At 48.1% G+C, this 70,744-nt stretch overlaps 1 protein-coding gene across 12 annotated transcripts; it reads left to right on the top strand.

The window, feature by feature from the left end:
* Positions 1–10,557: 10,557 nt before the first annotated feature.
* On the top strand, positions 10,558–69,913 carry raly (RALY heterogeneous nuclear ribonucleoprotein). Of its 12 annotated transcripts, none has more exons than XM_088607835.1 (12): positions 10,570–10,681; positions 21,352–21,430; positions 39,520–39,703; positions 60,941–61,224; positions 62,639–62,711; positions 63,103–63,150; positions 63,909–64,066; positions 64,610–64,723; positions 66,271–66,413; positions 66,751–66,877; positions 66,966–67,014; positions 69,381–69,913. In XM_088607835.1, exons 4-12 carry the CDS (start codon positions 60,969–60,971, stop codon positions 69,664–69,666), a joined length of 1,254 nt encoding a protein of 417 aa, XP_088463961.1. In that variant the 5' UTR covers positions 10,570–10,681; positions 21,352–21,430; positions 39,520–39,703; positions 60,941–60,968; the 3' UTR covers positions 69,667–69,913. The 12 variants fall into 12 exon arrangements, with proteins under 12 accessions (XP_088463962.1, XP_088463961.1, XP_088463960.1 ...); XM_088607832.1 differs by lacking the exon at positions 39,520–39,703 and adding an exon at positions 11,419–11,636 and having other exon boundaries at positions 10,588–10,681; XM_088607834.1 differs by lacking the exon at positions 39,520–39,703 and having other exon boundaries at positions 66,966–67,010; positions 69,377–69,913.
* The last annotated feature ends 831 nt before the right edge of the window (positions 69,914–70,744 follow it).

Raw genomic sequence — 70,744 nt, 5'->3', positions numbered from 1 at the left:
AAGGCGGCTCTCACGTGATGCAGCGTATCGGTACACGTATGACAGTAGGGACATGGAGTGTCTTACAGAACACCCAGGCTCGAACCGCCACCCCAGGTGCCGAGCCCACTGCTGCTGGCAGCCCTGTGAGAGATGCCAGTCTCCCCAGCTCCCCCGACCGACACCCGTGACGCCAACGTCGAACTCGTCTTCAGGAAGCGGATCTCGCGGGACCTCAGCAGCAGCCCCCCCTGCGATGAAGACACATCAGGACCGAGAGCTACATCACATGCCACTCCTATTCTGTACCAGAACTAATATCCTGTGGTTAGTATAGTAATATACAGTATAGTGATTAATGGTCAAGAAGTATCAGAATGTCAGAAAATGGGAAAAGGTGATCTCCGGTTGCCTGTATGGAGGTGTGCTTTTCCCCCCAGCAACACCCCAGTGAAGCAGGATTTTAATTCTTGTAAGTGTAACAGGAGTCATTCTGCACTTGTTACAAGCTGACAATATCCCTCTAAAAAAAGTGGGGGAGCACTTGCCTCTCTTGCACCAGGAGTCCAGCCCCCAGGCACAGGAGAACAGGGAGGAACTGGCTGCCTCCAGACCCCCACAGGGAACGAGCCCAAAACACACAGGCTGAAAGGAGTAGTTGGTAAACCAAAACTGTTTTCTCTTTAACCTCTCTTTCATACAAATAAAAGAAAACACACAAACATCCACAACATGACAATTTTCTCTTTTTTTTGCGATTCTATACACATATAATACCGGTGTGGCTCTGTTACTGATTTTTTTTATTTACTTTCATTTTCTTTTAGTTTAAAAAGGATATAAAAGGCAGGCTCAAGTAGAAAGAAAGAGACAGAATTCCGTACACCGAGCTTCTCCTGCACCAACATCATCAGTTTCTTTTTTATCTTTTATGACAGAGGCTGGTGCTCAGTCATCCTTTAAAGAAAACCCACAAAACACAGGTCATTTGGACACAGCCTGTAATTGACGTGTCTGTAAGTGGGTTCCAGTTTTTGAAACCCTTTGATATTTTACATCTTGCTCTGCCACGGCTGTAAAAAGAGAACAGAAGGGCGAGCTGGAGGGCTTGCTTGTTCTTATTCAGCCAGGGTTCTTGGCCTCGCTTCATCTTTCAACAGCCATCAACTCCTGAAGGCTCCTAAAACCTGAGAAGAGGGTCTGGCCGGCTTCCCTGCTCTCTGGAGCTCTTTTACTTTCTTGCTGAATGCAGGATGTTTGTCATTGTTTTCTCTCCAATGTATTTTTCATAAGAGTTTCATATGTAAACATCACAGATCTGGCTTTTTAAATTCACAAAGATACGGCTTTGTAATATCTGTAAAGCACTCTGCAGAATACCTAAGCTTTTCTTTAGGAGAACCAATCATACATTATACATTTCTCCCCCTTCTCCTTGCCAGACCCCACAAATACTCAGACAACATAATTAGGAGCTTTAACCTGCTCAATAAGTTAATGCAGTTTTTTTCTGTTAACCTTTTCAATTATGCATGCATTTTAAGTTTGCTCCCACTGTTTTGGCAGAATGCTAGAAAGCAGGGCTGCTGTAGAGGCAGGCAGCCAGAGCTGACACGGTCAGGAGGCTTGCTGTGCTGGACTTTTCAGAGAACAGCCTGAAAGTTCCTGTTCAGGGCAAGCTGTGCATTTACCCAGAGCTCTGAGCCTGCGCTGCCTGTATTGAACTCTCAGCAGGACAAATTAAAGCTTAGCCTTTAAACACTAACGAATAAGACAAGGTGAATCTGCCCAAACATGAGTGAAATGTGAATTGGAGATATTAAATTATTAAGAATGCAAGAACAAGAGAGGTTTCAAAAATATTCTGCTCATTCTGCTTCTTTGGTACTTCAAGTAACTAAGTGAATCCAAAGTTTTGCATAGCCACTCCTTTGAAGAATGGCCTCAAGCATGTGCCTGGGAAGCCTGTTACAGACATCCACAACTTTCTGAGTAAAGAAATGTTTCCTAAATTAAATTCTCTTTTAGTTTCCAATTGTAACCCCCTTGTCCCTGTTTCACTGCTCATTTTGAAATACTGCAGTTTCCAGGGTTGATCCTATCAATGCGCAACATCAGGGTGTTATATATTATTATTAAATCACCTTTGTTGGCAATTAACCTATTTTCTTACTAAGACTCTGTGGCATAACACAGGGGGGGAGCCCTGGATTAAGGGTGACGCGTTGCCGTAGCCACCACAGCTGTCCTGGCTGATTAAGGACGAGCTGCAGCTGTGGGGCCCTTTAAGACGCATCGGGCTCCTCCCCGGAGGGACGAGCGGAGCCCCGCAAGGGGAGGGCCCTCCAGCCACGGTGGGCATCGTGACGAGGCTGCGTTTTCCCTTCGTTGTCTTTTCTTTTCTCCTGTCCCGCTGTGAGGCTTCACCAGGACAGGTTGAGTTCTTTAGATCTTGGCCTCTCTCTCCTGTTCCCCCTGTCTGGACCCGGCTAAATAGGGACAGTCCAGACTGGGTACCGCTTCTCCAGACGGTTTCTTCTTTCCCCAGACTGGACCCCGTCAGAGAGGGACACTCCAGTCTGGATGCAAAGTGCTGTGCTTTGTCTCTTTCCTTGTTTTGTTGTTTTCCCCCAGTTTTCACCAGCCTCACACCAGGGCCTCTGTCCCCTCCGTCCACTCCCACACTGTTTACCCTGTTTCTCTGGGTCTGGTACAGCCGTGAGCAGTCGCAACTTTACTTCTTTAAAGGTACAGTTCATGCACCTACAGTATGAGACGCCTGTTTAGAAAAATTGAATTTATGAACTTAAATCATTAGAACGATTGTGTAGCTGAAAGCTCAGGTGGAACAAAAGGCAGAAGACACCAGGACTGCAGGACCGTAGTGTGTCCTAGACTGGAGGCACTTAGCTCCTTAACCTTGAGACCAAGAATCAGTCTTGTTGCTCTTCTCTGAATTCTGTCTAACCTGTAATATTGGCTTATATATTCATATAACTGCAAATATTCCACCAGCTCCGGCTCTGTTTGAAGTCCCCTGTAGAGCCTCACTGTCAGTTATGCTATAATTATCAAAAGTTATGTCCTCTTTTGTAAAAACCCATGTCAAATATTAATTTAGCATGTTTTTTTCTTTTTAACCTTCTATTATTAATGGGGGGTTATATAATATTATTGTCCTACAGCTGTTCAGTACTGCCTTCTCAGTTCTTTTGCTATTGTCGTGCAGAAAACAGTGCTTTGCATTATTTTCTGCCTCTGTTGCAATATTCTCTACTGTCTCTCTTGGCAGTTCTTTTACAGCTGTGTCTGTAGCTGTGTCCTCCTCTTGTGGAGCGCTCCCTTCTTCCCCGATTTCATACTTCATTTCCCCACCAAACCATTACCTGTAGCTGTGTTTTCTCAGGCTTGGACTTGCTTGCTTAAGCTGTGAATTTATTTTGATCCTGTGTTGTTTCTGAAGAAAGGGCACCCTATTCACTCCAACCCCACGTGTTGACAGTTTACAACTTGTAAGCTTGTCTCATTCCTTCACTAAATTCTCTAAACTTATAAATCCTTATTTTACACTCAAGCCTTAGAGATTTAAAGTGCACATTAACAGGTACCATATTACAGGCACAGTGTCACTGTGGTCCTCTCACATCTACCCCCTTAATTATATTCTGTCTGTTTGAAATGTTTAGGTCAATAAGAGCATGTTCCCTAGTAAATGCTCTAACAAATTGGGTTAAGAAGTAGTCATTTCATCATCTGTGTGCTAATATACAGTACATGAAGAAAATTGAAATGTCCCAGTCACCTTTGCTACGTGCCTTTCTGATTTCATCAAATAGCTAGCTAATTGTCTGCATCGGGTAATGTGTAGCCACACCTGTTGCCCTTAGAGTTTCTGTTCTCCAGATTGACCCAACAGTTTCTAAATTGCCTGCACTCTCTTGCTCCAGTTCTCTAGTTAGCTGAGCATGTTTGCCCAACCCCCCCTTCTGTTTTACTTGTCTTTCTGAAATGATTTTGTACCCATTCATTTTAATGCTCATGCCCATTATCCTCCCTTCCATGGTCCAGTTATTGCTATAATGTCATAGATCCCTGTTAATGCTAAGGCCTCATGGTCTTGCGATTCATTCTCTGTACATCTGGCATTGAAATACAAGCGCTTAAGAAATGGAGTTTATAGCAGACGTTAGGGAGGAAAGTTAGATCTTCAGCTCACACACTTCTGCTTGCCTACAGGTATGTCTCGAATCCAGGACTTCGCATAACCCCCCTCCCCTCTTCTACACCCCTGCAATAGCTCCACAGCTCAATCCTCACAGTGTTGGGGGGGTTTTGGTCAGTGTGTCCTCATGACTAGGTGAGACTCACCAGTCTGGACAGTAATGGATTTGGGAAGCATGCACAATGATATGCCTGTGCCTGTTTAGACCAGCCAATACACAGAGCCATTTGGGTTAATTTCCAAGCTGCTGTGTGCTTGCGCAGCTGAGCAGGTCTAAGACAATCGCATACACCTTCTCCGACATCCGGTGTGTCACTGCGTTAGGGAAACGACCTGGAGGAAAGACCACTGGAGTGCCAAAGACATCACACAGCAGTTACAGACGCCATAACTGGAGCCCACTCTTTAACAACCCCTTCATTGATATGCTAATGGCCAGTGAATCGCCTCATTAATTAATAGTCTGCAGTAACGGAGCATCATGATTTATTTACCGAAGGAAAAAGAGAGAGAGGCAGAACGAAAGTTAGAGATGGAACCACAGATGGGTCCATTAGCTGGGATAAATATTCAGCACAACCGCAAACACAACAGGCACCACCCGGAGGACAGTGTTGTTTTGCCAAGTTTATAAATATTTACATCTTTTTCTCCTTATTTTCCCAGTACTAATTCTCCTTAATGGAGAACATCCCTTTCTTACTTATTTCTCAGCATACAGAGAGGTTTTCAGTTCTTTTGCTGACCCATAGAGACACATGCCTCTTCAGAGTGGTCTCACTTATGGAGTCAATGGGGTTCTCAATGGAGGCCCGTCTGCTGTGGTTCATCACAGGGGGCCCAGTTACTCTGCTCAGAAGCAAGGATTTCAGACAGCGTCAGCCCAGCCTTCCAGGAGATTAATTGGTTCATTAATTTTTTATAGCCTCCAAGCATTTGCAGTTGCTTCACGCCACTGATGGGCGATCACGGTCATGGGGAGTGAGTATGTTCCTGCATTTAAACTTGAGAACTGCAGGCGCTTCTTTGCACAAAGAGCTGTGGGAGTCGGGAACAAGTCAGCTTGTTGCAGTATCTCATTCCATCATTCCTTTCAAGAAGCGCCTGGGTGAGCTCTTCGGATCACAGCCAAACGAGCCAGATGAGCCTCCTCTTGCTGGTGAAATTTCTTTCTTGTACTGTTAAATATGTTGTAGCATTTTGTAAAGTGCATTTCCTTCAGATCACAGTCTGCGTTGCAGAAGGAGTTGCTGTCAATACTGCACAGCTCCAGCCTGGCCAGTGTTGTTGCTCTGGAGTTCGAAATCCTGTTGTGTAAAGATGAGCCACATTTGCAGTAAAATACATATTAGGTTTGTGCTAGCCTGTGAAGACAGATAAATTAATTTTGAAATGAAATGTTAACAAATTAAAATAATAGAATATCATTACCCAAAGCTTTCATGTTTCACTCCAAACAGTTGTTATATCATTTAAATCTTTTATTTTTTTAAAATGCCCAAAATCTGCAAACACATACAGTGAAATACTGTACAGCTTCAAATACAGCTGCTGCTTTTTGTTCCATTTGTTTTCACATGTATTTTTTCTTCTCTCAAATGTCCCCAATTTTGTATGACTACATTGTTGCTAGAAGCACAAGCACTTTGATTGTAATCAGGCGGTGAGAGCGTTTGTTTATGGTGAAAGGCAAATTACGGTTCAGTTCTGGATTTTAAAACAGCCTAGTAGTGCTGTTTTAATCCTTAAACCCCATTGCTTCCAACCAAACTCTAGGGGAAGCAGGTTAAAAAATTCTGTTCTTCACAGCCTCGGTATTGTACCTTGTTGAACAGCAATATACCATCATTAATTCATAAGAAGAGATGTCCAATAACCTTAATTAAACATTAAGTGTGAATGCATTATCTGCTCTGTTCTCATTACAGGTTATTCAGAGTATATTACCCGGCGTAATGTTGACTGACTAGTAATAAATACTTAACAGAACTTAATTTAATAGAATCTGACGAGCTCAGACAAGGGTGGAGATGGAGGTGCGTCTGTGGGATTATTCTCGTTCCACTCCTGACGGCAGGAGCCACTCAGGACGAGTCCTCCGTGGGCCCCACGCAGCGAGCTCGCCAGTGAGGGGTGTCTGTGGCAGCGCTAGGCCTGGGTCATGCTTCACAACGGAGCGAAACACATGGCTGACCCCATCTCTTCCACACCTGCGCAGGACCAGTCCCGCCCACGGCCCTCTCGCAGCAGCCCGCCGACGAGTTTCCCCGCCTTCGGCACGGACATCCTGCCGGCTGCCTCCAGCGGTGCAGCGAGTGCTACCAGCCACAGCCATCAGCTGGGTATCTAGTACCGTAAAGGGCAGCAGTGCGGAGGGGTCATCAGGACAGCAGACATCACTTCAAGGGTGGGGTCTGAATCCTGTGTGGAGCACTGCTCCTGTGCCCTTATCTCACTCAGAGAGTAAAATGCCTGCCTGTGTAAAAACTGCAGTGGATGAAAGTGTCAACAAATACGTGAAAAATAAAAGCAGCTTAGGTAACTGGAGTAAATTAATTTTAATTTTATTATAAGAGCAAAACGACATTTTTTTTTTTATAAATAGCATCACTTAAGAAAAGCATTTTCATCTAACCAACAAATTCTTGTAATGAGAACAAACCAAACCGGTTAATTTATTTATTCAACTCGAAGCTTTTACATGCCTTGTAAGCACATTATCAGTCCCTAGATTGAATTCCTTTACAAATAAAACACAATATGGATAACAATGTTCAAGGCACAGAGCTGAATTTCAAATCTTACGCTGCAGCACTGCTAAAGGTCACTCGATTAATATTTATTGTGCACATCAGGATTTTAAGTTACCGTCTCTAAAATATTGCAGGAAAGTTGAAAGAAGCAAAATTCAAATAAAGCCAACTCCAGGCTCAGGAAATTTAATTCATTGTCTCCAGAAAAGCTACTGAACAAAACACACTTGCCAAAATGCTTACATCCTCTTACTCAAGCCAGACTGGCAGATCAGTGCAGAACAGTTTATTTTAAAAAATACGTAAATAAATAAAATTGAGTTAAGACCATCACATATCAGCTTCTGTAGGTAACCGCTAAATGAGTTTGATTTCATTTGCTTTTATGACTTCAATTAAATCTGAAAAGGCTTGCAGCGCTTAGCTGTTCATAAGGTAATTCTGGTCTCGCAATTCAATGACAGTTTCTTCCAGCATAACAATTGCAACTGTATAATCCTTTTGGTTTTACCCTAGTCTGCTTTTTTTAATAGGATAATTTTCGAGCTTTACTTAAACTAACAGGATTTGAATGTAACTGAGACACCATTGGGAGCTGTGCCCACTGTGGAGTGTCTCAGCCGAAGAGCTGAGTGGGGGAGAGATTACTGAGGCCTGGTTATTACGGTAACAGATGTGTCATTCCTGTGTGTGCAGAAGTGCAGAGCTCCGACAAAGTCGCTGTAACGAATGCTCTGTCCATGAGGTAGAGGAAGGACCCTGTGCGATCTTCTGAGAGTTTCAGGAGATCAGGAAGAAGGGTGCAAGGGAGAGGAGATCGATGGCTGCGTATTCAAATCGCTGGGCTGACGTCGGAGTCGAGGGGCGAAGGTAGAATATTCCAAGACCAGAGTTTCAGTCCGAAAGAGGATGTCTCAATAGAAAACAGCGAGGTAGGAGCTCCAAGGATAGAGGGCGATACCGAGCGCAGACCTGAGGGTAGTGAGGGTTTAAATATCCCTGGAGTGGAGGGGTTGGTTATGAGTGTGGTGCCGTGATTGGATAATTGATCTGGCGCTTGCTGGAATCACCCATAGCTGTGGTCTGTTTAGCGAGAGGTCATTTGCGCGGTAGAATATGATTGCTGGTGGACGTGACAGAGACATGGCTGTTACTCTGCAGGGATCTCAGTTGAGACAATGAGGTCGGTTGACTCTGCTGTGCGATTGGGGCATCCAGACTGAGCAGCCCCACTCCTCTTTCTCACTGCGGCGCAGTTGAGATCGCCCGTCCCCCAGCCAGGCTCACAGGCCAGGCGAGCGGAAAGTCTGTGTCCGTCCCCTGGCTACTCCGATATCCTGCACCAACGCACAACAGGCTGCTTATACTGACACAAGGGAATCTCCGAGCACCAACTGCACAGATAGCTTCATTAACTGGGTAAATAGTCAATTAAGCCTGAACATGTGTGCAATCGCTGACTAACTGGATTTTGGCTGGTGGGATGAAGGCAGGAGCTCATGCTGTCTCGCGCCACCTCAGAGGGCATCGTTCACCTGCCCAGACGACAGCAGAGGCTGGTTCAGAGGGAAGGCTAACAGGGGCAGAACAACTGACCTAAGCAATTAAAGAATAGGGATCACAGGGCAGAACCCACAAGAACACAGATTGCAGGCACAGCTGTTTCTGTGGGCCCAGGGCACAGCAGCATCCTCAGTCTCTTTACTGAGAACTAGTGTTTTACCACAGTATCACATTTACAGAACCCAGAGGAAGATACACAGAGGGGACAGGAGTACTGCAGGCAGTTGAGTGCTGTTCAGTTGCATGGACAGATTACAACTTGCTCATGGATTTTTAATGAATACTATTAGGCGAGGCTATTACAGAGAACTGGAATTAAACATGTAAATAAAGAGATCATGTTATCTATATAAACTATATAAAGTATGAGCTACAGGTCTCATAACACACGAGCCCTTAGAACAAGCACTGAGCCGGTTGAAGAAGGTGTGCAATTTTGGTCACCATGTTTGAAAAAGATACTGTTGCACTGAAAAACTGTCTAAGAAAAGAAGGCCCTTCTTTACACAGAGTGTTGTGGGAGTGTGGAACTAGCTGCCCAGCCACAGTATATTGTCAAAGCCAATGCCACTGCTTCTCTTAAGAAACTGTTGGATAAGCTCATTGGATCAATTAGTAACTAACAACCAAATGGTCTCTTGTTGGTAACCTTTCCTATATTCTCATGACGTGACCCCCTGGGAACCTGCACTGGGCTGGAAAGGACAGTGCCTCCTGTGACACAAAACAAATCTTGTTGCTGTCCAGGGAGCTGTGCAGCTCTGACACTGAGCTGTCAATCAGATGTGATTGACAGGATCAACAGTAAAACCCAGTAAAATAATGGTAAAGTGCAGTATAGTGGAGCAGTTGTGCTTGTAAAAAATAGCCCATAGAAAACCACAGCAAAACCCCTGAGTATGAGAATCCTTCATAAGGGATCTGTGCAGTTAATTACTGCTGTGTTTAGTTATCATAAGTGAAGATGAATGTTTGCTCACTGGAGTGGGCACTTGTAAAAGGTACACTGAAATCACTCTCTTGAATATAAGGCACTTTGTGTAGATATTTGAGAAATGGTTCTTGTTTGTACAAAAAACAAAATAGCATTTATTTTACAAATCCCTCTTTTTTTCATGTTTAAAATTAATAAATGGAAGAATTAATGTGCACATATTGTAATTCTGCAATGAGACCTGCATGTCCAGATGTGTGCAGTAGGACAGGTGCGCTCAGATGAGTGCAGTAGGACAGGTGTGCTCAGATGATTGCAGTAGGCCTGGTGTGCTCAGATGAGTACGGTGTAATTCTCAGATGAGTATCTGAGAGAAAGAGAAACCCATGATAGCAAATAATGGGTTGTCTCCACTCCCAATGCACATTATTTAAAAAATACAATGGAAATAAAACCTAAGTCTGCTATATGTGTCTGGATATCATATATAATTGTGTTAGAGAAAAGTGAGTATGTTTAAAATCAATGGCTGTCCGGGTCCCTCATCAATAATAATTGTTTTGTAATATTGAACAGATGGTTCAGTAATAGCTTTCGCGGGTATGACAGTCCGTGCACACCAGTACCTCGAGCGCGTCGGCATTATGAACGCAGCGAGCAGTGCCTTTAAAAACGACACCGACCCCAAGTTCCGACTGATCAACACCGCCGTTCGCTGTGCATGTCTGTACAGGTATACGCGTGTGAGTTCAGTAGTTTGTTACAGCGGCAGCGTCTCTCACGCGCGTCGCCTGCCGCGGCAGCTGACCGGCGCTCGCGCTCCTCGCGCGCAGCGCGGCCGGCACTGCCGGAATTCAAAAGGAGCAGGAGCCCTTTAAATACCGCCCACCACCAACTCGAACACGGGGGTGACGGACTCACGCGTTTCTACATCGCGGGCTGAAGCGCACGCCGTGCGGTGACGGCGGCAGGGCGGTGTGGTGCTGCTCATTCCTGGCAGTAGCCTCTGCTGCACCCGGGGCTTCTCCGACCGGTCACAAGAGAAACACGAGTCCCCTTACACCCCCCTCCCCCCCCCCGAGGCGCGCCGGTGGTTGTGTCCACGCTGATAGAGGCTCGTGCGCCAGGCGGTGCTCAGCTGTCAGTGTGTCTGCGGCGCTGCTCTGTCCGCGTCTCTCGGTCTGTCTTACCCCTCTTTCAGCATTTTTATTGCCTCTGAAATTTTGCTTGGTGAGTACTTTCCCCCCTCTTCTAACATTTTCTTCTTCTTTTTCTTCTTCTTCGTCTTCTTTTTTTATTTTTGTTAATTTGTTGATTTTGGTTTGTTTTTGCATTTAAGCCTTTCGTTCCAAGGTTTCGCTGGTCTCACGCAATCTCTTTTTTTTATTATTTTTTAATTTTTAACGCATTTCGCCTTTTGGGTAGCAGATGATATTGCTGTTATGATTACGGTGTGTCGATACATGAAGAGCACGATTGTGCGGGGTTTTTTTTTCGTTTGTTAAGGAGTACCTATAAAGACTTTAAAATAATAATCTGTTTCGAGGAGGAACTAAATTGTTTTGTTTTTTCTTTTGTGTAACATTTTTCATGTTAACTCACTCTTTTGAGCCCATGGAGACATGAACATTCCTTTGCTGCTATTGAAATGTATTTTTTACATTTTTTTTCTTTACAGTAACGGTACCAAAGGTATACTTTGTCTCGCAGTGTAATATTCTTGTTTCTTCTACGCTCCTGTTCAGTGCAATGGTGACGGAGCCAGTCCGTTGAATATTAAGAAATGCACTTGAATGAAAGTTCCTTGAGATTTTCTTCTCTTTCTTAAGACATGCACGGCCAAGGTGCTGAATGGAATCATTTTGTACAATGAATGGGAAATTGTTGTTTTGAATCTCCGTGCACCGCCCTCATTCCCCTGTTTTTTTTTGTCTTTTTCTTATAATATTTCGCCTCACAACGTGCAGGGGGAAATTTCATCATGCTGTGCTTTTAAGATTTTGAAAAAGCAGGCAAGTCGACCACCGGGAAACAGACAAAACAGGAGAGAGAAAAAAACACCCCAAGTTAAGCCCGTTTTCCAATGCTTGGACGGTGTGTACTTGATCGCCTCGCTGTCAGGTGCCAGCGCAGAGCTGTGCTCTTTACTGACCGTGTGCTGAACTGCAGCATTCGGCGAAATCCGGTAATTTGTGCTTCCTTTTGCCTTATTATTATTGTATTGTTGCTGTTGCTATTGTGTTGCTGCTATTATTAAATATATACACAAATACAGTATGTCCCTCCCCCGTCTCTCCCCTCTGTCAGACGATGACTTACACGTACTGGCGGTTCTGATCACTTCAGTGCGCTTTTCCCCCACATGCTTCGTACCTGTGTCCCCCTGAACAAATCGCCCGGTCCGGGGAGCCGGGGAGCCGGGGTTGATATTTTTAATTAAGGATATAAGCGTGCCTCCGGAGTCCGCCGATCAGAGGAGCGCCGACTCTCGCCAAGGAGAAAAATGCGCGCCTCCCGTCGCTTTCGCGGTGACCCGGACGCGGCGGTGTCGTCGTGGTCGCCCGGCAGGGCCAGATCCGGGTGCCTGGGGGGCGCCGGTTCGGCCTGCGGGTCCGGGGCAGCCGGGCGGGCGCGAGGCGCCGGTGCCCCCTGGGCGGAACGGCGCGTGAAACCGGCTCCGCCACCTCCCGGGCGGCCGCACGGCCGGGCGGACGGGAGACGCAGCCGGGAGCTGCTGCATGTGGAGACAGCCCGGCGTCTCGGCCAGCCGGGCGCCCCCGCCGCCGCTCAGCCGCCTACAGTACCTCGGCGCACCAGGCAGCGCGGTGTTGTTTTCCCCGCTGGCTTGCTCCTTGGGACGCGCCGGTTTTGTCGTGTTCCGCCTCCCCCCCCCCCCCCCCCGCTCCCGGGACAGCCCTAAGACAGATCAAACTCCCCCAAGTCGGAGGTTCGGGGTTTATTCTGGGGTGCTTCTAATGACCAGCAGCCTTCAGTGCGGTTTTCCAGTCCGAAAATGAATCCCCTCATAAAGTAAATTATAGATGTATTGCCAGTTGTCCTTCGTAGATCATTAATGTATTTTTCCTACCGATAGCTGACAGCCTCATCTGAGTTACAAGCTTTAACTGGGAGTCATTTTTTGCTCTTTAGATGTTTAAGAACATCGCCTCATTATGGTGCTTTTTAATCATTTATTAACCAGGGTGAGCACTGATCTCTGCTGTGCAGCTGAAGAGCAGAAACCCACAATATGCCCCACAGCTGTCCCTGCTGAAGATAGACTCCTTCTGCAGGAGTGATGCACGTGCAGGCTGTGTGCGTGAAGCGATCCGTAGGCCAGCTTCTCCAAACACCAGAGGAGTCTCTCCTGGAAGCGGTTCTCTCGCGGGGGCGCCGGGTCTTGATGTCTTTCCTTCAGCTTTCAGCTAATGAGCTGGACAGCTGCGGACATGTGCCTCTACCGGATGTGCTTGAAATTCCCTTTGAAAGTGTGTGTGTGGTGCTGCCCCGCTGCTTGAGAAGAAAAGTTCGGGTCTGTTAAGCGAGAGCTCGGCGAGGAAGCAGTCCAGGTAGCCTGGCGTCCCAGGAGAGCTCCGGACCCGGAGCTTTCCTGCTGCCTGTTCGGCTGAAATCTGCAAAGGCCTTGACAGGGCTCCTGACCCGGTCCGGTCAGGCCTGAGCAGCGAAGCGAGGGATAGGAGACCCCAGGTGAGACAAGTTGTTATTACAAGTGTCTTTAGTGGACCAGTAGGTCCACTGTATCAGGACCACAATTTACAAACCAATACCCTAGCATGGTGACCGGGGGTAATAGGCGCTGTCTTCTGAATGAGATATTAAAACGTCCTGTATTCATGTCCCTATGAGTAGGGGTGTTTACCCTGGTGTTCTGGTTGTATCCCATTCTGGGCTTGAACAGTCTGGTGCCCCTGAAGTTCCCTTGTAACTCAGCTGATGCAGCAGTTTCTCACTCCTCCCCTTGATCCACTCTGTCTCCCAGGTGGGGGCTGCTGGTGCAGAATGGCCGCTGTGTGTCTCCCAGGAGGGGCTGTATTTTAGTGCTGGGTTGGAGTGTGTCCCTCCTGGAATTAAAAGCTATATATAGTTAAAATAAATTATGATTTTTTTCGTACTTCTCAGTTTGGTAACATTTTGTTTATTTGAAAAAGAAAGTCTTGCTGTAGTGTTTCTTTGATTGCCTCCACTGTACTGCGTACTGAGAAGAGCGCTTTCTTCCTCTGCTCAGTGTCTCCTGGGAAAAGAACAAGGGCTGGACTAGGAGAAAGACTGTGCCCACCGCCAACTGGAAACGGGCTGGTTACAATCTGGAAATCGGTACCAACTAAAGAACCTGATCAATCAGACAATTTAGGGCAAGCCTTTGGAAGGGGCAGGATTGATCAGAATCTCAGCTGTCTGCCTCCATGATGCTGTCAGTCAGGCTTATCATAGTGAAGGCAGTGAGGGGAAAAAGCCCATTCAATGCATCTGGGTGTTTCCATCCTTTAACACATAATTGTTTCCTGAAATAGTGTCTAAGCTGATCCAGAAGGATCTCAATGAATCTGCATCAGCCTGCTTCAGTAGAACAGTGTGCTAATCTGTCAGCGCTGTGATGGATGAGTCTCAGGAGCTACATCTATCCTAGCTTTTTGCACCAGAAGCATAATTTGTATAATTTCAGTGCGATGGAAATGAATTCTTTTAAGGCTGAATCAGTGTCAACACAGTTTTGTTTTTATTTCAAGTGATCCTCCTCCTTGACTCCCCCTGGCCCCCCAGTGCTTATGCATGATAAGACTATTTGAGCACACAAGAAATCCACAATAAACACAGGGAGTCTTTCCAGCTTGCATTGCCAAGTGCAGTGTGACCTGTGCATGTGTCAACATGTATACAGTATATAAGATGTTTGTTTTAGATGTGTGGTAGGAAACAAAGCAATACAGCACATTTATTGTGGAGATTTGAGGTCATATAAGTTAAAAAAAAAAGTTTCTGCAAAGCCCCCTGCTGCTTGAAGTGCAGTCAGCAGACAGCTGTTTTCTAAATGTAACTTCCTCCTGAAGGGTGATGAAGGCATCTGTTGTTTCTTAGGAGCAAAGTGTCAAAGTAGGAAATGAGTAATACCTGTGGAGTTTGTTCAGGATTGTTTGAAGACTGATCTCAGTGAAGCTACAGAGTGTAATCAGTCTTTGTGCTGCAGGAACCTGCAGCGTTTTGGATTGGGTTTCCTGTGTACCTCTTGCTCCAGGTTCGGTTCACCTTCGATATCGGGACCATTTCTCTCGGAACCAGAACAGTTTGATTCTTTCCATCATCAGTGCTTGTAGTGTTCTTGCTGTTTTAAACTTTTCTTTTGGTTGGGTGGGTGTATGTGTTTCGATGGCTGCGTTCGCCTTCTGTCTGAGATGTTATCTGTCACAGCATGGACGTTCAGCAGTGGCAGCAGGTGTTTATTAATGACCCGGGAGGGGTGCGTCTGCAGGATATACTGTATATTCAACAACTAATCAATTCATAAGTCCACCGTGCGTCAGGAAAATCCCCAAATAATCATTTATATAGTAAGTCTGACTGCAGTTATTTGGTCAATCTTGGTTAAGACACAGTGACTGCATCTGCATAATGAAAATCACCTTTTATTCTCTTTGTTTGAATGCTGTGAAAATCTGCTTGACCCCCGGCTGGCGGTGCCTTGCAGAGACACTTTGTCCTTGGCGAGAGCGGAGTGTGTGCTGGGGGTGGGGGGAGGCGTCCGTGGGTTCGACATTAAGGGAAAACAGATGGAGAAGAGCTGCCGATAAATCAGCCGCCCTGAGACAGATAAGGCCGGTTTCCAAGTCGTTCTCCATCTGTGTCTGGTTTAACTTTGTATTATTTAGAAAGCGCAGGTGTGACCGGGCCTCTAAATAAGACAGACTGTTAAAAATCCGGCGAGCTTATTGCTTCCTTCATCGGCTTGGTGCTGCGTTAATGGGTTTTAAATGAGGCACAGAAGATAAGTCTTAAAACGGCAGCTGTGGGGGCTCCCCAGTGGCTCAGGTAGGAAAGACGCGTGTCAGTGAGCGAGCCGAGCCCTGTGGCCCTGGCATCGCCGGTCCGAGTCCGGAGCGTGCTGGGTGCCGGCTGTGCCTGGGATCCCCTGGACAGGGGTGCTGCGGGGGCTGGTGGGGTGTCGCGGGAGCGGCGTGTGACCCGCCACAGGATGCCCGGTCCGCTGCGGGGCGCCGGGGAGCTCGCAGTGTGTAAAATGGCAGATGGCTCAAGCGCCTGTGAGGAGAGTGCGCGGGGTCCTCGCTCTCTCCGTGCTGCTGCCAAGTCCAGATTGTGGGGGTACACCAAAGGGAAGAGCTGGAAAGTCCCAGTTTGTAAAAGGCGGAGAGACAAGGACATTATTTTCTGGTGTGGCAACAGGGACAGTGTGTGCATTGATGAGTGCAGTGCTGAAGAGGGCATGGAGCTTGACTGGGACTACGTGCTGTGGGTTGAGTCTGGGGATTTCCCGGAGAAGAACGCCTGTCCAGGACTGATTCCTGAAGTTGCTCTGCAGTGAGAAAATGTCTCATAGAGACAGGATAAGCTGGAGACCTAAAACTCCATCTAAAACTATGGAGGCTGGGGGGTAAGCCTTCAGAACTGCTATCCAAAACCATTAGCCCGGAATGCAAACAATTTCCTGGATTTTTTTTTTACAGGGCTGTTTCTTTCTCGTGAAAGTTAATGCACTGCTAAGTGACAGTTTGGAGTCTGGCCTGGCCTGGAAAAGGGGAGATTCATTGTCAAGTGCTTTCTGTACAGCTGTGTTCAGCACAAAATGCATAAAAGTATGCAGGTCCACCATGCTGCTCTATGTGGGCCAACCTCTATTCACTGTATGGATTTCTTTTATGGTAAAATGTTTTAATCAGAGGGTTCGGTGGAGTAGTGGCTTATGGAAGATGTATTAAACAGCCAGGGATGGAATTTCAGCAGTAAGAAAAAAAGACACAGGCTTAATTTTCGCTCCGTGCTCAACCATTTAGATTTCAGGCTCAGTGAATGCAGTGCTGGGGCTGTAAAGCAAGATTGGCCTTTCCCTTTGATCAGAGGCAGCCTTCTGTGTGAAGAGAGTTTCAGAGCCTCAGCTAGCCACAGTCTTCACTCTCCGGTGCAGTAATTGGATTTAGGAACTGCGTTTCTTATAGACAAAGTGTGAGATGGCTGTACAGTGTGTTGTCATTATATGGAAAGCTTTCTTAACAAAAAGCCATGTGTAGCTTGGAGGTGAATAGATTCCTCCTGCTGATATTCTCATCCCTGTGTCTGGTAAGGAAAAGACACTACAGTTGTCATTTGTTTTCTCTCTTCCTCTTCTTGTGCTTTCTTTCTCAATTGCTCCCTTTACATCTGTCAGTTTATATAATGAGGTACAATTAGACTATTTTAAATGCAGTTTTTTTTCCAGCCCTGACTGCGTGAGCCTGGCAATAATAATGAATGAATAACCGTAATAGGAAAAGTTGACATACTGATAATACCACTTAAGTAATGGCTTCACTTTTGAAAGCTGCACAATAAAATAATGCTGTTTAAAATATCATCCAATGGCACACTAGATGTAACATTACAGGTATTGCTATTATAAGCTGAATGCTTTTAATCTTATTTATGTCTATTATGCTCTGGAGGTCTGAAGTCTGCTATTTCAGTAGCACTTTAAATCCATAACACACACCAGCTTTAAAATAAAAAAAAGCTTTAGGTTTCTTTCTTGGTCAAACAGCATCTCTCTGATGAAACTGCGACTCTGCCTCGTGTCCTCCGCATGAGAGGGCCAGCAGTGTGACTCCTGTACAGGGAAACTTGGCTGGAGGAGTGGAGGTGGGATCACAGAGCACGCAGGCTGGGCTCACTGCCTTCTGCAGCTCTGGGTTTTGCAATCCAGCGGTTCCTCTTGTGTCAAGATGGGTCAGAATGTTGCAGTCACGTGTGCAAGAGCCACAGGGGCACTACTGCCCCCTGCTGGTGGAGCCCAGTGCCTCTTGTTGGTAAGAGATCGGCAAAGCACGTCGGCCCACAGACACTCAGATGCACCACTCTGACGTGCTCTCGCTGTTGCCAGGGGCGAAACCAGGGATCTGAAGGTCAAACTGGACAGTGTGCATGGCCAGGGGTCAGTGGCCCTGTAATGTTGATGCGAAGCAGCCCTCTAACCCCTGTTTCTTTAGGCTGCGCTGCTTGTGCTGGCTGCTTGTTGCTGTCAGGTAGACAGGACATCACAGCGGGGATGGAGAGAGCTGTAGCTTGGTGCTGGAACAGTCAGTACAGAATTCAGGATATCAAAGCTGATGAACTCCCTTGGATTCATGCTGTGGTTTCGAGAGCATGCCGGGAGTTTCCTGATTCCATGTGTGCGCGCAGCATTTCGGGAAGCGAGGGGCTCCTGTGACTGGGGTCCACGTCCCCCCGCCTCATGTCTGCCCTTCCTCGGGGGTGGTTGTGTCACCTTGTTCGTTCTGCCTCTGTCTTCTGCACAGATGGAAAAGCTGTGCTTGCCTGGGATGGTGCGGAAAGGTTTTGCTCTTTGGCATCGACCCTGTGTTTGTGTGCGTGCTTCAGCTGTTTGTTTTACTGAGGAGTGCAGCCGTACTCGCTGTTCATCCACTGTGAATATGATTTATTAAAAGCTAAGGTCCCAATTCTAAAGAAGAGTGACTCACCACGCCATCGATCAGCCCCTCACCCGCCAGCCGGCGCGTTTATCGTTCGGTATCCGAGAACCATTTTCAGCTTGGTTTGTGAAGACTAAAGATAGAGATATTGCTGTGTTGCTCTGATGTATAGAGAGTACTGTATATATATATATGCATCTTTTGCATTTTCCCCCATGTTTTTAATCTAAGCAGTGCAATCCTTAGAATTGAAGAACAAGCTTCTATTTAGCTCAGTCATCTTACGAGGGTTATAGCAATGGTTAAAGTGTGAAACTGATCACGCTATATTGCTGTTCCCTGATTTCTCAATTACAGTATTTAATTAGTTTCTGTATTCTTTGTTAACATTAATTATTGGAACCAGGCTTCTCTGTTGTCGCTCTCTATCAGTCCAGAGATTCTTCTGCTGCCTGCGCCTGAAATACAAAGACGAATGTGAAAAGTCTGTGTGGTCCGGCTCATTGCACATCCCAGGCACGGGAGCGGTGTGGCGAGGTGGCTGGAGCCCTGGGCTTGCAGCTGGAGGACTGTGGGTCCAGATCCCAGGTGGGCACACCCTGGAGGAAAGGCTGTTGTGCTCCTGAGCAGAGTGCCTACCCCCGGATTGCTCCGGTATAATGCCCAGCTGCATAAATGGATCCCGATGTGCGTCACTTTGGATAAAAGCATCTGCCAAATAAATTAATAATAATAAAAGCCGAGTTCTACCCCGCAGTCTGCGCTCGCACACAGCAGCAGCCACTTAGTTAATGGCAAGAGAAGAGCGCGCTCTTCTTTTCTCCAGCAAACGCTCCCGCCTCGGCTTGACATTCCGGCAGGCGGGACAGAGCTGTGGGCCGTGTAGCCGACAGGGACGTAGCGCTGATCGGATGTGGGGGACCAGTGAAGTTCTGGATCGGAGGGCTGTGGCTCTCTGCACGCCAGGCCGCCGTGTCCCGGCAGCGTGTTGCCGCGGAGGCGAAGGCCTTTGGAAAGGGCTGGCGATGTTCTGTGGCAGGCGTGCGTCCCGGGACTGGGAATATGCTGTACGACTGGGGCATGGAAAGCGAAAGTGTGATTGAGACACACACCTCTTGCACAAAGCTAACAAAAGTAGCCTGAATTACTAGTTTAGCATGCATGGGCATTCAACAGACATGGTGTGTTAGTGCTGTTACTGGAGGCAGCAGCATCATAAAATGCAAAGGATCAAGTAAAGGTTTGTTCCATGCTGAAAAGAGAAGAAAGGAAAGGAAACACAATTCTTTTCAGCAGGGAATAAACCTTTACTTGTTCCTTTACAGCCTACGCATGCTGACGCAGCTCCTGACTTGAACTGCATCATGAAATGTACAGTAAAGGGAGCATTTTAAAATACTCGAGCTGGAATCTGTAATGTGCAGCACTGTCACCCGTGCTCTGCGTTCAGTAGTGTTCTACAGGAACAGACTGGCCTCCTGCTGCCAGAGCAGACTGATCCATTTCAGGTTTTATGAGCTGCAGGCAAGAGCTCAGATTTTCCTGACAAAGCAGGAAAGCAATATATTATACATTCATTTTTAAGCCATTAAACATTTTGTTTTGTTTTTTCATTTGTTTATTGATATTTACTAAAGTAAAAATAAACTAACTGTCCTGAATGTGCTCGTACTAAATCTCTAAATGCGAAATTGCTGTTTTCCTAAAAGAACATGCCCTGGCTTTTATTCCTGAAAGGTGTGCAGGGCGCAGGATGTGATCAGGGTTAGCGAGATAAGATAAGTCAATCTCGACTTGAGTGGCCAAGTGAGGAAAAAAACTCAAGATAAAGCACTGAAGAAATAATTCAGAGATAAGATTCCACTACTCTGGATGGAATAAAAAAAAATATTCTTTGGCTGCCAAAGTCCCTGTTAGCAGTGCTAGCTGTGCGCTAATGGGAAAACAAGTAGAAATCTGTAGAGCTTTCCCCAGAAGCATGCTGCAGAATTATTTGCAGAATAGCTTTCGTTCCATCAAGCTGCACAAGACTGAGCCACAGAATGTGACCTTTTACGGAATTTAGAAAAGACAAGGTCTTCTTGTGCCGGTGGAGGGGGTGAATGTGCTGTGCAGAGACAGCCCTGCGGTCTCCCTCCCCAGGGGGACCCCACCTGCCTGTCTGGCGGGGACTCTTCCAGATTCATCTCTCCAGGGATCCTAACGAGTCTCCGCTGGCCGGGATTGGATGCCAGGTTATCTCTCCAGGCCTGCCAGCATGTCAATGCTCCTGGCTTGCCCTCATCAATACTCCATCCAAGGAATGTGCCCGGCGTAAGGCGCTTATCGCTGACGCGCTTAACGAAAGCGTCTGATGGCAGGACTGAGGCAGGGGGGGCCGGCTGCTGGTTTAGGGCAGGCATTGACGAATCGATTATCGTGGCCCCTGGGTAATGGGTTATCTGTATTGACCATCCGCGCACAACACCTAACGCAGATTTATCATTTTCCTCCAGTGTACGTCGCTATTAATCCAACAGTTTGTTCATTAGAGGAGAAGGGGGGGATTTGTTACCTTTACTGCTTTATAGATCTACCTGGACTATTGTCGTGAGGATAGTAATAACGTTGCACATGTTCATAAACATTTCAGAGCCGGAAGATCCTAGTTCTGCTGTTTTCTTCTGGACTAGTTTTATTTTTTTCTGTTGGGAACAGCGGCCTGCGGAGGGGAAAAGCTGTGTCCGAGGCCTCTGTTCTCCCTGACGGGGAATGGGGGTGTCTACTTCGCTGTCCCAGTGTTGGCATGCTGGCGGTGGTATCTAAGTGTTTTTGTGCTACTCTGCACAGACACTGTGAGCTTTATTAAGGCCGATCCGTCTCTGGAGCCCGAGATACCAGCACTTCAACACACAAGCTGATGGCAGCATTTCTGCTGTGCGTTCGAAGATGTGAATCTTTAGAGGTTTTGGAGGGCCATTTATAAGACTCAGCATCAGTTCAGGAGTAAAGCAATTTATCTTATTGATCTCTGCTGAAACACTACTTTTCTCATGGAAGTAAACTTATTGTTTTTCTTTTCATCAATAGTAACTGTAATAATTGTAATAATGATAATAATATCTTTTTTTAAAAGAAACTGCTCTTGCCGTCTTGATGCGTGAGATGTAATGAGATTTTGGGAGTGGCGATCGGCGCTCCGGTCTGCTGGAAGTGGCCGTTTCACTCCTTCACACAGCCAATCACCTCACTTCTTTTAAATTGCAGGCCCCCCACTAGACTCCGGGCTGCGAGCACTCGGACTGCGTTCCAAGTATCAGAGCGCCCTCCTGCCCAGAGTAGACAGGTATGTGTGCGGATCAGCCCCTGAGAACGCAGGACAGGCTCGAGACCAAGAGGCCGCCCTTCTGCACACCTGACACACCTGGCTGCTCGTGTCTCGTTGATCCAGGGGTCTTGTCCATCTGGGATGTGGGATGTGGCCTGTCAGCGTGTCCCATATCCCCCTGCTCCTCTCGGCTCTTCGTCCACTCTGTTTCCCCAGGGCTCCTCCTCTGTGTCCCGCGGTTGAAGCAGAGGTCGGGTTCCCTTGTTAGGCAGGACGGGGGAAAGTTACATAGTCCCTTCCGTTCACCCTAGGCTTGGACAAACCCCGGCTTGTTTGTATGATGTATTTTGAGGGCCTTCACTTGAGGTTTTCACTTGGTCGAGCACCAGCAGGGTGCTCACAGCTTTACGAAGGGGTAGATTATTGATCCTGAGATCGCTTGTGTTAACAAGAGAACTGCAGAAATCTGCAGCTCTCTTGCAGTAAAACTCTAATGGAAACAGAATGAGGATGATGTCGAAAGTATTGCTTCATAAAAGTTAAGAAGCAGCATCGGTTTGGATTCATCTTTATTATTTAAGAGTGGTTTAGGAATATCATGTGTGAGCTTTTATTTTTTTTTGGTTTAGGATGCTCCTAAACAAAAAAAGCTGTAGGAGGTGGGTGATGTGAATGAAGAAGCTCTCGGTTTAGACCTCTAGAGTGGTTCTGTACAAGAACTGGGAAGAGAAAATAATCTACACAAGAATCTGCAGGGAAAAATATTCTGGCAAGGTTTTAACCTTAAACACACGGCTTTATGGAAAGAACTTTCCAATTAAAGGGCAGGTGTGATTAGGGCTTAAAGCAATCATACAAGCCTTGGATTATTAATATTTTCAGTAACTGAGTATAATGAAATAATTTTGTAATTTTTTTTTCCATCTGCTGTCTAGCTGTTAAGAGCATGTTATTATACCATGTCTGTCCTAAGCAGTATTGGGAAAAATCCATATTAAACTATATCCACCCTGGTGAAGGCAGCACAGAAACGCAGGGGACAGAGGCAACACTGAGCAACACCTGAAAAACCCTTTTCTGACAGACAGGATGTGAGCGTCCCACACAAAAGTCTCCTATCCCTGCCGCCTGCTTGCCTCCTTGAAATTAGGGAGTCGCAGTGGCTTCTTCATCCATCACCTGTTTCTGATTCAGCAGACTGGTAATCCGCTCCCCTGCCTTCCCTCCCGCATGGGAGCTGGGAGATAAGGGCATGAAAATCACGACGAGGGATTTTCACTGTAGGAGGGAAAGCAGGCAAGTCCATCGCAGACGTGGCGGGACGGCGCCCCGTTTCCGTGTCAGAGGTCGAAGGTTTCGGGGTGTCCTGCTGATCGCGGCTGGGGGTACTCGTGTCTGGGGGCAGGGGTGCTTTGTGTTCAGGTGATCCTCTGTGGGGATCCTCCTCCTGCACCCCAAACTCCTCGCCCGCCTGACCCCACCTCCCCCCATCAGTCGCTGACACCGGGAGAGCAGGGACAAATAAGACGGATGATGAGTGCATCTAGAGTGAAAATGGTATAAAAACGTTAGTCAGGCGTTAACATTCGTCAGACGTCTCCATTCCAACGGTACACATTTCTCCTGGGCTCTCGCCTGCATAGCGAGAGGCTGGAGGAGTCATTTGCTTGTGCAGTCAATTAACAGTCTAATTTGATATCGGAATGCAGATATGTCATGTATGAGAGAAATAATTGCTTGGTGATGGAAGAATATCTCATTACCACCTTATTGTTTTTTCATCCAATTATCTTATAGTCTAAATCCTAACGTATGTATTTAATACGGAGCCTTTTGAGAATATGTGTATTGAAAACAAAAGGTGTCTTTCTGGCGATACTTCCTGGTTTTCCAGGACATTATCACGTGCTTCAATTACTTTGTGTCTGACTTCCCACGGCACAAGAACACCCTGAATGCTCTTGGACAAATTGATATCTGGCATATCGTATCTTTGTTTCGTATCGTACCATTTTAGTTAAACTGTTGCACCTTGCTGTCTTAGTTAAGAAGAGTGTAGTGGGTAGAATTTTTAAAGCTTACAGTCACCAGTGAAATGTCTTGAAGGCAGTAGTCTAGGGCGGCAGCTTCTTTGCATTTTGAATTGTGTTTTTGCTGCTTTAAGTTGTTGCAGCTTTGCAGTGCTGGCTCATATTTTGAGGTAATACCAGCTTCCAGGCTTTCACACTGCCCTGTAATTTCATTTTTTTTAATACTGAAAGCACCCAAATTATGACAGAGCAGCTGCATGTGAAATGGACAGGACCACAATTGTGTGCTTTCCCTTCAATCAGAATGAAGCATGGACAGCTCGTCTTGTCCCCCACTATAATTAGCCTGGTGCCTCTCCCCCTGCAAGTGTGCGCTGTGATGCCCCTCTGAATCATTGCCTCCTAGAGCTTTACAGATCGGCGAGGCAATTAGAATTTCACTGAGCTTTGATTCTCGATTGATTTGTTTGTGATAATTCAATTTAGAAGCTTGTTTCCTCTCGGATTGCGAGATGGGAGGAGAGGAGAGGGGGATGGAAACTATGACAGATGCAGACTGCCTGCGGCCTGTTTGCAGAGCTCTGCCGGGAGAGATACGGGCCTGGAAAGCCGTGATGGAGTAATATTTTATGTTTTGTGGTTGGATTTTTGTTATCATGAGAACTTGCAAGAAGTGGCACCCTTCTTTCACTTCTCAATAAATGCCAGTCTGAGTCATGCATGACGGCTAACGTGAAATATGAAAATGTTTACTGGCTAGAACAGGGTATCAGTGAGACATTGAGCTATTTGCAATCCAGAATGTAACTAAAACAGTTCAACACAGGGCCTTGTGGATGGGAGGCATGTGATCATGTGGTCTTAGTGTGATCTTGTGTAATTCACTCAGCAGAATAGTGTCAGGTTGCCATGGAGCTCTAAATACTGTATCGTGTTCGAAAGAGGAAAAAGAGCGACAGGCTATCAAGTGCCTGGCGAAGTCCATAAACGGTCAGTCAGAGGGAAGACTCCGGGGTGAGCTGTTGGTGTGTGGGAGAGCAGTGGGTGTGATCTGTGCAGCACGCCGCATGAGCACCGCCTGGATGGCACGCCTGTGTGTGGTCTCCATCCGGACGCAGTAGAAGGTGTTTGTGCCAAGTCTGCGCAGTTTTCTGTCGGCATTGCTTAGGTGTTCGAAGAAACTGATTTAAAGGTCCACACTGTTATGTCAATGTACAGGCCTGTCCTGTGAGTCTCAGGCCTGGATTGTACCGCAGCTCTGCTGTTAGGTATGCACTCCTGTCCTCTTTGCTTGAATTTCACAGTTCCTCTGCAATCTTCCATCCTTGCTTCTAACGCAATAGCTTTTATCTTTAGGGTCATAAGGGGAATAAGCTTATTTACGCAGAGTACTTATTAGAGCAATTATTTCCCAGTATGGAAAAATATGTTATTTTACAGTGCTAAAGTACAGTTGTACAATACAGTTAAACCTCTGCACTCTTTTATTAAGGCTTCTAGGGTTTGATTTTAAATTTAGTTAGGCTTCAGATATCAGTTATCAGATATCAAACTGTCTACATGTTTACTTGCACATTGTCTATTGTTTGTTTGTACATTGTCTTGATGCACTGTTTGCACTTTGTCTTGTTTTTTACACTTGTTTTACAATCGAGAGACTTTCTGTAAGTACTGTAAGAATTCCATTGTACCAGTACTGGTTACATATGGCAATAAAGTTCAAGTTCAAGTTCAGTTGTCTTGTTGAGGATTATCGTAGTACCACTGCCGATTGCACTTTCGGCCAGTACTCTTCAGTCTCTCCAGGGCACCCACCCTCTCCTCAGAATCATTACCATCCACCTTTTGAGAATCCTTTTGTTTTTCCTTTGTGGTGTGCACTGAGATTCATACCGCCTGACCCAGCATCACCTATATCGGAGGAATCGCCCTGTGCTGTTGTGTGTGGGCAGCTGCCCCTGCAAGCAGTGTCCCTCAGTCTGGCTCCCCAAGTCGTGATCCGGCGGCCACAGGCAGTTGCCTGTCTTTGTTTCCATCTGAGAAAGAACTGGACTTATCAGACCGTCAGCCTGTATTAGAACTGGGGCCGGACAGGAGAAATCTCTCTCTTCATCCATCTCCCTTTTCACAGTGCTGAGAGCTCCATAATATCTGCTGACACAGCCGTTGCTACGATATTTTGATCTTACAAGCTACTTCCTGTATTGTTTTAAGGGGGTTGAATATCTAAGACCACCAAAGTCAAATTTAACCTACAGTAAATGTGTCTTTTGAGCATCTGTGTGTTTAAAGAAAGATACTCCATGGTAATCTGCTAATAAGAAATAAAATCTACCAACAAAACTGGTAAGAATACAGGTGCTAGTGGATACCTCATCATCATAATATCAGGATTATTAACAAATAGTGGGAGTAGGGGATGGGAATGTTACTGTAAACAACATTTAAAATCACAAGGAATATAAATGCAAGAGTCTCTACCATCCTACATCTGTACCTGATAGTAAAGCAGGTACTAAGGTACTCTAACTCCAGGCCAGATCTCGTTCGTTACTGCTACAGTGTGCCAGTTCTCGGGAACGACTCCTTGCTTGTGGTGTAGGCCGGTGCAGTCCCTTGGCACACCTGTGTAGTTTGGGTGAAAGTTGCAGTTGCAGGGGATCTGCAGACGCTGATCACTGTCAGTATTGATGGTGGGCATGCAAACAGGAAGCAGCTTTCACAATGATCAATCTTTTCTCTATGTATATTGAATTACTGCCCAAAGAGAGCACGATGTAAACACTGCGTACAGAGACATCAATATCGTGTTTTTTTTTTATCCGATTTCCTCTTGGCCTCTAACGTTCCCAGCCTGCAGGGCTAACGAGCTTGTTTCAGGACGCTCAGGTTGCCGACGTGAGTTGGGATTTGCTTAAAGAACTGTAAGCTTTTCTGGTTGCATTGACTCTTTTTAAAAAAAATAAAGACACAGTACATCATCCCCATGGCTGTCTTTTTAATCAAAAAAGGTTAAAAAAAAGGTTAATTTGACCAGCAGTCTCATTACATGGGCTAAGCCCTTTCTGAAAATTCACAGTGTACAATAAATGGACATATCAAAGACTATGCAGTACATTTATTGTTAAGGTCAGCTTCCTGGGATCCTTGAAGAAATGGCTAGGAGGCTTCTTGGATTTGATTGGGTAGTTGTAACCAAGTGAATAAGTCAAGACGAATGGCTCTCATTTGTCGCTACTTATCACACTCTTGTCATAGACGTTTATGAGACTTGGTAAGCAGGGGAGAGAATGGTACAGAACCTGCAGCCTTAGTGTTGTAAAGACTGGCAAACAGGCTTGGCTCACATGAGAGTCTTTTCAGAGGAATGGACAAAGCTCACGGACAATACGCAAACATTTCAGCTGTGTCCAGTGCTGGATTCCTAGATGGCCTCTGTTGTTGTCGGTCTTGTGCTTCACAGCATCACTACAAGACCACATGTTCCACAAGCAGGTGCATGTCTGTTTTGTGCTGTCAGTACATGAGCTGGAAATCGCTCTGCATAGACTACCCCTGAGTCCATATTTAGTCCAGATCCGTAGCACGACAGCATGACCCCCAGCTCTGTGCTTCTGAGGGCTTCGTAATCCTAAACGTGATGCCGCTAATTGCTCGTCATTCTAGTTTTTTATTGTTGCAGCGCGGCTGTGGTTGCAGAGTTTCTCTCTCCTCAACGCCATGCGGATTAACGCTCCACTTCTAATGCGTTTGTTGGCTGGAAGACCGGCCGCCATCTGCCACATCAGTTTAGCTTCTTTCTTTCCCTCCTCATCTCTTCGCCCGACAAAAGCTTGCGTGTCGCTGGGCGATAATCTCCGGCAGCCCGCAGAGGGGGGCGCGCTGTGATTTAGAGAAATGAAGAGTTCTCTTAAGACCTTGTTTCCTCTGGGCTCCGGGATGGTTGTGGAGCCGATCTAAGTGGCACAAAGCCAAGAGAAGTTTAGATACAATATCTGGAGACGAATTTCTTTGCATACTCTTTTTTTTGCCATGTGTATTAATATTCACGCAGGCATCTTGCATATCTTGGCAGCACCTGGTTTAACTTCCAAAGAGGAAGTGCTATTGAAGCAAACTTCCTTAAACCGTAGTTCACCATAATTCCTGTGGACAGAACATACAGACTGCACTCTGGGTCTGGAATTGAACCCAGGGTGCCACCACACTGCCCACAGTAATAAACAAGCGATTAAAATAAGATGTAGTATTCGTGTTGGGCTGTCCTGTCTAAACTCTTTCGGAGGAAAATGTTTTTTGCCTGCTGCTCCTGACCTTCAGTGACAGGTCTGCTTCAGGACCGTGCTGGTGCTGTCCGGAACGCCGTGACCGTGACCGGATGTGAACTTCAGACGGTTTTTCCCTATTGTCTCTTGTGTTTTCATGTTCGTTGTTGTTGTTGTTGGAAGTTTCGGATATTATTTGCTGTATCAAACAACAAACCAATCGTAAGCCGGCTTTGTTTTTGCTGTGCCTTGTGAATCGGGCGCTGCGTGTGGGGGAGACCTAGGAAACGGAGTTGAAACTGCTGCTTCGTGGCTTGACCAGTGTCCTTGGACCCGTCTCCTGCCTTTCCACTGGGCTTTTACAGACTGTTCACTAACTCCTTGCAGCCTTTTGTTCTGCTGAAAGTGTTTCAACTGCCACCAAATGCAAGATTGTTGACCTAAAAAAAAATCAATCAGTGTTTTATTCCTTTGCTTTCCCATTGTATCTCTGCATAATAGGCCTTGTTATGTAAAACCAGGCAGAAAAAAAGCCATTAGCTGGCTTCCTCTTCCAAGGCCTCCTGCTTTCTTTTTATGATCTTTTACTCTTTCTCCGCTTCACACATCCGGGCCACAGCCTCTCTGTGCGCTCTTCTTGCTGTGCAGTTATCTCTATTAGCTCTAATTAAAGGGAATGTGTTAAAAGGGTAAAAAGTACTGAACTCATGCAGTATCAAAAGCTGACATGAGCTGTAATTTATTTCTGCCCTTTTCCCTCCTGCCGGTACCAGGTAATTCTGCTGGCTGTGGAAAGCCCAAGGTCACTCAGGAGGCAGGGAGGGTGCACTGTATACGCGCTGGTCCATCATGAGCTAAAGTAAGGAGACCTGGCCTCTTTCTGCTTAGTGGCCACCTGCTGAAAGTCAGGGCGTCTGAGAGCAGGAGTGCAGTTAGTTTGGTTCTGTTTCTGGGGTGGCAGGGAGGCTGAAGGGGGGAGTATAGGAAACTCAAAAATTGAAAATACTGTTCAATTTGTCCACGGTCCTCCAGCAATCAACAGCTAAAAAGCCATGTTCACTCCTTCGAAAAACGTCTCCTTAGATGATCCCCCCCTGTTCTTTGGTGTAACACTGTGCTCTAGCGTTTGGCTTTGTGTTGTTCAAGTGCAGCTCAAACGCAGCGTTCCTCACCAGCCCACCCCTCCAGTCAGATGTTTCACAGCCAAGACGCGATCGAGTCAGGCAGTTCTCCGTCCCCTGCGACTGCCAGTCCGTAGGAGGTTCTGTGACCCGGGTCATCGTCCGACAGCAGCACCAGACGTGAGCTCATTCTGTCCGTCTGGTCAACATGTTTGGCCATGTTCTTGTGTAGAGCAGTGACCACGGAATAAAGAAACCTGTCTCCAAATCCCACCCACACTCCCAGAAAGTGTGTAAAAAGGTGCCAGCAGCACCCCATGAGCAGGGTGTCCACACGGGACTGGTAACGGGTGTTTATGAGCGGTGAGGTATTGGAAAGCCAAACATATTTTGTCTCAGGAAAGGTCTTCACCTGTGACATTCAAAACAGTAACAGCTGCTTAAAGGTTGGTTCAAGGCCTCTAACAGAAAAACAAACAGTCCTTGGATCTGGCGTTTGATTTCTGTTGTTAATTGACTAGACTTATTCTGCATGTGGTGTGCCATTTCATTCACAGCATTTCCTTTCTCAATGACAGATGATGTTGCTCGGGGGTCTGTATTGCTCTGGAATCCTTTTGTGTGCTTCACACAGTCTCCCAAGGGCATCCCGCTGTTGGAAGCGGGAGCAGGGCAGATATTTCTGGCTGTGCTGCTTTACCGAAGGCGAAGTGAGCAAGAGTCCGTCTGGATTGGGAATCAAAATGCAGACGTTCTGCCGCACAGAAGATGTGCTTGATGGCACACGGGGGTCCTCCCATCTGCTCCGGGGAGGGCTGGTCCTGTGATGGTCACCCTTCACAGCAGGCAGCTCCTAGGGGCAGTACACTTCTAAAAGCCAGATGCTGATTTCCCCGGCCACAGTAACAATAATTGAGATAAATGGTACTGTATGCCCGGTGCCTTATTTCCATTCAAAGCTCTGCACGAGCACAACTGGACATTTCTCTGGGAAAAAAAAACAACAACTTCCAAATACAAGGTTTTTGTTAAACGGATGTAGCAAGGGTGGGTATAGAGTAACTGGCCAAGAGAGATAAGTCATGGTGCAATTAAGTGCAAGATAGTGGGTTTAAATCCCAGGTGAGACTCTGCTTGAGCAACGTACCTCACTACCTGAGGTATAAATGGGTGCGTGCGACAAATAAAATGATCAATAATTAGTAAGGATTTCCAAATAAAATCTCTTCATTTTTTTTTAATGCGGAGCAACTGTAAAATAGGATATACGTCCAAGCCTTTCCCATAGTAACCAGATACGGGCACAGTTTGTGTCCAGCGATTCTCTTCTGTTTTTCCTGGCTCTGGTGTGAGATGCAAACCTATCTCAGTGCTGTAATCACCGTGAAGTGCTTCTGAGATGCGCACGCTACAGCAGAACAGATAATCCTTGGCAACCGCAAGTCTTTCCTCGTCCAGGATCCTCAATGAAGGGGTAGCCTGTCCTTGGAATGGTGCAGCACTGGAGCCCATTCTAGAGCATTTGTTGCTTTTGTGATAGGGATGACAGCATGAGGTTTGGGAAAGCTGGTTTCCTTGTGACCCACAACTGAGTTCAGCCCTGGAGCTAAGGCTTGCATGGAGTCGTTCACACATGTCCACACTGGAAGCCCTGAGACGTGCCGTGTGGGATAAAGCTGCAAAGCATCCCCCCCCAAAAAAATGCAGTTTCCTTCGCTTCTTCTTTTGCAGCAGATGATCTTTATTTAAGTAAACAAGGGAATACAATAACCTTCTTTGGAGGCAAATCAGACTGCTGTCATGTTGATTCGCCTCTGGATGGGCTGTGTTCTGAAACTGACTCAAAACAAGCACAGTACCTAAACGTTTTTTGAGGTTATTTTATGGCCAATCTCCCGGTGGTTAGAAAAAATAAAATGGAAGAGGCTAGGAAGCCACTTTCCTCAGTGAAGCATATATTAGCGCTGATGACTGACAGAGTAACTTGGTTTTTATGACTGAGCTTGACAATTTGTGAACTTTCCTCTGCATAATTTAATTTTATTGCTTGGGGGAAGGAGGTGCAGTCTGTGGACGGGGGATTTCAGCGTTGAATTAAACAGTGAAGGATTTGTGAGGTACCTGCTGTTCTTGAGGCTTCGTCCTCTTCAATACAAGCTAGAAAAACTGTTGATCGACAGGTACACGGTTAAAGGGCCTGACTCTTGATAAATCAGGATACAATAAATTTGTAATGTGAAAACATACACTCATTTATTCTAATTTCTAGACACTGGGGGTGCACTCAGCCCTGGGCTGTGCTGCGTTGGCTATGCTTCAGGCTTGTGATCTCACACAGTGCCGATTTCGACCTGTGACGTTAAGGACCTTTTGACCGGTGCTGGAATGTCCCAGCAGCTTCTCCACACTTGTCCATGCTGTGAGAAGAAAGGATTTTCCTCTTACAACTATTCATCTTTTTTTTTTTTCCCCCAAAACTCAGACTTCTAAAAAAGTACCCAGTGTGTTTCATAACCAGCAGGTGATACTGTACTGAGGAAATGCCCTGGATTAGTTAAGGAGGGGGGTGTTTTCCAATTCATAGTTATTTCTTGCCACCTGTTAAGATGTGCAGCTTTCTGAGCTAAGCCGGAAACATTTTGCGTTATTCACAAAGACAGGTGGCTTTCTTCCCTCCGATTCCTGGTAATCGCAAGATGTATTTCCAAAGCCACTGGGGGCACGGCTCAGGAGCCATGAGAAAGGAGGGACTTGGACAGCACATTTATCTGAGGCAACTGAGATCCGAGCACATAAGAAATACCCTGCTATTAACGGAACCGAAAAAAACAACAACAGCAAAGTCTTATTTCATACAACTTCCATTACCTTGAGCATTGTAGCGGAAAAGCAGTCACCGTCTCACTGTTTCATTATAATGTGAAATGAATCACTCTATAAGTATCTGAAATGCCGTAATGTGTAAGCCCTTTCACTGTGTTCATTCATAATTCACTGTCAGATGTAAGGTATTGATTTTTTTTCTTTTTTTTTTTTCCCCACTGAGTAGCGTTTGCGTGGTAACACTGTGATCGCGGGGCGGTGCAGCTCCTGCAGAGGCCCTGCTCCGTCCACTGCCATGGGACTGGCTCTCCGTTCCAGCCTGCAGCCTCGTGCAGAGCCGCAGAGGTGCTCGCCAGCCTGCCCTGAGCAGGCATGCTTTAGTCTGACCTGCCTCCCGCTTCCCCTTTGATCCACCGGCAGAAGACCATTCCCACTTGATGCAGATGCACAGGTAGCAGAGTTTGACTTTGCCTTGAAGCAGTCGTGATCAACCAAATGGCTTATTGATCAGAACAGTTGAGCTCCGGTTTCAAATCACATTTTCCTTGACTCCAGCTGAGGCCCATTACCTTCTCATTCTTTTACTTTCATTTTGTTACCTTAACCTGTTCTGAAGTAAAACAGCACACTGGGGGGAGTTAATGATCTCAATTCCCGTTTAAAACACCTTCTTATAAATTCCCTCCTTCCCTTGCGGCAACTGGACGGGAAGAGAGAACTGCGTTTCGGCTGTTTATTTAGCTTAATCTCTTGTCCTTCACGCAAAGATTCAGCCACTGCTTTGCAGCGCTGCTTGACAATTAACAGCTGCATTCGGCCCTGAGAAACCCAGCAGGCTTGGTTGCCATCACGCGTCCTGCGACATCAATAAGCCACAGATTGAAAAGGAAGGCCTAGGAGTCACATTTTGTGCAAAGCAGAACATGATTAGCACAGACGAAAACGTGTAAAGAAAGCAAAGCTGCATCAAGTGCAATAAGGTAAGAAACAGTGCTCAGATAGCGTGAGGCTTGTTTAGAAAACGATGCAAGTACAGCCCTGGAAGCACAGAGGAGGAATGGCTTCTGGCTGTGGAGATGCTTGACACTGAATGACATCTGCCCTCTTGGGCCTGCCACAGCCTGGCCCTGTGGGAAACCTCGTGTTGATAAAAGAACAAGCTCACAGCAACCCCACAGAATCTCGTACGTCCTTGTCTGGAGGCTCAAGAAGTGCACAGCTCACACTTCAATGCAGGGGGCTGCATGTGAAGTCCATTAAAATAAAGTTGATTTCTGCCTTGTTCCTTGCTTTAGTGATTGGAGACACGGGAATGCATGGGAGAACTGGTCTGGACAGGCTGGTCAGAGACAGGCCCTTACTAGAGTTGTGTCCTGGTGGTCCGTGTCTCGCTGACCTCCCTAAACTGCAGGGCAGACAGGCTCACAAGTACTGGCGCCACGTTGCCCACCCAGGCTCAGTTAACTGAGCATAAGAGTGGATTGATACACTCTAAAAGGATTGACCTAGCAACCTTTTCCACGTGTTGCCATCCTAGAAAATCTGCAATCCAATTGTTCTGTACTGGCTTTCTGTTACTAATTCATCTGTAAAGACATAGCCACGTGTCTTTAGCGCAGCTTGAATTAATAAGTGTCTTCGATTGCGCTGTATCAATCAGTTCAGAGAAATGTTAATAGAAGAGAATTGCTTGATTTAAATATAAATTGCCTTTTTAATCTAGGCATGGTCCCTTTTGCTCACCAATGGTTAAAACTTGATTCCTGGGTTCAGCTTCTATAACCCTTTAATAGCAGTTCTTCACTGAACAATTATAACAGCTTCCATTCTCCCTATTAAATGCTGACTGTAGTCTTCAACAGAAGTATTGATATCGACAGTATCTATTATTTCTCAACCTTTTTTCTCTGTCCGCTACGTTACAGCATTAGTAAATTTTCATTTTTGCTGAAAATAAATTAAAACTTTTAAGTTTGACCTTAAAGAAAGATACTACAGGTGTTATACAGGAGGGAAGAGCTCTGTAGTAGTGTTGTATGTGCAGCAGGGAGTCTCTGTCCTATGAACTTGGGAGAAAAATGGAAAAATCAAGACGGAGCTGACCAATCCTGCGTCCAAAAGTTTGCTTTTGTATATCATGAGCTACTGCAAACAGGGCAGTCTCGCTTCAAATATTTGTTTTGCTGAAATGCAAATTAGGTGCTTTGTGTGATCCGCAAGCCCTGCACATAGATTTAAAAAACAGCTAAGAGAGCCTGACACAGACGTGAGGCGGAAAAGCAAACATCGATCAGATGGCGTCTTGTTTGCCAAATAGAAATGCAGAAAAGACTTATATCGTGAAAGTGGCACTAAAGCATGGGCCCCATAAATTTCTTTAGTCTAGCTTCCTGGATTGCATTTAGAGTGTAGGACTTTCACATTTCCTTTCCTTTTTACAATCGCCATTTATTTTTCTCATTGAAAACCCACGCGGTTTGAAATCCCCCGTGGTGTGCTTTTCACTCATGGGTTTGGACAAGAATGAGGTTCAGGCAGGCTCCCCCCTCCTCCAAACCGCCCACCTTCATTCCAGTCGTGTTTTAACACACGTGGACTGCACCGGCCTGGCTGGAGGTCCAGTGCCGATCGCAGGAGAGGCTCTGTGCCACTGAGGGCCAGGAGAGGCCAGCCTGGCCAGTTCCAACCTTACTCTGGCCCCTGCTCGGCTGATTCGGCCCTGCCCCTCCTGGAGTCCCAGTTGCATTTGGCTTGTGACGGGACGCAGGCTCAGACCTGTTCGGGTGAGCGCCCTACTGATTGAGCCAAGGTGGGATCCCCCTGGACTCTCACATGTTCGTTTGTGGTAAAAGAAAAAAATCTATTTGTTGCCTGCAAGGATTCATTCTGTGCAGGAAGGTTACCTGTTGCACTGCGACACAAGGGACACTTAGGTATCAGCTTCCTGAACTCGCCGAAGGTGCAGTGTTCCAGGTGCAAACATTCCTAACCCTGAACCTCCAGATATTAGTACCAAAGACCGCGGGACAATGCAGACTTTGAGTTTCGTGCTCGTTCAGGCTGCTGAGACCAGAACTGCGTGTCCGAACCCTCCTTTCCAGCACGTTGTTTGAGAAAGGCAAGACAAATTATTTAATCCTGACTTTTGGGGGGGGGGGGGAGTTTTGAAACTCCAGAAGCGGGAGTGCTACACTGAGCTCGGATGCAGAACGACACGTCGGGCATCACGTTTCGGAGGGAGAGGCTTCGGTGTTTAAGAAGGGGGACTTGACAGATTGGATCCAAACCAGGATGACAGCACACTGCAGCCAGCACTCTGGCACTGACCTTTAGAAGAGCACAGACTGTATGCAAGTGATCAGGAATATTCAGCAACAATTAGCGTCACATCAGTGCAGCAGGATGAAGCAAGTGCAGAGCCTCTGTGCCAATTACTGAAACAGAAATGTCAGGGCCTGGATCCCTGGTAGCGTTTTAGATGGCACTGTTAGATTGGAGGAGGAGGAGAAGAGAACTGAGGTATTTGGAGGCCAGCCACTGAGAAAGAAAGGGATGAGGCTCTTAAAAGTGTCGAAATTTTGCGTTTCAGAACCTACAGTTCACAGGAAGCAACAGGGATGATTTTTTCTGTTTTTCCAGCCATGTTGCAGGCTTGTTTCCTGGGTCCTGGCTCGGTGTTCTTATTTCTGCAGTTCTCGAATGGCTTTTCTTTCTCAGACGCTAATGAACCAGATTTTTTGTTTAGCTGACAAATCAGGAATGAACAGCTTGTCGTTTAATCAGGCAGTAAATCAGCCTGATTTTGAGGGAAACAAAAATGGAGATGAACAGGAAGACTAAAGTGTGTTTAGTCAAGATGAAGAGGAGGGGGAACGTGAAGATAATAAATTTTATGTTTCTTTTAACCTGAACACATCTCAGCCAATCTGCTCATTAGCACATAAGAAAGGTTACAAATGACAGGAGGACATTTTGGTCAGCTGGCTTGCTTGATTGCTAGTAGCTCATTAATCCAAGGAATTCATCCAGCTCCTCCTTGAAAGTAGCCAAGATATCAGCTTCAACGATAAGACTGCGTAGGTTGTTCCAACCTCCCACAAGCCTTTATGTAAAATAGAGCCTCCTGTTGTCCCATGTGCCCTTCAAGGCTTTCACAGAACTGCCACGGCAAGCCCAGTTGTAGCCTGCCATTCCAGGCATAGTGACAGTGTGGAAACCAACACTGCTGCAAGGTCACTCCGCTGTCTGGAGTTACCCCTCCGCCCGCCGTGTTGGAGACTGCGTGACGCAAGGGGCGGGGATACTGACAAGGGCTTCTGCCGCCAGTGGAGGAGGTCAGCTTTCAGAAGGTCGAAGAATGTGGAAACTGGGAAACTGGAGATGCCCTGTCAAAGACAGCCTCTCCTGGAGGAAGGGCCGAGTCGTTCCTTTACAAGCTCTGTTCACCGACTGCGTTACTGTATAGGATAAACGTTCAGAGAGGGTGCACTTCCTCACTAACCCAGTTTCACAGTGTCCCCCTGGTCTGCCATGGCCATGCCCTGCTTATGTTTTGCATATGTTGCTGTGTCCTGGGGTTTGTATGAAGCTTCACTGTACTTTCCTGTGCTCTGAGTTTGCCACAGTTGCATCCTGCTTTGCTATACTTTATTCCTCTTTGACCACAGTGTACCATTGTAAGCAGTTCTAAGAGAAGTTTCTCTCAGCTCTCACCTGTACCTTAATTTTGAAGTCTGTAAGAGGTTGGGCCAGGCTCTCTACCAGCTTGTGTCTTCAGCAGCTGTCTGCCTGTGGCCTGTCAACCTGCAGACAGGATCAGAGTGGGCAATTTTAAACTGACACTGATCTGCACAGTGCTAGGCTGAGTGACAGAGTGTCTCTGCAAGCTTCTGAAATTTAAACATTGTGGGTATCATGATGGCTGGGTGGTGTACAAATTGTACTGTGCCATACTGGTCTTCATAGCTGTTGTATTTGCTCCTCAAGCAATAGAACAACGGCAAGATTTCTGTGGTACAGCTGTACTCTTGTGGTGTACTACAGTATTCTTCAGCTTCTACTGCTGCTACCACTACCACTATTACTTCTACTAAAAGTGCTACTGCTGCTTCTTATAATTATAATTAATATAAATTAAAGTTAACATGCAGTGTTACAGGCAGAGGGAGATAGCCTTTTACTGAGGCCTCTTCGTTATTGGTGTTCATTTTTGTTGTGTCTTAGAGTCATCCAGATGCTTGATCTTGGTCAACAGAATGGAGTTGTATGTAGTAGATGACAAACACAAGTACAGTTATTGATAAGGATAGAGCCACTATCGGTCAGCTTTGTACCTTTGCCCAGTCCTTGGCTAAGTGCTGGCTCTAACCCTGAAACTCTGAAACATACCAAGAGCCCTATACCTGCATCTACTGGTAGATCTAGATCAAGAGTTTCAGTGCTCTGTTTGTTTCTTTCTACACAGCTGTAGGTCTTTTATCTTGAAATCAATGCCTTTTTAAAAGTTCAAACCATTACAGTATACAGCACAACACTAAAACTTTCTTTGCAGTCTATGTCGATATCTTATCTGTGTATACATGGTCTGGGTCAGGACAGCCTAAGTTGCTGCCCTTGCACTGTGCTCTAGTGTTTCAATACAACCAGTGCCTTAATTGTTACATTGATCCCGCTAATTATCAATTAAATAATTAAGGAGCAGTGGAGTGGATGGAATGGGACCACAGGCTGAGTACCCGTGTATGTTTCTGCCTGGAAATGCTGTGCAAAGTGAAAAGGGGAGATGACTGTGTGCTCTTGCTATCGACATCCGTGCTGTTGCATGCTGGAGCGGACAGGACTCACCGCGGTGAGCAGAGGAAGAGGGGAAGCTGACGAGACTAGGAGGTGCTGTGGCACAGAACGGCCGCAGTCCTGGGCACTGGACCCTCCTGATACAGGCAGGCATGGCACACAGGGCAATCAAGCTGAGCGATGCAGTGCACTTAACAAAACAGCTGCTGGGTTGAACATAGAGAACTGATGACCTGCTCTGCGGGTGAGGTGCTGCTCAAACCTTTGAAGAGGCACAAATGTTTGTGCTTTAGCCTGAGCCTTTGTCCTGTTACCCCTTTAATAAACCTTGAGTGGTTTTGGAAACGCTTTCAGCACAGGTTTGTTTATATTGTTAGAATGGTCTGTTGTGCGGGAGCGATCGGCAGCATACCGGAGCAGGTTGCTACTTCTTCCAAAATGTGAATCACTCTGCTGACAGTCACATCCAGTGTTTATGTTGGACTGCATTTTAATTGGGTCATTACTCCATTAAGAAATGGGTTGTTAAGTGCCATTTTTCATTTGGTAATGTTTCTACATGCCCAGCTAGAGCAGTGAACTCACTGGAGGGCTTCTTTATCCCTTCAACATCTCATGAGTATGGGTAGCTCACTGCATTTGGATCAGGATGGGTTAGCGTGGGTAGTAATTAATGTAATGCAAATACAGATCAGCCACTAAAGGGCATCTGCTGAACAGGGCAGTGTGTAAATCAGTTGATGAGTTTTGTGAGTATATTAGGGAGCAGATTCCATGTTGGAGTGCAGTAATCTACGTACTGTATGTGATCTTGTGTGCTATAGGGGTTTAACGGGCTGAGCAGATTGCTCGCCTGTTGAGTGCTGACCTTTACTGTCAGCTGTGTGCAGTAAAACTCAGTGTTGCTCCACTGCCAGGACATTATAGAACTGCAGCCAGCTTGCAAATCCCAGAGGCACAGCAGGCTGCACTACCAAATTAGGGAGGTGAAGGGGTGGAGCTAGCAACACTGGCAACAGGTGGAGTTCATGTGTCCGAAACAGAAGGGCCTCATAGATGAGCGAGTGTCTGTGCAACACACTTCTGCATCCAGTGCATTGGGTCTTCAGATTTTGTTTTTAAAATGTGCAAGTATTTATGAAATAAAAGGTAATGTGTGCTAAGAAGTAGTAGGTATGAGAACTTTTTTTTCACCATGGTTTTACAATGTTTATACCATGCCTCTCCGATGTCCAGCATTCTTTAGTATACCTTACCTCTGTGTGCTTTGCTAGTCTTTCACCGTGATTTAGCAGTGCTGCAGCATCAGAGCGCGTCTCCTGTTTTGCTGCAGATGTCCGGTGAACACTGGCCTGGGCAGACGAAGAGGGCCACCCTGCAGTGTGAAGTCCATTGCACCACTGCTCTGGGGCACGATCGGAGCACTGCAGCATGCAGGAATCCTGGGAGGGCTGAGGGAGTTCAGCATTGTAAACCTCTCAGGTGCAACCAGGCGGAATTCCTGTGGGTGCGCTTTAGATGCAGACGAGTTACCTAGGGGCGGTTTGCATGGGGTGTGCAAATACAAGAGCTGCAGTGCTCTTTTTAACGTCTGCAGGAAGAATCAGCTCTCCTCTGCTCACTGCGCTCATTGCAAGAAACAGAGACGGCTCTTACACATGAAACAGGGATAAAAACATAGCACTGTAGATGTACACTTCTGGGTCCTGCGGGAGTTAACAGCAGTGAAGAGGATGCAGTTTAGGCACAGGGCGTGTAACTAGATGCTTGATAGGAATTCTGATGCCGGCAAAACTAAAACTACAAACCATTTCAATCACATCAAATGCTGTCATTGCAAATGACGATAGAACTTATTCACATGCTCAATAGTTGTTCAGAGCTCTTTAAGTCAAAAAAACATTAACAGTGTTAAAGTGTCCAGGGACTTTCAGAGAGCTGAAGCTGAGCTGGTCCTGTCTCAGTGCGGCTTTGCTCCATCGATGTGGTTCTTCAGCATGCAGGTGCTGGTTCAGTGAGCCAGTGTGCTGGTTTTTTTGAGGGCATCTTTCCTCTTCTTCCTCATGTCATAAAAGGACGTAGCGGCAGAACATCAGAAGGACAGATTGTGAGGCAGGCTGTCTGGAACCGGAGGTCAGTGTGGTCAGAACCCTAGGCAGCAGGGATATTCCAAGCCGGATCGTCTCGAGACGGAAGGCCTCCCCAGCAGCACCAAGCGCCTCCCTGTAACACATAGCAGTAGTCGACTTCCTGAGGAAGGTCAGTCGTCCAGCCTGGCTGCGCTTTTGTAATCAAGAGCGCCTCTACTTAACTAATCCCTTAAGGGCTGGGAGGGTGTTGGCAGATAAATGGCCTGATCCACTTCTTAAAGTCTGGATTCATTTGAGTTGAGCCCTGATGACGGAGCAGTGCAGCTCCTGTGGATGTCAGGAGAGGCAGGCGAGGGAGGTGGCAGGGGTGAGCCCTCAGCCGGTGTGGAAGCACTGTAACTGGCAGAGATCTGGGGAGACTCATCGGGCGTTGGGCAGTGCGCCCCTGAGAAGTAGCACCTAGTAGCCGTTTGGCAGCTGTGAGAGCTGGGAGGAAAGATTTTCAGATTCCTGCAGCAGCTCTCAGCAAGAGGTGGCGACAGACTGGACAAAGTCATCAGCATGAGATTGTTTCTGTCCTCTGTCTTGTATTTATGATTGCAGGAAATAGGATGCTGATTCTTACTTATATATACGGTATAAATGACAGTTATTATCATACAGCTATTGTTTACTATTCTTGTGAATTGACTTGCTTTGTTCCCATAATGCTCTTTACTCTCTGCCTAAGATTCTTGTTATTTGTCTAACAAATAATTGGGCCTTCAAGAACTGCAAAACGTAACCACCCAACAAGAAGCCACATGTTATGGTGTTGAGTGCCCCTAAGAATTAATTAAGAAAGCTTCATTTTAATTAGGTAATGTTATTGGTACTCTTGGTCTTTTTTCTTAGACCTGCAAGGACTGTGCCCACAGAGGCCTGGCACGTCGCAAAGTGGAGACAGTCTTTAGGAGCAGGAGTGTGTTTCCTGGGCCTGTAGCGTGAATAACAAGCATGTTTTCCTCTGTTCTCTGGAGAGGTTTTATCAGAGAGTCACAGCAAGCCAATTTACATGCTATTTTAAGACCGGGGCTTCTAAAACGCATCTACCCTTGAACGTCCGCAGTAAAACCAGCCCAGTTGGCCGCAGGCGTGTGCAGTATGTCTAGGCGTACGGTTTGGCGTCACACGGGGTTCCTTCTCTCTGCGTGAGCTCGTGTGGTCTTGCAGGGAAATGCGGTGCCGCCACAGCCCTTCCTCTACCACAGCGGCATTGAAGAGCTGGAGCTCAGGACCCGCTGATGGTAGCCGAGCTCCGGCCCTTCTCCGCCATCGCCCTCCCTCCCCACCCCCCCCACCCCCGCCACGTTCCAGCACACCAGAGCGCTGCAGCCGCTGCAGGGGGGGGGCACGCTCACTCCCACTTCCCTTCGCTTCCACGGCTCCTGAAGGGAGAGGGACTCCCGCTGGTGGAGGATAACTACCGGCCGCGCGGACGGGCCCAGATGACAGCGGGGTGGCAGTCGCGCCCTCCTGGGCCCGCCTGTAGAGCAGCTCCGCTGCTGACACCGCCGTCGCCGAGGGCGATCGCGTGCGCCGGTGCGCAGGGTTCCCCGCAGAGAGCGGCGCTCAGTTCTCCACGCCTTGCCTGCCCAGACCACGCGAGAAGAGTGGCGAATGTAATGAGCGCACATGAGAAAGCAAGCAGAGGACTGGAGTTTGCTCGTGTGCTACAGTCTCCGGGTTCCAGTTGAAGACTAGAGCTGGTATTACAGGAAGTGTTGGTACATTAGAGTGATTAACATTGGATGGCTCTGGGAGAAACAAACGACTTATTCCAGCGGTGTCTGTGTGGAGGAGCCGGCATTTTGACTCGCAGAGTGCTTCGGATGTTCTCCTTCTGTGCAGTGGATTTTGATTTAGGCGTTCTTCCCATTTAAATAAATCGGAGCGTTGCCGGGCTGCGGCCTCTCCGGTGCGGTTCTGTCCGGCCCGGCCTGCTGCTGCCTCCCCCAGACGCGCTGCCACATCGGGTCGGGCTCGGACCGGCCTGGACGTGCGGACTTCCCAGCGCGCACCCAGTATCAAGCGAATTGACCTCAAACCGCAGTCTAATCTCTCCGGTTGATTATTCTGGCTGCGTTTTAATAGATTAATCCTTCTATCTCCGGGTAGTTACACAGTAATCTCGTCGCATGATGTTAATAGCTTGTATTAGCATAACAATGATGGCTCCTGACAGTCCCGTACTGTGCTTGGAGAGGACGGATGGATCCAACCCTTCCCTTTACGCACTAGTAAGCATCTCGGCTGCTTGTTTAAGGCTGAAGTGCTTCTTCCCAGCAGCAGTTTCTAAAAGGAGCAGCAATAACATGGTGATCTTGCAGGAGGCAGGCAGAGCGCGGGGGAGGGGGGGGGGGCATGAGGGGTCCTACCAGGTGACTTCCACTCTCCGCTCGAGCGAGCTGCTTTTTCAACCTCGGTCCTCGAACCCGAGCTTGTGCAGCAGGGACAGAATAGGTAGCTTCAAAGCCAACCACCAGTCAAAGGTAGCGGGTGGCAGGAGTCCATGGTATTGGGTATTGGGAGCTGGGTGAGAGCAAACTATAAATGTTGTTGAGGGGTTTAAATTAGGAGTGAAAGGTAGGAGTGGAATTATCTGGACCTGTAGAAAAGGCAGCAGTGCAGGTAGGACGATAGCTGCCATAGTCTGTCCTGTTCATGCTCTGTGTGTACAGCAGACCGGCGGTGCTCATTTAGGCCTAGACTCGCGCCAGACATTACTATGGTACGAGTGGTAAAGCACAATGCCCAGTGTCAGAAACCACCAAACAACAGTGCTAGCATCTTTCAAGCATGGAAGACGACAAACACATTACACCCCGGTGAGCTTCGATCTGAACCGGTTCTTGGGGAGCCTGATAAGGGACAGTGCCGAAAACCGCATCATGACAGCTCTGTCCTCAGGTCTTGCACAGGAGGGATTCAGCACAGAGGCAGGCCGGCCAGAAGGCCCTTTTCACGGTGAGACGAGGAGGATTCCATCCAGAATGTTTCGCTCAGTCGGGCTCTTCTGGGCATGTTCAGCGATCAGAGAAAGGGGGCGCATTCAGGAGAGCGGAGCTCTGGCAGGCTGAGGCTTCAAACTGGGGCTCCTGACCCAGAAACCCACTGGGACCCACGAGGGTTTCCTGCAGGGAGCTGCGGGGCGAGGCGCTCGGTGTGGGGGCGGCGTCCCTGGTCCAGCGCTTGTCACTGGGGTGCTGTGTGTGTTGCTAACGAGGACCAGGAGCCAGACTGCGACAGGGGTGGCGGCAGCTGTTGGCGAGATTGGCCAGGTTTTAATAGAACAGTTTATTGCAGCATCTTGAATTGTTTTAATGTTTGACATCCACAGAGGGCTTTTCTGAATATTTGCATACTATAATGATTTCTGCATGTTTTGACTGTGAACATTAGTATTTGTTATTTACAATGGTAAAGAGTATATTCAACTTTACCTTGCTTTTACCGTGGTGTGGCAGTACCTGCCACTGCTGCTCGGTTACCTGGCTCAGGTGTTTGTAGAGGACTGTACAGGGTCTCATGGTTCTGGAGGCTGCAGGCAATCCTGTTGTCTCTCGGGTGGGATTTTTATCTGTCAAAAAATCACAGCGTTGTGTGTGCTTCACGAGCCTGATGTTTCCGGGCTCTGGCGTCTGCTCATAATCTATTGCACTGAACCCAGTCCAGCACAGGGCTGCTGTCTGGGAGACGCAGGTCCGATAATTACCACCCTCCAGAGACTTTGATTTTCCTAGGAGTTAGAAGAGAAGACAGACCTCTCCTTTGTTTCTCCCCATCGCCTTTATCTCTCTCTTTCCCATCACCCAGGCTAACCCGCTCTGTCTGCTTTAATTAGGAATTAATCCCTTTCATGTAGCAGGCGAACGATCATCAGTTGTCTTGCAGCTCTGCGGGGCCTGATGAATGGATCTCTGTGCTCGTGTGATCATCATTTAACACGTCCCCGTATCAGAGATTCCTGCATGGTTCAAACCAAGGGGGACGCGGAGCTGCTCCAGCTACAGGCAGCAAGACAGGGAAAGAGCAGTGCTTGATGTTTTCGGCTCAGTGCAGGCAGCCTTGAAAAGGTGGTTCAGTCTGCACTAACAAGTAGCTGGGGACTGAAGAGCCGCTGACCCAGAAGGGGGACGATGCAGTATTAATCAGACTCTTCGTTTCTCTTTTTCAGGTTTGTGGGGAGATAATAGCAGGAATCAAATCGGAGCCACTTTGTTTTGTAGCACCATTTTTTTTTTTTTAAACGGGGCTCATTAATGTTCATTTTGTCTCCAGTTGTATTCATATTGACTTGATGAGGTATTGCCATCAGCATCAATTTAATACATCTGCTATCCAGTGCTGCCAAGACTTTGCAGTGATGGTTAGTCATTATAAATGAGGGCTGGGGTTAGGGATCAATAAAAAAATAACAACTGCTTCACAAAAAAAATCTCATACGTGCCACAGACATTATTGATGCTCATTATGGTATGCATACAAAAAAAAAACTGAGCGCGTGAGCAATTACTCCAAAATGGAACTGGACCCCTGAGGTCGGAGCACTTCTGAACAATAGGAAATTACAGCTATTTCCGATTGAGTGGTATAGTTCTTTGTAAATCTTGTACTGTAATGTGTACGGAAGATAAATGCATGTAACTGCATTGAAATTGCATATTTTCATAATGAAATGAGAGTCCCCCCACCACCACCACAAAGAATATGGTGTCGACTGGGAAAATAAAAAATATCGTATATCAGCCCCACACACACACACAGGTGTGTCGTGTTCCCATAGTGGCTGAATACAGTTATCAGCAGCTAGCAGCCTCAGCTCTGGCTTTGAGAAGGCAGTAATATGCTGATTTGTTTTGTGACTTTTCATCCTTGGAGTACCTACAGTTTTTCTCAGAGCATGTATCACCGTGGGTAGATATCTCCTTCTTTGTTCCCTTATTCTCCAAAGCCAGTTGGGATTATTAGCAGCACAGCTGCTGCTAAACAAATGAATGAGGTAGCAGTATAAACAAGAACTTGTAGCAGAACAGCCCAGTTTAGTGGCAGGTGAATATTTAACATGGTGCTGTGTGCACCTCAGTTCAGTTTGCTTGATGTCTGTTCTGTAGACAGGAATTGTGTTGCCTTTCCTTGCTTGTCTAAGAATGAGACCAGAAAGACCCTCCTTGACTGCACAGGCCAGTTTCATTTTGCACCACAGCCAGACTGTATTGACCCCTCTGCAGCAACGTCCTAAGACACCCCTTGCAAGTGTCTGCGCTTATCCTGCCTGGTCAGTTGGGCCGCAGAAACAGGGATACGTATTGGACACAGTGACGGTGTTGACAGTTTCTGGAAAGTCCTCCCTTCTGCTGTTTGACTTGAGTAACTCAGCAGCAGAGCTCAAAGCACACACACGCTTCCTGTGCTGGGAAGGGACTATCTGTCCCATAGAAAATTAGTGGCGAATGGATTAGCATCTAATGAAGTCAGTGCAGTTGTGTAGTTCACTAAACTCCCATATAGTCCTGTCAGGCAGTAGTGTGAGGTATTTTGAAACTGGAGGTGAAGGTTTTGAACCCTGTAGTTCATATTGAATGTCCTGAGGCTTGTGTTCTTTCTCTGTGTCCCCTGAGAATCTTGAAAATGATTTTATCGCAAGGAAAACGGAAGAGAACTTCTGCGGCAGGAGGGAAGAGCTGATTTTATTTGGCGATCAGCTGTGTCTTTCAGGTTATTAGATGCTGTGTCCCCAGTGGGCGAGTGGGTGGGTGTGGGGGGGTTGGTGCGTTCTGTCTGATTTGAATTTGAAGGGAAGTCAGAACAGAGACAGCTGATGTTGCAGAGCAAGTTTGCTTGCCTCAGTCAAGATGTGATTTGATTACCGTCAAATAAATTGCCTGTGAGGTAAAGCGGTTTCTTTCAATTAAAATAAAATTAGCACTCAACCAATTCCTGTGGAGGAATGATCTCCAGCGCATTATGACAGTGGAATGTATATTTGTGCGTGTGAGAGTCATATCCAGGAGACGGAATGGAGAAATCTAATTACTGAAAAGCTAAATCAATCCCTACAGCCCTGCCTTCCACTTTTAGTCTTCTCTTGCATCTGCTGAGTTGAAACACTGGTCTCGAAGGGGAAATCGAGAAGAATCCTGGAGGGATAAAGGGGTGAGGCATGCGGAGATAACCAGGACCCTAAAACACAGTTATGTCCCTTGCAAGGAATTCCTTTTAAGTGGGATTATTAATGCCTTCCTAATTGTGGAGTTTATACAAGCTTCATTTACCAATCAGTGATTAATCCCTGTGGTTTAACGGACAACATTTTCTTCATGTTGATGTGAGATACGAGCCTCAGATTATGCCGTGTTTCTGAAAGGATCAGTCTCCTCTCTCGGAGCTCAGAGATCTTCGTCCTCGGCTGACAGTGGAGCACATGGCTGGTGTTGTAAAGGGATAGAGGAGTCCGGATGTGTGTGTCATTTGTTGTAGCTGGTGTGCAGAGGTGGTCCTGGAGGGGCACCAGCGAGCCGGGGAGACTGGGAGGTCTTGTACTGTCAGTGGTCCAGAACAGAAACAAGAGGAGCCCTTCAGTCCATGCGGCTCACTTGGTAGTTAGTAGCTAATTGATACGCTAGTGGGTGGTTAGCTTGTTCCAGAGTGGTGACACTGTGGCTAAGGATCTGTGCCTGTGGCTGGAGGGTTGCCGGTTCGTATCCCGCAGCCAGCAGAGGAATCCAACTCCGTTGGGCCCCTGAGCAAGGCCCTTAACCCCAACTGCTCCAGGGCGCTGTACAAAGGCTGACCCTGCGCTCTGACCCCAAGCTTCTCTCCCTGTCTGTGTGTCTCATGGAGAGCAAGCTGGGGTATGTGCAAACACAAATTCCTAATAAAAGAAATTGTATATGGCCAATAAAGTGATGTTAATCTGATCTCTATTCTCCCATAATCCTTTGTTTAAGGCATTGCCTCCTGTTCTCGATTTTAAATGGACATGCCCTTTGGGTTGTAATTTAGGGTTCATACTGTCTGCTGCGCATCACAGGCTGCTAGTGCACGTTTCTGTCACTTCGCAGCCAAATCAGAAATCTTCCTTTCTGAGCCCGAGACCATCATGCACACAAAGACCGACTTCCTGAAAAAAGGCCTTTCTCGTCTTTTTATTGAATCTTTTTTTTTTTGTTGTTGTTGCTTATCACTCGGTAACTATTGTTACGCTGTTTGACTGCTCTCCTCAAAGCCTGGCTCGGTGTGTGTGAGTGTGTGAGGTGACTTTCAACTGCGTTTTGTACAGTCCAGCTTCTCCCCGGTTTCACGAACTTACCTGCCCACCAGCAGAAGCAAGGCATCGCCTCTCGAGAGTGGCCATTTGAGGAATGGGGCGTGGACAAGGAGCTGAATCAATTGAGGAATTGCAGGGAATTTCAGTGTCTCAGTTCACAGTACAGACAGTATAAACTGATAGTGCTGTAAAGCCCGGCACAGAAGGAACTGACAGTTTTTATTCATTGATTTTTAAGCAAGATGTATCCAATGTGTACATAATAGAAACAAGTTTCACACTGCAGCTGTTTCTCTTCTTCTCTCATGGCCCTGAGTGCTCATGAGTCTTGTTTCTGCCACTTTTGGCTTTTCTGCAGGACTTTGAAAATGTCAGAAGTCAGTTAGGTTAAACTGCCCCCTTCCTTTTATTTTTCCTCATTTTTGTTTCTTTTTTTTAAAAAAAATTCCACGTGAAAAAAAAGGAGAAGGGAATTGCTATCGACAGCTCTGCATTACAAATTAGATTTGTCACGGGAAGATAAGAAAACATCTTCCTAATTGGCTGGACGTTTGCAGTTTGTGCACGCTCGACGGCGAGTGGATGCAGCTACCTGGGGAATAGTTATGGATTGTGTTCATTTGAGTCAGCAGAGTTAGCTACTTTAGTTTGAAAGAGCGAGAGAGGAGCGAGGCAGGAGGGGGAAAGGGAGGCTGCTGTCTGTTCATCTGTTTAAAGCACTAACAAGTGGTTCAAACGCAGGGTGTGTGTGCTAATCAAGCACCGTTAATGGGTTTAATTCATTATGTGTAGGCACTGGAGACTTCAGCCCCAGGAGATTACAGATGAATATCAGTGGAGAACATTGGAGCTGTTTGTGGTCATTCAGAGCTCCATGTTTTTGCACCAGCAAGATAAGGCCGGTCTATAGAAAACCGAGACAGCCATCAGCAGAGGACATTAGAGGAAACGGCCACAGCCAGGGTTCGACAGTTGTGTGTCACAGCCATAGAACCCCACAGCAGAATGAGTTCCATTCCCCACAGAGCCTGTGGCCTGAAGGTCAGCTTTCTGGGTGAGCGTCTGTGTGACCTTTGTGTAACCTGCTAGACTCCGCTGTCCTTTCAGTGCAGCAGTGGCCCGTGTCTGCGGTGGTCGCGATCTGATTGTGGTGGAGCCCCCTGGCCCACCCTGCTGCCAAAGGTGGCACAGCACTTCCATGAGCCTCCCCGGCCGCCCTTCCGCACGGACATGAGCGTCAGCACTGATGACTCCCAGAATGCACTGCACTCCGCTCCCTGCGTCCACAGGGCCGGAGTGATGGTGAGGTCAGAGGCCTAGTGTATGTGCTCAGCAGGTCCTTGGTAGTGTGATTTATTACACGCAGAGAGAGTCAAGGTCTGCACGGTGTGAGTTTAGAAACTGCTCTGCAGTATTAACCGAGAAAGGTCGGGAAGTAGCATTTTTCTTCCTCGTTGTGCGAGTGGGCTGCTGCTGTTCCTGCTGGACCCATAGCTTCTGGAACTCAAGCTCCTCCACTGGCGCTCTCTAGGCTGACGTTTTGGAGAATCGGGACACCCCCACGTGACCACCCCCTCTCCAAACCAAGATGGCTAGAGATCTGCTCGGTGTAATGTTTTTCTGTTCTAAGGAGTTTCCGTGGTTAAGGATACGATCTTCGGATTAGCTTCGTTTGCACACCTTTTGTAGAACTGGAAAAAAAAAAACAAATCCAGCAGTTGCATGGAAAAGGAAGAAGCTTCTGAACCACTTTTAATACACCTCAGAGTGGTGGGAGATGCTGAGCGCTGTGAGGCCTTGAGTTGTCTCGCGGCCTGATTTTGATGCCTCTGCAGTAGCTGCCCTGGGAGGTTGTAAGCGCCTCAGGCGCTGGACTCCTTCTCCGTTCTTGCAGCCAGCTTGGCGCTCGGCGCGGCAGCGGCGCTCTGTGTGTTTCTGGAGCGCTGGGCTGTGTGGGAACCTGGAGTCGGCGGGCAGCCGGGTACGGCCAGCGGGCAGCCGGGTACGGCCAGCGGGCAGCGGGCAGCGGTGGGAACCCAGGTCGCAGGAGGTCTGCACTCGTGCTGCAGCCCCCCAGATCACAGTGAACCTCACCCCCAGTTTTTTCACACTTCGGACAGTCGCTGTGGATTTGTGGGGAGACTCCCTTCTCCAGCCCCCACTTTTCCTGTCTAGAATATCCCCCTCCTCCCCGTAGCCGCCATCTTCCTCTGTGTCTGTGGAGCGTCGGGTTGCAAACTCTCGCTGGATCCCTGCCCCCGCGGTATAGACGCACCTCAGCCGACCCCACGGCAGTCAGTTCCTTTTAACTTGTGCAAGACGAGACGGGACCAGAAAAACAAGTGATGAACGAGGCAGCGCCGATGAGCCAGCGCTAAGGAGCTGGTATAGCCCCTTGCTCTGGATCGGGCTGATAAAAAAAGAAGTTAGCAGGTAAGAAGCGTTGATTAATGTTGCAATCCGCAACCGGAAACCTTGGATGTCCTCTGAAATTGTGGGAGATAAAGCCGCGGATAATGAACCTACCCTTCAGCGCACCACAGCAAGACAGATGTAGAGGCTTGGCTGGTTACAAAGCACGCAGAATCCTGAGTATCCGTAAATTGGAAGTTCATAGCGACTGGAGGAGTAAATTAGCCTCTGGGGAGCTCTTACACCAAAATTAGAATTGACAGCAGGTGACACTTCCACACTCATTAAAACAACCTGGTAGAAGTACCCAGAGTATAGCTGGCACCTCTTCACAGAAAAATTAAATGTTTCACTCCCAACGTCTATCCCTGGATATTAATTCCCACAGTCGATAGCCGGAGACCTCAATGAACTCGCCAAACTTATTACACTGACTTTGATAAGAGCACAGGAGTGTGCACCACAGACGCTACGCAGAGATAGGTATAAAGCCTTCTACAGAAGATTAAGGAGCTCGTAGGTTTACAATATAGGTGTACAGAAGATTAAAGTTTCCAATATGCCCTGATTCGTCTTCTTAATGTTTTTCTGTAATGCTATTCCACGTCTTCCATCAAAATGTGGTAAAAAAATAGATCTAAACGTACTGGTGACGAGTCGTTCTCTGTCTTCTTTGGATGTGGATTAATTCTAATTTTTGTGTGTTCTTTAAATCTACCAAAGACCATACAGTCACGCCAAAGACTTGTGAAGCCCTCCCATCTTCAGACAGCTGTCCCTTGATCTCTGCCTCAGCAGGTGCTGTCTGTGTCTGTGGGTGGGCACTTTGAGAAGACTCGCATGGGGCCGACATAAAAGTTGATTTCCTCTAAGAAGTGCAAAACGCTAATGTGTTCTTATCTTCGAGGAATGGAAAGAGACAGACAGCAGTGCTTTGACTTGCTGTAATTTCCTGAAATAGAGCTAGTCGGGCAATTGACAGAGCAGATTTAGCTTAACACAGCCGTGAATGGCAGCTGTCATCACCCAGCTGAAATGTGCAGCGTGAGGTTTGTTCAGCTATCGACTGCGACTGGCTTTAGCATTTCAGCTATATTGCGTGCGGATCTCCTGTGCTTATGCTAAATCCACCGGAGCTGCGCAAACACAATCAAAGTGTTTGCAGAACGCAGTGCAGGGTCTGGCGTGCCAGACTGGTCATTGGCCGGCCTCCTCAAAAGAGCACAGCAGGCCTCCTGCATGGGGGCACGTGCTCATAAAGAGCGGGGATTGTAGACGGAGAACTCTAATGAAGAAAGTATTGATTTCCCATAAAGGGGATTTAATCAAACTCCCCTGACACATCTGGAGGGACAGGGCTCCTCTACAGCACCAAATTACACTTCATACACCATCTATTTTTCAAGCACGGGATAAATGAACCTGCCCCGCGGACAGATGAGAGTTTCTGTACCTCGTACATCATAGGAAACAAGGGGAGGAAAGCAAACTGATCGAGACCAAAGCAATACCAGCCAGTAATAAATGGCCAGTGTCCATCAGTAGGACTTATCCCTTCCACAGCAATAGGAGGAGTGTGCCGACTACAGCACCTGCTGCTCCATCTACAAGGGCCTCCTTGGCATGAGCTCGCCGCTGTGCATTAATCTTGGGATTGCGAGGGGCACGCACACCGATAACGCGGACGCTGGCAGGCAAAGAGGACACGATCGCTGAAGGATCTGGGCTCTGCAGTCTGGCATCTTCCCCGGGGAGCGCCTTCACTTTGTCCAAGCAACTGCCCTGACCCCCCTTTCTGGCGTTTGCAGAGACTCTTTATGTCCCCGTGAAGCAGCTTTACAACTGTAATTGCCTCAGAATGTGGGAGCCTTCTGCAACAGTGTTTTTGTTCTTGCAGTGAGATTAACTGTTACAAGGAGTTCAGATCAGAGCACTTGTGGAATTGGAATTATTCCCATGAAGCTGAAATTAATCTAGCCCCTTTGTGTAGTGTGCAGCTCCCTTGTGGGGCGCGATCTGGTTAAATCTCTTCCCATTCCTGTGTGCCGGCTGCTTTCTTTCTCTCTCTCTCCCGTGCTGCTTGGCTCTTGGTGGGCAAGTGCTGTACATTATAAACCATTGAAAAAAATCGGAACGAGCAGGAAGTGGCCTGGGACGTGCTCCCACTGGAGCTGAGAGAATCAAATTACCTTTATCTGATTAAAAGAAGCGTGCTAACAGCTGGGCTTTAAATGCAATGAATTGTGTTGCAAGTCTGATGCTTTAATTAGGTGGCCTAGTGTTGTGCACTTGCCTTGTGGCAGATTAAGCTGTCTGGTTTTATTTGCATGGTTTATAGAGGGGGTGTGTTTGGCAGGGAGAGAGCTGCTGTTACACCAACAGTGCTCTGCAGCAGAGCTGAGTTACAGATGAGGTCCCAGGCTGCGATAGCATAGCGGGAATGCACCGTAGGCTAATCCAAAATGCTGAAGCAGACTTTTATTCCATGTGGTGCTACGACGTACTATCGTGGTATTCTATATGGTATGCCATTCTGCTGTGGTGTTCTTTGGAATGTTTACCATCTCAAAGGGTAATAACATCAATCATAATGGTGTGCATGACATGGGAAGCACAAAGCCCATCCAGCACGGTTTCCTGCTCTGCTGCCGCGTGGTTCCTCATTGGAGCAGAAGCTCAGCTGCTGTAGGTCACTCCATTGGCGCTCTAATGTGCTGTGGAGTGAAAGAGTATCTTATAGAATGACAGGAGGGAAGAGGAGACTAACTGAGCCGTGTCCAGGGATTTCACTGCAGTGATCCGGGAGAGGAGCGGGGGCCGAGCCGGAGGAAGGGGTCGGGTTTAGCGAACAGCACCGTAAATAAACCAGCTCGGCTATTTATAGAGCCAGCTACCTTCTGTTCGCAGTCACCCTGAGGGCCTTCTACTCTGACAGCAACCGTGGGTCTCCTGGGGAGGGTTGTTGTAAAGCTGTGATTCCAGCGTATTGGGATTAGAGATGGACAGCTGCCATGAAGACTGGAATATGCCTTAAAAAATATAAATGGAAAAAATGTAAAGTGTAAAATCTTAACATGCACGGCCATACAAATCAGTACTAAGTAGCCCTTGATGTATTCAGACTGATTGTACCTAATTAGGCAGGCTTCGTCATTTCTACAATTCTACAGTATTCAATCACCACACTATGGGAACAGACTGCACTAAACATGCAACTGCTTGCAAACAGCAAGGCGTTCGATGTGGCACGTGAGGCACCAGTGTGCGGCCATTCTGCGAATTCCAGCCTCAGAAGCCTGTGCTCTGTGTGGGGAAGCAGTGCTGCCGGCGCGAGCCGATCGCCGGGCGTGATGGACGGGGAGGCGAGGGCACCGTGTGCACAGGGGGCCTGTCGCCTCTGCAGTTTGACACGAGCGGCAGGTTTCTCTTCCTGGCCCCCGGCAGGCTCGCGGCCCCGGAATGACAAACTGCTCTGTGACTTCGGGACTCCGTTTGCAGGAAACCGCGGCGGTTTCTCCCTGCGCGGCGCTGGCGGGCCTCGTGGCCTCTCTCCGCCGGGACAGGACAGAGCGCGGGTTCGAACAGCCCGCTGCGGCGCAGTGGCATCAGCTGGAAGCCTGTCTCCCTCGGGCAGGCTCTGCCCGGTCGTGCCCAGTTTAAAAACATCCAGGGAGCACTAAAAAGACAACAGGGGGACCCCAGATCCCCACCCCCACAGTGATCCTCTTGCGTGCAGTACGAAAAGGACGCCATCAAAAAATGTAAAAGATCCTTCTCGGTGTGAAACTGTTTAAGTCTCAAGAGTATAATTGTTACTTTACGGTGGAGCCTGTTTTCTGGATCTTTAGTTAGTGGCATTGAATCATGTTAGTATTCCTTAAAGAAAACGCATCTAGAATGAGATCTGCGCAAATGCTCGGCGTATCGGGAGAAATGACATCCCTGGGGGCTTGTTCCTACGGAAGGATAAACCTGGAGCTTCACTGTCACGCGCGCGAGAAAAAAAGCTTGTTCAGGTGTCTGACAGCAGTGCAGGAAGCACTGGGGAGACACTACACCCCAGCACGCCTGGGCTGTCGGAGACAAAGGGGTGACGTTCCTCTAGTCATGTGTATGAAGGCCTTAAAGGGATTAAGACAAAAATAAAACTGCCTTCTCTTCCGGCAATGTACACTACTCAAGCCCACACGTCACACTTCAGTAGACTGTGGTAGATGATCGCGGCTGAGCTCTGCTACGGTGCTGGGCTGTCTTGCCAGTAATCTGTACGGATTCTGCTTGTATCCCGATGGGCTCATGAAGCTGTTGCCGTCTGGAATTTAATTTTCCTTTCTTCTTCGGCTAAGCAAATTTAAATCCATACCGGGATCTTCATCTGAATGAGCGACAGCCCCGAAACCCAGGGAAGATACTGGGGAGATGGCAGATGGTCCGTCATAATTTAATCTCTAAAGGAGCGTTCGGTTTGTTTCCCTCTTGCACTTGGACGTGTGGTTTATCCATTTATTGGGAATCTGCCAAACAGAAGCTTGTTGTCGTGTCCCCAGGGGATTCTCAAGCCAGCTAATTTGTCTACAGCAAGGAGATGTTTTTAAAACTCTGATCAATGAATCACAAAGCCATGTGTCTAAATATCAATAACTACTCTGCGCGGAAAATATACTGTAGCTGTGCACACACGTAATTGTGCAAGTGTAAAGGCTTTAAATAATCCTAGTGCGCAATGCTCTAGAGGATACTGTACATATCTCTAGGGCTGCTCACTCTTAGATAACTGAATGGTCACCAATTTTATAAACATTAACATTTTCTGAAACTTCAGCTATAGAATATTATTGTTTTTATGTAGAAGTTAAGCCATAGTGAAGATCACTTTAATATGTATATCACTAACTAGACAGCTTTTAAAAGGTTAAATAAAAAAATGAGCCACCCCAGATTTAAATGACAGATTTGTTAGGTGAACACGCTCACTTCCCTGGAAGCAGAATGTTCGGCGTGCAGCCTGGTGTTGCTATGGTTACTTCTCTCTCCCCTGAGCAGTGTCCCAAGGTGGAGCAGTGTGGGGCTCTGGACTGGCCCACTGATTCCAGCCGCCTGACACGAGGAGAGTGTGCCACAGTGGCTTTTCATTGAACAAAGACAGAGATTTTCTCAAAGGGACCAATAAGAGCAGAAAGTTTGCCAACGAGAGACAGCCAGAGTGCAGCCCGTCCAGCTCGTCGCGTTGTGAGCAGCTCATTGATCTAAGGATCTCATGCAGCTGTTTGAAGAATTGGTATCGGCTTCAACACACTGCTCTTTAATTTCGTTTTGTGTGCTCTGGTCTCACCATTGCATTTTACCGTCGATTCAGAAGAATCTACAAGGATTCTAGGATTTTGAATAATTATATCACACTTCCTCAGAGTTTTCAGTTCTGTCAGTACAGGACGCTCCCTTACAGTAAATCCCACAATTATCTGGTTAGGCCGGTTACAAATGGCAATATGTTTTCTGTATGTGGTGACTTCAGTTGTACACAGTACTCTAAATGAGATCTTGCTAGTGTGTCGTCCAATTTTTACTGTCCTGTATATATTATTCCTGATATAAATTCTACAGTCTTAATCGCACTGTATATATAATATATATATATTCCTATTTCTATTGCTTCCACACAATGTGTATGAGAAGATGACTTGACAAAATACACACTTATCTCCATTAAGAATTTAAGTATTTTCTCAAAGTTCACTGTTTCACATTGTTTGAATCTGTAGTTTGTTTTTGCAGGATGAGTGAATCACTCTGCACATGTCAGCCAGGTGTTTGACCAGTCGTGAGTTCTGCCTGAATCATTTTGAGTTTCCTTTGTAGCTTGTAGATTGTTACAATCATTCTTGATAACTTGTTCCTTTGCACGAGCTGTACGTCCCTAGTTTCATTGTATAAGGCTAGATGATATATTCCATCTCTGAATTTGGTGGTCTGTTGCCCCTTGTCCTTCGATTTTATTTAGAAGTCTGACCCTTATGAATTGTGAGACCCATGGTTCCTCCTGGTCAGCGCTCTTGTTGATGCATAGTGCTGCACCTCCACTTCCTCCATCTTTCCTGTCCCTCTTGAGCACTGTGTGTCCACCAGTGATGTGTTCTTTGCCATCACTCTCTGTTAGCTGTGTTTCAGAGATTCCTCTTGTCTCGAAATCGCCTGCTATTTTAGTAGTTCCTGATTCTTGTGCTCCTGGCATTCAGGTGGTGGCATTTAATTACCTGTGTGTGAGGACAGGACAGTGCAGCCCGCTGTACAGAGGACTGTGTCTGTGAGCCTGAAGCCCGAACCAGCCTTTGAACCTCAGTTCTGTCGGCTCCTGTGGAGACCTTTGTTAGTTTTTGTTTTTCTGCTCCATAATATAAAGCACTAAGAATCAAAGCAGCTGATGGGTAAGCAAGTATTCATGAATGCAGGCCGCTGAAAAGACTGCAGAACACAGTCTTGAGGCGAAAAAAGGAATCAGTGGGTATAGCACAGCCTTCCTCTGAGGGGTTTGCAGTTTCCCCTTGCAGCTGTGACCATGCTTGCAAGGTGCTGCTGCAGAAGGGTGCCCGGGCAGGCCTTCCCGAGCGGTGAGACAGACTGTGGTGTGCAGCTGCGTGGCCACGACCCCAGCAGGCTCCCCCGGCCGGGCCCTGTGAGCTCCGCAAGGCGGAAGAGTGTCGCGTGAACGAATCGGAGCATGAGGCAGGGAGCTAAATTTAGAGCCGACGCACTTCGTCAGGAATACGGAGGGAGATCTGGAGCGCTTGTTCTTTTGAAACGATTTCATCGACAACAGAAACAAAATGAATGGATACAGAGAAGCAACAGCAGAATGAAATTAGCCTTGGCTTCTGTTCCTTCCCACTGTGGCATTTTGGAGTTGTAAATATTCTTTTTTTTTTGCCTCTTCTAAAAATAGCAAAGCATGAATGAGCAGTATGTGCTGTTAGCTTTGAGAATATCCTAGCAGCAGAATTAGGCACGCATAACCCTTGATATGGCTTGAAATGTTTACCATCGGCATATGATAAGGGATACAGTTATATAAGACATGGTGTCCTATTCATACTTTATAATGTAGCCGTCAAAGTCACACATATTTGAAGATTTAACAATTTAATTAAAACCTCAAACATGCAGTAAGGAAATTAATAGTCAGTGTCATCATTCGCATGTTTTATGTGTATTAGAAGAAAATATGCATCACACTTATTTGTTAATTGCACTTAAATGTTTGACTTCAGCATGTGTGGTTCTGACCCTCCACTCCAAACAAGCAGTCACTCTAATGTCTCTGTACAGGGGGGGTGTACTGGGAATTGCTGTCAGTGGTTATGGGTGACCCCTTCCCTTCCCTCCAGACGCCTTCGCACGTTTGCAGTGACCTTGTGCTCAGGCCGCTGGGCAGCTGGCCAGCTGTTCGGAGCATGCTCAGCCGGATTCTGCAGGAGCCACGCTGCGGGGTTGCAGAGAGGCCACGGCTTATTAACACTGAATACATTTCGCCACGGCTCAGCTCGGAGAGGGCTTAGGGGGACAAGCCCAGTATCAGCCATCGCACACTCACAGCGAGCTCCTCTCTTCCCTCTCTTCACTCGGGATCGGCGTGTTAGAGGGGGGAGGCTGCACAGGGCCGGCGGGCAGGCCTGGAGCTCAATTATCCAGCTCTTCACCGGAGCGAGACGCTTGGCGGGCAGCTCCACGCGGAGTTTATCAGGATTACCAGCTCCGGCCCGAGGCCCTCCACACTGTCTGGGCCCAGCTTGGCAAGGAGTAGAGTCCCTACCCGTACCGCAATTAGTTTTTCTCATTACAACTCCGCTGAATGTGACTCGTTTTTTAAATCCGGCCAGCAGACAGGAATGTTTCCTTTCCATCGGGGGAGAGGAGGAGAGCGTCTCAGCCGTGCGCCGCGCGCCCCTGCCGCCGCCGGCCCCTGCAGTGGGCTGTCGAGCAGTAGCTGCCCAGTCCGACGCCGGGGGGTCCTGAATCGTTTTAACGTGCTCTGCTGCTTTCAAAGCTAAACCGTGTTGTTGAATGAATCCAAAAGGCGTTTTCTTTCCCGTGCAAGACCTGCCCGCTGTCCAGGAGGCGCCCAGCAGGAAAGCAGCGCTTTCGCGAGACACGCAGTCGGATACGGGCTCGCCCCGGCTGTGTCCCGTGTCCCGTCAGGGGTCGGGGGGTGTTTGACCCCCCCCCCCGGATGAGCACTGGAAAGTCAATGACTGGGGAGAGGGCAGTGCCGGTTCGATCCCCCAGGGGAGACAATCAATCACCTTTCCTCCTGCGCGCCAGGCGGGCGGACTGTGACCTTCAGGGACCGCGGCCGCTGGGGTGACGTCCTGCTCCTCACAGGGCAGAGCAGCACCCCCCCCACACACACACCCCCCTTCCTCCTCCACCAGCACACACTCATCGCAGGTTTTCATTTGTTTTTGTTATCGATCTGTTTCGAAATTTGTCTTTAATCTGCAGAAGTGAATATAAGATAACTCGTTTGCTCTCCGTAATGTAAATTATTTTTAAGGGGTAAATTATTGTTTTAATGACTTTGTAGAACATTACAGAGCTGTGAGCACTGTATTTTTAATAAATTAAAACAGCCAAGGGCAGCACAAGGCAGGCTGCCTGATTGTGTGCTGTTTTCTTTTGTAGATTTACTATTTCATAATCTTGGATGTTTCAAGGAGTGCTTAAGGTAAAACCAGGCATAGATAAAGTGATACAGTGTCTCCTGTATGCAACGGGGGCAGGGCCTCTGATGGCCTCTGATTTCACACACTTCCTCTGGCGGAGTCCCAGGTTACACTGATTATGGGTATAAACATTCCGGTGGGCAGGATATTCCCCCAGATCCCGCCGGATACAACTCACTCTGGTCGTTCAGGGGCAACATTCAGGCTAACAAAGGCAAAACAACCTGATCAGAGGCTCAGAACATTTGTGGCTGAATAAAAGTGTTCTTAAGGATGGAGACCTGTTATTGGAGTAGTGTTGCTCTTCCCCGTCCCCAGCTGTACCCTGCTGTGAAGCAGAACATTATCCCTTGATATTCCATTAACGGACAGCAGAAGAAAGGCATTTTTCTTGGGGGAAAAGGGATAGACGGGTCGATTAGCCTTTGCCTCCACCAGCCCTCGTTTTTCCATGGTCCCTGGTTTTGCTGCCCTCTGCCAGCAATGCCACGGCGCTGCCGGGCTTGTGCCCCGAGGGTGCTGGGGCTGTCCCCTCGGCAGGTCTCGCCCTGCTGCTCACCATGCTGAACTCTGCAGCTGTGTCCCCACCACGAGCGGGAGACATGCACACCAGCCGCGAGGGTTATTAGGGAGAGCAACCGCAGTCCACATCAGGTGTCGCCCCCATTATTGTCATTGTTTTAGTACGTTACAAAACAAAGGCTGGCTAAAAGTGACTGTGCTGCATTGTTCGTGAAGTGCCTCTTTGAGTTTGTATTCTGGTCTGCTTGGGGTTTTTGCACATACTGTACACATTGTAATAAAAATGTCCATTTACCAAGAGGCGTTTTTGTAGTGCGAGCAGAGGTTCTGTGTGCACCTCTTCTGCTTCATGATAATTGTTTCTACTTCAAGGGAACAAACAGAGCCGCTCTCACGCATCAGCGCTTGCACATGTACGTCTGCACGCGTGCGTGAGCACACGTGTGTGCACACCCTCGGGCGATCTTGCCTCTGCCTTCCTGGGGCTGCAGGTGACACAGCACGGCGACAAGCACCTTCGTGAAACACCTCCGAATCTCGCACATCGGGCCACGGAATGCTCACTGGCTATGGATGTGGAAAAATCTGTGTGAAATGAAATTTAATTATTTAAATTCACTGTGTGAGGAGAATGTTTTTGTCCGCATTAGATTATTGCTTTGTTGTGCTGTTGGGGGGGGGGAATGGAAGCAAGATTTTTGTTGTGGAGGGAGACGAGGCTCTGCACCCGTGTTCTGGTCAGCCCACTTAGCTGATATAATCTGCCATTTTGCATTACCAGAGACGCCTCTGAGCAAACCCCCCCCGGGTCCATTCCCTGTGCAGGGAGCTCAGCGACCCTGTTGTGTAGATGTGAGCCAGACTGCTGCTGCTGCAGGTGCAAGGACCTGCCGCCTTCGTCCAGCGGCAGGGAGCCGACACAGCAGCAGGAACAGTAGCTCTAGACCCCTGCAGTACAGAAGCTGGCCACTGTGGAGTCCTGTTTGTGCGTTTGTGCAGCAGGGGACCAGGTGTGCAGTCCTGTTTGTGCGTTTGTGCAGCAGGGGACCAGGTGTGCAGTCCTGTTTGTGCGTTTGTGCAGCAGGGGACCAGGTGTGCAGTCCTGTTTGTGTGTTTGTGCAGCAGGTGACCAGGCGTGCAGTCCTGTTTGTGTGTTTGTGCAGCAGGGGACCAGGTGTAGTGTTGTTGTGCCTGAGCTAGCCAGGTATAGAGTGCTGTTGGCACCTGCAGTATTTGAGTTCAGGGAAAGGCCACTGAGAGGCAAGTTCAGAACTCGGAGCTCTACAGAGGGGAAGGGCTAACCTCTCAACACCTCTGAGACTGACAGAAGGAAAAGATTGCTCTCTGTGCCCCCGAGAGACACAGCGTTTGGTTTTTCTTCTTGTTAGAGAGAAGGTTCATTATGTCAGTTGCAGCTGCTGTAGAATTGTGTTTTTAAGGTATGCGCACTGTTCTGTGGACCTGAGGTCCAGCTGGTTGTATAATCAGGCCACGGCGTGTGGTTGGTCATTCTCTCTGATGTCTGATGACGATCCACCCAAGGACGTCAGCGCAGGACTCTGGGGGACTGTGAGCCCCCTCCAGTTCCGCCAGCAGCCAGCCATGGCGCCTTTCTGAGCAGAACGTCAAGCGGAGACTGCCGCCAAGCCCCAGGGCCTGATGGGAATGAACGGAGCAGCCCTGAAGTCAATAGCAGCCGGGGGCTGCATACCTGGCGCCTGCGGTGTCTTTAAACACTGGCTCCCTCCGGTCCTGGTTTTATTCAGCGGTGACTGGCAGTTCTCCAGGCCTTTAAGTGGCTTTCGTTCGAGTTGCCTCATTCGAGCAGCAGGGCCGCGCGCCCGTTAGACGAGCAGGTTTGCCTCCCAGCCCTTTGGGACAGCGCTGCCACAGGGCCTGGGGAGAAGCTCGCTGGGCTGTGTGCACCTCGGTGCCGCAGGTTAGTCCTACAGTCAGGAATGGGAAAGCAGCTGTCACATGCTTCTCCCAGGTCTCTCCATTGTCTCCATTGTTTCATTATTATACAGCAGGAATTCAGTGCTGGAATTTATTTCATTTCCTGTATATAATGTCCTGTAATGTCATTTTCTAGTAGAGCCAAGAAGGGGGTGAGGGTCGTCGAGTGTGAGGACAGCCTCTGATTAGCCGCGGTCTGTGATTCGGGAGTGTTCAGGTTCCCGATGAACCTGAGTGCAGTGGGAGTCAGGAAGGGGAGGTGGGAGGTCGGTCAGGAACTAGCCGCCGTGCGGTCACACTGGAGCAGTGTCTCACCTCACCCCCACGGCTGACCTCATGCCCGTCAGCCTGAGGAGAAGTCCGCTCAGTGTGCGTCCTCACCTCCTGGGGGAACAGTGCTGTCAAGCAGCTCCATGGTTATTGCCTAGTTGAAATGTGGTCGCAGCCCTGCTTCTTGACTGCCATGTTCCTTCTTTCTTGTCCCACGCAGTTGAAAGAAGAGGAGGAAAAGCAGAAGGATGTCTCTCAAGGTCCAGGCCAGCAACATCACGAACAAGAACGACCCCAAGTCCATCAACTCGCGGGTCTTCATCGGGAACCTGAACACGGCCGTGGTCAAGAAGTCGGACGTGGAGACCATCTTCTCCAAGTACGGCCGCGTGCTGGGCTGCTCCGTGCACAAGGGCTACGCCTTCGTCCAGTACGCCAGCGAGCGGCACGCGCGCGGAGCCGTGCTGGGGGAGAACGGCCGCGTGCTGGCCGGGCAGACTCTGGGTACGCCCCCTCTCGCTTGCTCTCCTTTGGCATCGCTGGCTGGTTTGAGTCCGCCCTGCAGCAGTTAGGTTTGATGTCTGCATATGATGGCTTCATGTGTGTGTGAAGGTTGGGTTTGAAGGCCAGCGGGTTACAAGTGTCACAGAAGGTTCTGCTCCTCAGTAAAAAGGCTCTGGGCAGTGCAGGGCCTTTGAAATGACGAAAACGAGACCCTTTTCTTGCAGCTGTTACTGTCGAGCAGGAATGAAAGCAGGTCAGGTGTGTGACCTGCAGGTGTCTGCACCTCATGGAGTCTCCAGCACATCCTGTCAGACGCCCTGCGTTTATTCAGCTCCTCCCCAGCGCAGGTCTCCTTTCATGCTCAGGTTAACAAGCTTTTTGACTCCTTGTCCAATTCCTCTGCACAAGTTATGCAGTTTCACTGTCATCCCGTTTGTTGCTGCTTGCAACAGTACAGTGTTCCTATCACAGAGATGCGACAGAAGTCTTAAATGCAAAGCCCTGCCTGCCGCACAGTCAGTTCTGTGGAAAATGGGTGCTGTAGGATCAAGTCTCGCACATGTCAAGAGGCAAAAGAGTTTCCATTTCAGACATGTGCAAACAAAGTGAGGTTGCGCTGCCCCCCAGTGGATATAAACCTGCACTGCAAGCACAGAGATCAGTAATGAATCATCTTGACACTGGCTCAAAATACTGTTGAGCTAAGGAAACAATGACTTATTAATCAGTCCTGCAGTGCTTCCTTCTCTCATGATCAACCATCATTTGACCTGCAGTATTAACACACTGCCAAGTGACCAAGGAAGGGGCTCGTAACACTCGCCAGAAATCCAGATTTCCACAGAGCCTGATGTTAAATTCATCATGGCTTTTATTACTTCATCTGAGCCTGGGGCTAGTTTTATAATTCAGAAATGCTGCCTGAAATTCAGTGCCGCTAGCTGCGTGCCAGAAGCCAGAGCAGACTTAAAAGCATTTATGAGCAGGTGAAAAGAGTAGATGAGAGTGATGCTAATTCTCCTGCAGTGAGCAAGTACTATAGCACCCAAAGCAGAACCTTTATTACAGGGAATTTGTTTCCAGGGGGAAAACATGGCACATGGTCCAGTGAAGTGTAATGGGTACAAGATTTATTTCTGTGGCCTACTGACCTTACTGAAACTACTACTCCTTCCAACTCAAGCCCTTACAAAAGAACATACAGGCTTCCTTTCTTTTTACAATCTAACCTATGGGGCAAGCTCAAACATTCTGAACAGCTCAGGCAATCATACAGCTTACAGGGCAGGCGCACTGCCTGCAAGGGAAACTGGACTCCCGCTGTCACCTCTGAATCTCAATGCATAAGACATGTCACAGGACCTCGTTTTTAATCTTCTTTCTCTCTGCCCTCTTCTGCTCCCCCTCCCTGCAGACATCAACATGGCCGGGGAGCCCAAGCCCAACAGGCCGAAGGGCCTGAAGAGATCGGCCGCAGCTCTGTACAGGTGACTTCAATGCGCTTTCCTGGGTCTCAGTCGCTTTGTCTCTTCAGTGGCTGTTTCAGTTTTCACACGCAGGGGATTCTATGGGTGTGACTGTCGTTGTTTTGGTGGGTGGAACGGCAGTAAGTGCTGGGATTGCACAGCTCTAGGGTCCCAGGTTCGATTCCGGACTGGGGTACGTCTGTGGGTTTTCTACAGGTGCTCCAGTGTCTCCTAACTGCCCAAAAGACACAGGGGTGGGTTAGCTGGCTAAATTGTCCTTCCAGTCCAGAGCAGGAGTGGGAGCTGCCAGGACTGGCCTCTCTGCAGGGCCAGCCCCAGTGGAGCTGGGAAGATGAACACTTGTCTGTACACACCTTAATGATTATTCTATCGTCTGTTTCTTGCCTTCCAGTGGGTACGACTTCGACTACGATTACTACAGAGATGACTTCTACGACAGGTTTGTCTGAATCCCGATAACCACTTTGGTTCTGTTCGCTGTGTTCGTTAGTAAGAGTCACTCTGGGGTGTGGCGCCGATGGAGGCGTTAAGGCTCAGAGCGCAAACTGGGACTCGCTGGGGTTTGCAGACGCCCGCACCAGCCCGTCTGGAAGCGCGGGTCCCTGGGGCTGGCGACCTCCCTTCCTGCTCTGGCAGCTGGAGGCTCACCGCTGTGCTGGAGACGGACAGACGCTGCTTCGTCTCCCCCCCGTGTGTAAAACACCGGGAGCTCGCCGAGACAGGTCAGCGGGGTTGTTCAGCACTGACGCCTCGCGACGCCGGCTCCTTCAGTCACGGCTTCTATCACCACGATGGTGTCGCTGTGTGCTGTGTGCTGATTTGCCCCCGGTCCCCGATTGAGGAGAGTTAGCTGTGGATGCATGCTGATGGCTCGGCGGCGGTCTGGCACTCTGTATCTCCGTGACAAACAGTCCGTGTGCCACCTGTGGGAGTTCCTCAAACAGGCTGGGCTTCCTGGCCCCAGTGAGCGACAAGCCCCTGCTCAGACTGGCACTGCCCCGCTCAGGGGCTCTCTGCGCACTCTGCCCTGGGCGTCAAAGGCCGAACGTCGGGTCTTAAAACGATTTAGAGGGGCAAATTGTCATAAAGATTCTGTTGGCAAGTCCAAAAATAAAAAAAGCAGATGGAAATCGCTCTTTAAAGCTGTAAACGCCTGCGCTGCGGTGAGCTCCTCTCACGCCTGGTCCCCCCCCCCAGGCTGTTCGAGTACCGAGGCCGCGTGTCCCCGGTGCCCCGTGTGGTGCCCGTGAAGCGCCCCCGCGTCGCCGTGCCCCTGGTGCGCAGGGTGAAGTCTCTGCCCGTCAAGCTGCTCGCCCGCTCCGCCGCCATCGCCAACAGCTCTGCCAAGCAGAAGTGTGAGTATTCTGGGCAGCAGGGGTGCCCGGGGGGGGGGTGATTCGTCTCCCCAGCCGCTGTGCCCACTCGGGAGCGGGCAGCACAGAAAGGGTTTGTTGCTTCCTGCCCCTGTAACTGCTGGCCTGTAAAAGATGTTGATGATGCAAGCCCAGAGCGAAGAGAGCCTCCCAGCTCGAGCAGGTGTGTTAGTGAGGGGCTTCACACGAGCAAGGTTTATCGGGTCTCGGATGGTCTCATTCAGCTGGCAGTGACCAACAGGAAATGTTCTGAGTAAGAAACGCTCATGCATGGCTCTGCATGTTTGCGAAATCACAGCACGTAATCAAAAATAGTTTTGTGTTTAGGCTGCAGGAGCCAGTACCCACTGTAGGCAGCCAGGATTCATGAAAACAAGGCCAACAGGTGCTGCCTGTCCTCCCATCTTCGAGTGCTTAGAGTGCTTCATGAGTCCCAGGAGTATTACTACTACAGTGGGACAGTTGTTTGAGATGCTATATAATATAGTTAGTGGCTGTCTAATAATTGCTGTTAAATAATTGCAGTGAAATCCAATGAACTCCAGGCGATCAAGTCCGAGCTCACCCAGATCAAGTCCAACATTGACGCCTTGCTGGGCAGGCTGGAGCAGATCACCGAGGACAAGCACAGCGCCACAGGTGAGGGTCAGAGCAGCCGCCCACAAACCGCAGATGAGTTCCACGACTCGGGGCATCAGCTGAGAAGGAACTGAATCTCTTCAGTCTCCACTGAACTAGCCCTGAAAGGAGATGTGACTGAAGGTAGTTAAGATATAAAAAGGGAGTAAGTAAGGTGGGCTTATTAGTTATTCAAATAAACCTAGTGATGAAGGAATGTGTTGCAGTTTTTTGAGGACCTCTCAACTGTTGTTGTTCCCTCTCAACTGGTCCTGATTAATTAATTGGATTGCCTTAAGGTGAGTCAGCATAGTAGTAGTCTAAATGTGCATCTGGGCCACACATGGACCCAGAGAAGGGTCTGCTCATCTCCTGTAGTTTGAACTTTCTGTTAAAAAGTGCCATTAAGGAAATGATATGACATTAAACGATGAAGGAAAGAGGTACAAATCACGCGAGGGACCTTAAATTAACAGACTTGGCCAGCAGAGGGCAGGGTGACACAATACACTGAGGTCTCAGACTGAACTGTTTCTGAAACTTGTTTCCCTGGAAGAGAATCTGATTTATTGGTTCAATAAAATCAGCAAAGGGATGTGGAGCAATGCATGCTCTATCACGCCCCCAGAGGGGCTGTTGTCAAGCTTCAGTGAGACAGTTTCCAGTGCAGTGTGATGTGGCAAAGCTCAGCGCCTCTCTGGTCCATCTCTCTGCCTCTGAACATCAGCTGTACTTTTTCACATGCAAGGCCTTTGGAAAAGCTCACTAGGAAAGAATACGTGCCTTTGTGTTTGTAGTTAAGGAATGCAGGATCATCACCTGCAGTATATAAACATTCTGCAGTTAGTTAATAAGGCGGCTTGCAGACACCACTTAGTACATCTAGCTCATTTGGTTGCTAGCAGCTAAACGATCTGAAGATTTCATCTGGCTGGTTCTTGAAAGAAACTTGTTACAGACTCCTACCACCCTTGGTGAAAAGAAAAGAAGTGCCTCCAGTTCTTAGGTTTTAACTGTACTTCACATTAGTTCCTAGTTTGTGCCCTCGGGTTCAGGAAACTACTTTGATATGGTTATGCCTGGAGAGCTAATGCTTCCTCGCACCTTTTTAAAACCTGGGAGCCTAACATACTTCACTGTCAGAGAACTTACTTCCTGGCAGAGAAGAGATGTGATGGGGGATCGCACTGTGTTTTGGACCCCTTGAGCTGTAACTTCAGGTCTCAGTGCCGGGAGGGCAAACCCAGACACATGAGAGTGAGACATTCACCCTGTCCTGGTTCTCCAGTCCTGTCCTGGTTCTCCAGTCCTGAAGCTTTTATATGTGGCCTAGACGTCTGAAGACTTTTAGATACAATTGAACAGTGAACAGTGAAGCGAGCGATCCGATACACTGAGTAAGTTTCCGATCATAGATGAAAGATCCAGCCCCCAGGTCCGCTGATCGAGCAGGGCTTTAGGGACAGGTGTGGGATGAACCAGACCCCCCTTTGATAAACGCGGGGCTGGCGACTCCCGGGAGCGGGCAGGCTCCGGCCCCGGCTGAGCCGCTGTGTCCGTGCCCGCAGAGATGCGGAAGGCGGAGGAGAGCAAGAGCGAGGTCTCGCAGGACGACTCGGCGTCGGAGGCGGAGGAGCTGACGGAGGAGCCGCTGAACGGAGACGGGGAGGAGGGCGACGAGGTCACGCAGGATGAGTGCGAGGACGACATGGTGAGCCCTGGAGGAGAGGGAGGGAGAGCGTTACAGCTAGAGGACACGGGGGAAGACGGGGAGAATCAGGCGCCCGTGGCGTGGGGAGGGAGCGTGGCCGCTGAAAGCCTCAGGCAGGGGTCTCCCCGCAGGTCTCAGACAGCCCAGCCCAGTTCGGCCCAGAGGTCCTGCTCCATCGCCTGCTTCTTACAGCCCTGCCTTCATCGGTGCAATTCAGGACACGTGGGTCAAGGAGTGCTGCAGATTCTTCTGATATGTGCTCCACGTGACCCCTAGTCTACTTCATGCAATAGCCCACCTGTTTGTTTGACCACCGTTAAATTGCTTTTGTCTTCAGAAATGTGTGTACCGTTCCATGAGCAGGGCTGGAGACCGCAGCCCCGCAGCCCCGGCCACCCCAGGCAGCGACAGCCCTGCCTCTGAAGGAGGCTCAAGATGGCCGCGGCGCTCACTGCAGCCCTCAGGTGTCCTGCAGTCTGCCTGAGCACTGAAGCAAAACCACACGGCTGCGTCGGCTCACTCACTGTCTCTTTTCCTCTTTCAATTTTCTAGGAGAGCAATCACCTATCAGAAATGGAGTCGATCCTACAATAAAAGGCAAGTCCGCTCATTAGCTCAGCGTGTGCCGTGTCTCAGTTTTCCTCTTGATTCGTTACAAACCAGCTAGCTCGCCTGTCTCATGTAAAGCCAAAGAAATTAAAAGCTAAGAAAGGGGCAGCTGTCGTTCAGGCCCAGAGAACTTCAACCACAGCTGTTTTGATCAAACATAACACATAGCATAAAGACCCTCTCGACATTTAGAGGGCAACCCTTTGAGTTATCATTCTTAAAAATTCAGCAAATTACTCACAAGTTTAACCTCAAGCAGACTGAAAATGGTTAACATTATATCCCAAAAATACTTTTCCATACTGCCACTCAGCTGTGATATCGAAGATATGCAAGTATTTACCTATATGTCAGGCACTTGTATGCAAATGATTAAAGAAAAGGAACATTAACTGCAGATTTGGGCATTTATTTCAAAAGACTAATACAAATTAAATGTGTGTGTAGGTTTACAGTACAGTATGTTCATTTCTTCATGCTCCAGGGGGTTAGTTCACCTTTACAGGCTCAGATGGAATGAGCCGTGTTCAAGTACCAGAGGATCCCTCCACAAACTGCTCCGAGCTCCCCCGAGCAGGACAGTAGGGTCACCCTGTGGGCAGTGTGGTGTCAGACAGGGATGTCCAGCACTGGTCCTGGGGTCTGCCGCCCCAGCTGAGCTGTCAGTCATCAGCTCTCATCACTGCTTTTAATTTGTCTGCTTGCTTGTGGAGAGAATTGGCCTTTCTTGTTACCGCACTTAGTACGCATGGAAGAGTGTTTTTTTTAAACTTGGGACTGCTTCCACCAACTGTACCAAACTGTGCTTGGCCTGCTCCACCACTTGCTGACCCCCGTTTCTGACTAAGCAGCTCCTAATAGCTGATGGGCTGATGAGGAACAGAGGCGGATGGGAATGTCACCGATGAAACACTGCCACAGTGAGATCAATGGTTACATTACAGCCAACACAATGAAATAATGAGAGCTCTGCAACTCACTGATGTGTGCAGGGTTGTCAACAATTACAAATCCCATTCTTCGACTGTAAGATCTGGAAGCTAATTTACAAATGCACCCTGGCTAGAATTAAAGGCAGCGAGCCTGTGATTGAGAGCCTGGAAGAGCCTCAGGGCCTGGGGACGCGTGCTGGGAGCTGAGGGGGGGCGTTCGGACCCAAGGGCTGCGTTTGAGCAGAGCCAGGGCCACCCCCCCCCCCCCAACCTCTCCAGGATGCTAGAGATTTGAAGAAGAGAAAAAAACTGAGATACACGTGTGACTGCTGTGCTATCGCAGAGGTCTGCAAAATAAATAAGCCATTAGCATGCCAATCTGTTTTTCATTTTCACGTGCTCTCCGTCGTGCTGGCAGCCTCTCTGCTGCACTGGCTTCCTCCTCCCAGGCTGCGCCCTGGCCTCTCCGCTCCCTGCGGCCGGAGCAGCACTGCACCCGCTTCCCCGGCCTGGCGCTGCCAGGGGCCACAGCTCTGGGCTCGAGCACTTCAATGACTAGGTGGCAGTTCTTTTTAGTGGAAGCTCATCCCTCATTTATTTAACAAGTCAGTTAAGTTAAAACCACAACCTGCAAATGAATACTTTTAGTTGCTGTGAGAGATGGATTGTTTTTGTTCTCCAGTCCTTTCACTTTAAGGTTTAGAGACGGTGAGTTACCAGACCTGCCGACACCAGGACTGGCAGGACAGCAAGGTACCCTCGCAGGCTGGTCTGGCCTGGCCTCAGGGCCTGCTCTGCTCCAGCCTGTGAGGAGCGGTCGGAGGGGCCGGAACGGGGCAGGGCGGGACGGTGTGGTCGGACAGACCCTGCCTGTATGCGGCAGGTCTTGAGGGCTGATTGTCACCCAGCCCTGCAGCCACTCCCTGCCACAGAGCAAAACTGGACAAAGAAATACCCAGAAAAAAAACAGACTACCGTGATCCGTTTCTAAAACTAAAACAACTTGGTTCAAAACAAAAGCAAAGGAGCAGTAGTAGCCGATAGCCACTGTCCCTGTATATTAGTAGCTTATTTTAAGTGCTTGTCATTTTTTTGGGGAACAGAATGGCAGTTTTTGGGGGGTAAACCTGGTCTGAGAGGAGACCGTGCGTCTTCACAGGTTCGATTAGGTGACGCGCACCAGGGAAGGAGAGCTCACCTGCCCACTCCCTACCTGAGCAATTACTGCGGCAAGCCCAATTATTTTTCCATAGGGTGAGAAGCAAAGGAGAAAATATTTCATGATAGCAGCTGAGCTATTAAAGCACTCGAGGAAAACAAAACCACATGTGGGAGCTGCTGGCAGGCAAGAGGTTTTTTCCTTCAATGAGCTCCCCCGTTTGCCAGTCAGATGTTATAGCTGCTCTTCCTTTTCTTGTCCAGTCAGCAGGGAGCTGGGAAAGAATGTCAGCCGGAAACGAACTGTTTTAGTACCACAGGCATCGCAGCAACAGACAACCAAGGGGGGCCGTCAAAACTTTATCTACAGCCTCCTCCACGACCGACGCACCAGCCTTCCAAAGAGTGGGAGGCCACCCTGGCAAACCGTTCTACTGCCAGACCCAGCGAGCAACGCGACTTCCCGGGAACGCTGGGGAAAAACAGCGGCAAGTTTTCAAATAAAAAGTAATAAACTCATGGGGTTCAAAAGATACTTCAAAAAGAACATTTGAAACTTTGGATTAGCGTTCTCAAAGAAAAAGGACTGAAGTTTTATGAGTGCTACTGAACCTTAGCAATGTGAAGACCATCACTTCACCCCCCCTCGTGTTTTTTCATGATCTTTGTTTTATTTATATATGCTGATCTTAAATAGATGAAAAAAAGTACGTTATTTTTAATTACTTGTGCATATTTCTCTGCTTGCACTTTCAAGACTGCAAGAGATCTTTACAGATGTAAATAAATAAAAAACAGTGATGGTGTGGCCTGTCTGTGCAGCCGAGCTGCAGGCATGCTGGGAGCTGTCACGGACCTGTTCCTCGGGCAGAGGAGACACCACCGCGCGGCCCACTTTCAGCTTCCTGTTCACACAGCTGTGCAGCTTGCGAGCCGGCTGTTATTTCTCGAAGAAATTAGTCGCCTTCAGCAGCTTATTTGACCTCTGCCTTTTTGGTTTTCTCTCACCTTGCCTCTGGGAGAACAACAGGTTATTTTATCACGTTAGCGCCACTGTTTCAGGGAGTTTGACGCCAGGTTGGTTTGTTGAGAATGCACACATATTCTAACACATTACACATGGTAACTGGGTAAAGGGAGAAACTTTGCGAACTGCCCAGTGCTTTTACATGGCCGAAACATGATTTACTAAGCAACAAATTGGAAGAATGATTTTAGAAAAGGTTTAAACATGCTGGGCCTTATCTTAGTTTGAGCGTTCATGTCAAACCTCAATGAGCTCAAGTGACTGTTGCATAAGTACTCAATCACCTCATGAACGAGCAAGTTCACCGATCACATGCGGCGGGGTGATCTAACCTACTGAATGTCAAGTTTTGATTTAAAAAAAAAAAATGAAGGGAAAAAAAGTCAACCTTAACTAGTCATGCACTAGGCAGCAGGTGCATGGCTGAGTTGTGGAAAACATCAAAGGCACTCGCAGAAGAGCAGTGTAAGGTCTTGGCCGCATAGCATACCCTCCTCTCCTCAGGGGCTATCCCTCAGAAACAGAAAATGCTTGTGCAGAAATCGCGCAGAACAGCTGGAAACAAAAAGCACTCAGCGCCTACCTCGTGTGGCAGACTAGCAGGG

The sequence above is a fragment of the Lepisosteus platostomus genome, chromosome 15 (assembly GCF_059453375.1).
Source record: "Lepisosteus platostomus isolate fLepPlt1 chromosome 15, fLepPlt1.hap1, whole genome shotgun sequence".
NCBI classification, from domain to species: Eukaryota; Metazoa; Chordata; class Actinopteri; order Semionotiformes; family Lepisosteidae; genus Lepisosteus; species Lepisosteus platostomus.
Note: the sequence above shows the minus strand (reverse complement) of the source record. Positions and strands in the feature narration are given on the sequence as shown.

Excerpts from the sequence above, each read along its gene's own strand:
- raly (XM_088607836.1), top strand. The coding sequence starts at position 60,969 with ATGTCTCTCAAGGTCCAGGCCAGCAACATCACGAACAAGAACGACCCC. Across the intron at positions 62,712-63,102 it reads TCGGCCGCAGCTCTGTACAG|TGGGTACGACTTCGACTACG; the intron begins GTGACTTCAATG and ends CTTGCCTTCCAG. Across the intron at positions 64,724-66,270 it reads GGACAAGCACAGCGCCACAG|AGATGCGGAAGGCGGAGGAG; the intron begins GTGAGGGTCAGA and ends CCGTGCCCGCAG.